General features: G+C 40.8%; 2 protein-coding genes across 3 annotated transcripts; one reads left to right on the top strand and one right to left on the bottom strand.

The window, feature by feature from the left end:
• The first annotated feature begins 14,711 nt into the window (after window positions 1-14,711).
• MFSD6 (major facilitator superfamily domain containing 6) lies at window positions 14,712-52,445 on the top strand. Its single transcript, XM_032238862.1, has 7 exons — window positions 14,712-14,838; window positions 33,317-34,926; window positions 41,213-41,310; window positions 44,078-44,239; window positions 47,815-47,913; window positions 49,141-49,418; window positions 50,962-52,445. The coding sequence occupies exons 2-7, from the start codon at window positions 33,374-33,376 to the stop codon at window positions 51,130-51,132; spliced, it is 2,361 nt and encodes a 786-aa protein (XP_032094753.1). The 5' UTR covers window positions 14,712-14,838; window positions 33,317-33,373; the 3' UTR covers window positions 51,133-52,445.
• A 1,609-nt stretch (window positions 52,446-54,054) lies between these two features.
• NEMP2 (nuclear envelope integral membrane protein 2) lies at window positions 54,055-70,446 on the bottom strand. 2 transcript variants are annotated; one of them, XM_032236181.1, is made up of 9 exons: window positions 70,165-70,292; window positions 67,663-67,778; window positions 66,247-66,475; window positions 66,059-66,131; window positions 63,755-63,848; window positions 62,178-62,292; window positions 59,057-59,282; window positions 57,193-57,369; window positions 54,055-56,929 (listed from the first exon to the last, which is right to left on the bottom strand). In XM_032236181.1, exons 2-9 carry the CDS (start codon window positions 67,750-67,752, stop codon window positions 56,695-56,697), a joined length of 1,239 nt encoding a protein of 412 aa, XP_032092072.1. In that variant the 5' UTR covers window positions 67,753-67,778; window positions 70,165-70,292; the 3' UTR covers window positions 54,055-56,694. The 2 variants fall into 2 exon arrangements, with proteins under 2 accessions (XP_032092072.1, XP_032092067.1); XM_032236176.1 differs by lacking the exon at window positions 70,165-70,292 and adding an exon at window positions 70,303-70,446 and having other exon boundaries at window positions 54,056-56,929.
• Between the last annotated feature and the right edge of the window lie 1,643 nt (window positions 70,447-72,089).

Below are 72,089 nucleotides of genomic sequence, written 5' to 3'. Positions count from 1 at the left end.
TACAGGGTTTGCCATAGCCTATAGCTGCCATCCGCAACGGCCGCATTTTTAGCCTCTGCATGCTCTGTTTTTGGCCTTGCATGCCTCATTTTCTGCCCATTCCGGGCAGCGGGGATCGAATGGGCAGAAAATGGAGCACAGTGGTTGAAATGGGCGTGTGGAGGCAGCAGTAGCAATAGCAATCCCTGTAGCCTGAAATATCTGATCACTGGGAGGCTGATCCACCGACAATCAGCTGCTTGTGCTAAGCAAGCTATGCTGAAGCTGAAACTGAAACAGGCTGTTTGCTGCAAGGAGGCAAACTGCTGGGAGACAGAGGCATTGGTAGGTTTGCTAACAGGTTACTACCATTTTCTGACCCATTCCAGGCAGTGGGATTGGGGCACACGCCCCATTTCTGCCCATTCTGGGCAGCAGGGATCGGAATGGCGGAAAATGGGGCACATGGAGGCTGAAAATGGGGTGTGTAGAGGCGGCAATAGGCAATGGGCAATCCCTCCACCTGAAACAGCTGCTCATCAGGAGGCTGATCCAACCAACCATCAGTTGCTTGTGCTAATCAAGCTGTGCTGAAGCTGAAGCTGAAACTGAAACAGGCTGTTTTGCTTTTTGCTGCAAGGAGGCAAATTTCTTGGAGGCAGAGGCAGTGGTGGGTTGCTAACCAATTTACTACCACTTTCATTTGTGCTCGTGTGCATGTACAACGCTTCTGCGCATGCGCAGAAGTATCCGGGAGAGTGAGTGGAGCCTCTCACTGCTGCCACTATCTGTTTAGCTCGACCCGGCCGAACTGGGAGCAACCCACCTCTGGGCAGAAGACAAAGGGTGGGAGCTGGTAGGTGGGCAAGGACTATATTTGGTGTATAAGATGTACCCAAATTTTTTACCCTCTTTTGGGGCGGGAAGCACACCTTATACTCCGAAAAATACAGTATCTTTCAACATATCATTAGCAGGGCTAATGTCAATATGAAAGCACTATCCACCTATATGTTTCACTTGTAACCAGTTGGTGCTCACTAAGATATACCATCTGTGTTAGATCGAGGGAATGGATGAGGCAGATTCAGGTTAACAGTAACAACAGCTCTTTTTTCATCAACACTATGTACAATCCATCAAGGACTCTGTCTGGTAGCAGCCCTTTTATAGGGAGCTGTCAGACGTCTTGACCAATCACCTTTGAGTAATTTCCCGCCAGATCAGAGGACCTTGGTGGAAACTACCATACTGTCTGTCAGTATGTAACACCCTGTTTTTAGTTCTCCTCCAAATAATATTTCATCTTGTAACAGCTGCTCTAAACATCCTACCAGTTCACAGAGAAGGAAATGTACAACAGCCACCCTTCCATCGTAGATTCTACTAGTTCCTTCCCATTAGTTCAGTGTTTCTCAACCTTGGCAACTTGAAGATGTCTGGACTTCAGTCCCAGAATTCCCCAGCCAGCGAATGCTGGGACTTGAAGTCCAGACATCTTCAAGTTGCCAAGGTGTGAGAAACACTGCATTAGTTTATAGTTTATGCAGATCCTGCAAATGTATACTTTGAACAAAGACAATCAGAAATAATGCAAACAAATTGACCAAACAGAACCCATCTGTACTTCTTCTTTTATAACCTGTATGCATTGTGACCAATCATTGAAAAGGGTGTGGAAAAAAGTATACGGAACAAGGTAATTTGTTTTCACAGCAAAAACTCAAAGCGTATTTATTCAGTTTCAAATTCCAGTAATTAACCTAAGACTACAGTAGTTCATGTTTACTCTGAGTCCCATTTTATTTATCTATTAAGTTTATATGTCAGCTAATCTCACATAAAGTGACTCTGGACAGGGGAAAATTCCATGATAGGGTGTCAGTTCTGAACTGCAAGAATCTGGATGGCCATTGGATATTAGCAAAGAGCTACAGAGGACCCTCTGCTGCCAATTAATAGTAATCCCTTCTGAAGGGGAGGCCCTTCAGACAGTCACTCACGCCCTTGTGACCTCAGACTGGATTATTGTAATGCGCTCTACATGGGGCTGCCCTTGAAGAGTGTTCGAAGACTCCAATTAGTCCAGAATGCAGCCGCGCATTGTGGGTGCACCAAGGTACACCCACGTTACACCTATCCTCCGCGAGCTGCACTGGCTACCTATTAGTCTCCGAATCCGCTTCAAGGTGCTGGTCGCTACCTATAAAGCCCTACATGGCATCGGACCTGGGTACCTGAGAGACCGCCTCCTGCCGATTACCTCTCTCAGACCAATTAGATCGCACAGGTTAGGTCTCCGGATTCCATCTGCCAGCCAATGTCGGCTGGCGACTCCCCGGGGAGGGCCTTCTCTGTTGCAGCTCCGGCTCTCTGGAACAAGCTCCCTGTTGAGATCCGGACCCTTACTACCCTCCCGGCCTTCCGCAAAGCCACCAAGTCCTGGCTGTTCCAGCAGGCTGGAGGGAGCTGAGAAGCATCTACCTCCACGGAAATTGTGAATGTTGGTTTTGTTTTTAATATGTTGTCTTTGTCTCGTTCCCCCCTTTCTCTTGTCTTTTGTGAGCCACCTGGAGTCCCTCCGGGAGTGGGCGGCATACAAGACAAATAAATAAATAAATAAATAAATAAATAAATAAATAAATAAATAAATAAATAAATAATAAATAATAAAATAATCCAGATTTTTGCAGATTAGATCTGGTAACTCCATTCAACAAAGCATTGTCCAGAGTACCTTATGTAAGTTGCTACCTAAGTCAATAACAAGATATTAAAAAGAAGGGCCCTAGATAAACCTTTGCGAAGTTCATATAGGTGACCAATATTCCTCTGTAGTTAAAAACAGAACACAATCCTATGTAGGTTGATTCAAAAGCAGTCCCAGAGAGTTTAATACAATAAATTCTGACCCAATTAATGCAGCCATAAATGAGTCTTACCAATTCCTTAGCAGTTGTTAGGGTCACATACAATATCAATACAATGGCTATGTTCACACAAAATCCTTAACAAGGTCAAAGACTTAGCAACTATTCACATCACATGCTATCTTGACTATTGTGAACCTTGGTTAATTTTTGTTATCTTAGCATGCTGTGTCATACCCATTCTATTTATTTGTTTTATGGTTCACTAACTAACTTTGTTACAGAAAGAGCAAGCTGTATGAGTGCTTCTGTAACTATGTGTTTCCAATTTCAGCAATTGCATATATTCAGTGATTAGCAAATTATATGCATTGTTTATGTAAATGCATTGACATAATTCCTAGTACAAACTCTATACAGGAGTTGATTCTTTAATGCTGCCTTCTTTAAACCTTGTGAATAGAGAATGAGTAGGATGATTTTATAGACACAGAGGCCTAAAGGTGCAGAGAGAAAACCACAAAACTCAGCAGGAGTATTACATGTATAACAAGTTAATTAAATGATAAAATCTGATGATGGGATGGCTCCAAGGTGACAGAGAGAAAATAACAAGAATATTTTTAAAGTAGGAAAAACTGCTTTAAAAATATTGAAAAAAGAAAGAATTATTATATAAAGGAAGCTGCAAGAACTTAGGAGTTCAGTTGATCAATATTGATGCATTTCCCACTAGGGAACTTAGAATCACAAAGACATTATATATCTATATATCTATATATCTATATCTATATCTATATCTATATCTATATCTATATCTATATCTATATCTATATCTATATCTATCTATCTATCTATCTATCTATCTATCTATCTATCTATCTCTATCTCTATCTATCTCTATCTATCTCTATCTATCTATCTATCTATCTATCTATCTATCTATCTATCTATCTATCTATCTGTCGTCACAACTCCTGGTATGCCCAATATATTTATCAGCACAAATACAACACACACACACACACACACATAGTCTTTTTTTTAAAAAGATGGAAAATAATTGAAGATAACTCAAGAAGATACTGTAGGTTACTAGGGAAAAATAAGTTTTAATGCACCTGAAAAATGCATTAAATTCTATTCAAAGGAAAGTGGTTCTCTAGTATATAAACTGTACACGATAAATTGATAAAATTTTATAGTTTGAAATTTTATAGTTTGACAAATTGAGTTGTACTACATGTAAGTTGCTGATCTCACTTATGAATTGTACAGTATTCTTCTCTATTATATCTATAATTTGGAGCTGATTGCCATATTTAGGAGTAAATTTACATGAGTTAAAGTTGTGCATTAAAATTTTAAAAAAATCAAGTAAAAGGGTTGTTTTTGTACATCCACAGAAAATCTGAGGTCGCTTTATTCCAAAATATAGATGTACAAGAGCCAGTTTGGTATAGTACCTAAGGCAGGGGTAGTCAACCTTTTTATACCTACCGCCCACTTTTGTATCTCTGTTAGTAGTAAAAATTTCTAACTGCCCACCGGTTCCACAGTAATGGTGATTGATAAAATAGGGAAGTAACTTTACTTTATAAAATTTATAAAGCAGAGTTACAGCAAACCCCTACCGCCCATCATGAAAGCTGGAATGCCCACTAGTGGGCGGTAGGGACCAGGTTGACTACCACTGACCTAAGGTATCAGGCTAGAAACCGGGAGACTGTGACTTCTGAGCCAGACTTGGGCTCAAAGCCAGCTGGGTGACCTTCAACCAGTCACTCTGCCTCAGCCTTGGGAAGCAGCCAAGGGCAAATCACTTCGGAAAAACTATGCGAAGTAAACTGCTGGAAGTTGTCCAGGCAGTTTCCAAGATTCGAAAAATGTTTTTAAAAAATGATATAAAGGGACTTTGTCTCCGAATATATCTTTAGAGCCAGGACTTTAATTATGTAAGTATCCACTAGCATCAGATTAAAAAGGTTTTGGATGAATTTCCTCTACTTTGGTCATGCAGTTTCCTTCCGAGATGGCGCAGTGGTTAAATGCAGCACTGCAGGCTACTTCAGCTGACTGCAGTTCTGCAGTTCGGCTGTTCAATCTCACCGGCTCAGGGTTGACTCAGCCTTCCATCCTTCCGAGGTGGGTAAATGAGGACCCGGATTGTTGTTGCGGGCAATATGCTGACTCTGTAAACCGCTTAGAGAGGGCTGAAAGCCCTATGAAGCGGTATATAAGTCTAACTGCTATTGCTATTGCTATTGCTATTGCTATTTTTCAAGGGAATTTTGGGGTTATAGCCTTAATGCTCAAGGAGAGTAGCAGCTTGGTGAAAAGAGATGGAGGGGTGAGAGAAACAGATCACTTCTAGTTCGGAAAGCTTTACTACAGAATTGCCTGCAAGGTACAGCAACTTAGATAATCACTTACAAACAGGCAAACACACAAATTGGCTATTACTATATCAACATCTTGAGTACTTTTGATAAATATTTTTATGTGAAAAAATAAGTATGATTTTTTTTTCTTCTAAGACTTGTTTGGCAGCAAATAAATAAATAAATAAACAAATAAACAAATAAACAAATAAATAAATAAATACCAGTCCCAATTCCTCTGCCCCAATTGCAAGTCCTGATTCTGCTCAGTATTGAGCTAACATTACAGATTGAATGTGGGACTTTCTCTAATGTGGCCTAGGGTTTGGTGAGTTTTGGCTGATTAGGGCCACATCATCAAATAACGAGCTAAATTGTGTCCAAAGCAAAAATGATGTCAGGAGATGAGAAAACCCTATTTTCAAACCGGAACAACTCAAGATAACCTCAAGTTGCCTCAACTGGGGCTGTGGATGAGATCAAAGCAAGATCATGAGGACCCAGCACATAATTGTCCCATGTATCTGGGTTGAGCAATTGTTTCTTTGAAGTGGGTGTACATTTCTTTTTTCAAAGATGGAGGTAACATTCCGTTTATCAAGGACATTACTGTCCTGAATTAGTTTCCCAACATTTCCCTGGAGCAGGGGTGGGTTTCAACCAGTTCGCAGCGGTCCCTGCGAACCGGTTGGTCGGCGAACCCGGAAGTAAGTAACGTCCGGGAATGGCGAAGGGCCCGCTCGCCCGCCCGCAGTCCTTACCCGGTTTTGACGAGTTCTGCGCTTCCACGCATGCGCAGGACGCATACAGCGCCTGCGCGATCCTCCAGGAGCAGCTGGAGCGTCGTGCAGACGCTAGTACGCATGCGTGCACCGCACACATGCACGAGGACGCCGCCGGCCCCGTTCCAACCGAACCGGTTGGAACGGGGCGAGAAACCCTGCCCTGGAGGCTTTTGTCAACCAAAAGAACAAGAATCCAGACAACTGATGGTTGTGCAGAAGATCCTGCCCGCCTCCTTAGGAGTTAGAGGATTAAACTCATCTCAGATAGCAGGATTTGCACCAAAGCACAACATATTGCTTATTTTGTGGCTTAGGGTCAATCTATACCAAGCTACTGCAGTCCATAAAGCCACATTTCATAATCTAGTATGACGCATGCTAGTTTATACAATAAACCTTGATGGGCAGAACAATGGCTTAGTATAATCTTCAAGCTCAGCTACAGTGTTAAATAGTGTAATTTTGTAATTAAGCCCTTACAAAATATACAAAATTTCTACCCTCAGTTGGATAGCCTCTAACATTGGCTGAATATGCTAATAAATATGGATTTTTTAAAAATCTCCATGCAAGGAAAAACTGCACGTGCATTTGCCTATCAAACTATTGTTAGAAGCAAAGAAACAGAATCTGTTTTGTTTTGTTTCATACTCTTAACCCCTTGAGAATATGTTCTCTGATGAAAATAAATATACGTCTAGGAATTTCTAGCATCAACAGATGATATAAATGATTTGCATGTTAAATTAATTTAAGCAGATTAATCAGTATTTTCCATTTCCTAGAGATAATTATAAGTATTCAGGTCTAGGTAACAAATGTACATGTTTTGTAGCACTTAAATGCGTGCTTATATAACCAAAGTATAATACTGTATGGATATAATTCTTCGTCAGAATTTCAAAGCAATGTTCTCAGTGGCATAGAATATATTACCACCTTAGCTAAGTGTATGAAAGAGAATAACATTAGGCATATTGCTGTAACTGCTGTTATCAATTGTATAATGCCTCTGTGTCCCACTATTAATATTTATCTCACTGGTTATAAATCATTGTGATAGTTCTGAGATCTGCAGAGTGCCCAAAAAACCAATAAGCTTTTGATTATGAAAATGTGTTATGTGTCATCTATTTTGAGATTCTGAGTTTCAGTATTAACAGAACAGATTTACCCAGGTTTTGAAGTACTATGTGAGTATGTGCATGTAATGTTTTAAATCTTACTGTATTAAGCATATGCTATCTCTTCACGCAGAACAATTACGCTTCCAGAATTGTCAAAGAACCCTTATAAATTTTGAGCTATTGAACAGTTTACAAACCTCTCTTAAAATTGTACTGATTTTATCCTTTATATTCAAAAACTGAAACTTTTTAATCAAGTATGACAACCTTGAAAGGAGGTACAAGATATACTATAGGCTTAACCTTCTCCAAAATGCCTTCATTGTGGCCTGAAATTATACAATACTCTGTTCCAGATGCCTAATATGTTAGCCTAATGCAGTGTTTCTCAACCTTGGCTACTTGAAGATGTCTGGACTTCAACTCCCAGAATTCCCCAGCCAGCGAATGCGAATGTTGGCTGGGGAATTCTGGGAGTTGAAGTCCAGACATCTTCAAGTAGCCAAGGTTGAGAAACACTGGCCTAATGTGTTATTCAAATCAAGCCAGTTCTTAGGCAAGTTACTTGCCATTGTTTTGACACCATTTAACTCTTCCAAATATTTGTTCATGCCAGTAAACCAAGACTAGCTATAGAAATAATACCTTTTCCTACAATCCACCAAGATCAGAACATTTCCGAAGATAAATACGTGTATTTATTGGGCTTAGTAAGAAGACTTGTTTTTATAACCGAGCTGTTTTTAATTTTTAAAAAAGGTTAAGCCAATATTTCGGGTTCCAGCTTTACCAGCCTCTAAGATGATACTTATTAGATTTTTTACCCCATCTTTATTACTTTATAAATAATTCAAGGCAGCAAACAAAATAATCATTTTTCCTCCTATTTCCCCACAACCATCATCTGTGGGTTGGTCTGTGTGTGTGCGACAGGCCCAAAGTCACTCAGCTGACCTTCAACCTACTAAAACGGTGCTAGAACTCGAGTTTCCAGTTTATTTGGGCTAGTAGCTTAACTACTACATCACTCTGATCGTATTTTTTTAAAATATATTTTTATTGTTTTTACATTTTAAAATAGTGCAGCACAGCGAAGCCGTAATGACTATACAATCACATTATATACAGATAATTTCATCCACTAACTGTTAGCCTGCTTAATATATTATCTATCCTTCTAATCAGTCACATTATTTACAATTTGAATTGAATTGAATTGAATTTTATTATTTGTATGCCGCCCTTCTCCGGGAGGAACTCAGGGCGGCGAACAACTCAAAAGGGGAACATAGAAACAGAATACAAGTAATTAAAATAGCCAAGAATCACACAACCATACAAGTCGAGAGGGGAGGGGAACTCATCAACCCCAGGCCTGCCGGCAAAGCCAGGTTTTGATGGCTTTTCGGAAGGCCTGGAGAGAGGGGAGGGTCCGAATCCCTGTGGGGAGTTCGTTCCAGAGGGCCGGAGCCGCCACAGAGAAGGCCCTCCCCCGGGTAGTAGCCAGGTGGCATTGGCTGGTAGACGGAACCCGGAGGAGGCCAACCCTGTGTGATCTAATGGGTCTTTGGGAGGTAATTGGCAGCAGGCGGTCTCTCAAGTACCCAGATCCAATACCATGAAGGGCTTTATAAGTTACGACTAGCACTTGAAGTCCAGTCTTGTCACCTTGTCTTATACCAATAATGAAATCTGTTCCAAACTTCATAATATTCTGATTCCCCTTTATTTTTTAATTCAAGGGTAAGCCTATCTGCTTCCGCACAGGCCAAAATTTTCCTAATTATGGTTAACTCTGATGGGATATTTCCTTTTTTCCAATACTGTGCATCGGTTATTTGCGCCGCAGTTAATACATGTATAATTAGATAGAGCACATTTTTCTTATACCCCCTCCAGTATTACGCCTAGGAGAAAAATTTATAGTTTAAACAACATTTGATCTCCCACCATTTGTTCCAGCCAAGATTGTATCATTTTCCAATATTGTTTTGCCTCATTGCATGTCCACCACATATGGAAAAAGATGCCTGGTGTTTTTTTGCACTTCCAACAATTTGGGGCCCAATTTTTAAACATTTTGGAGAGCCGTGCTGGGGGAAGATGCCATCTATAGAACATCTTGTACAGATTTTCCTTATAAGCTGTTGCCATTGTTAGTGTCCAAAGTCTTTCCCATTTAGCCAATTCCACATTATAACCAAAATTTTTCACCCAGGTGACCATAGTTTCTTTAACATGATCATATTTTTCTACACCATCCTTCTATGGTCATGTTGTCCCCAAAACTGGGTTCTTGCTTGGTGTCGAAGCCGATAAGTGACTGGGCACAAGATGTGATACAGAATTATACTTTTATTTTGGTACCAAGCAGTGGTGGGTTTCAAAAAATTTTCGAAACTACTCTGTGGGTGTGGCCTCCTTTGTGGGAGTGGCTTGCCGACCATGTGACCTGGTAGGAGTGGCTTGCCGGCCATGTGTTCTCTCTCTCTCTCTCTCTCCTTTTGTCTCTCTGTCCCTTTTTCCTTTTTTTCTTTCATCTCTCTCTCTCTTTTTCTTTCTTTTTTCTTTTTTTTCTTTTTTTCCTTTCTTTCTCTTTCTCTTTCTGTGTGAGTCTGTCTGTCTGTCTGTCTGTCTGTGTGTGTGTGTGTGTGTGTGTGTCAGTGGTGGGTTTCAAAATTTTTTGGAACCTCTTCTGTAGGTGTGGCCTGCTTTCTGGTGGAACCTCTTCTAACCGGTTCGGTAGAAGTTGACGAACCGGTTCTACCGAACTGGTGCGAACTGGTAGGAACCCACCTCTGGTACCAAGAGATAAGGATCCCGGTTTGAAAAGCTAACCAAGGGCCCAGATTAGAATCTTACAGCAGTTTTTATAGTCAAGGGATGGTCACATTCAACCTTTTGCCCTTCCCCTTAATAATGCATGCACGCATAACATAATATTGATTGGTTATTTGGATTTCAGCCCCCCCCCCCACTAAACCCTTACGCTTCTTATGTTAAATAGCTAAATGTCATGTCACCTGTTTTTCACACCAGGTCACGAGTATCTTACAAAGTGTGCCAGCTATGTGGGTTTTGAGGTTTTTCTTATAAGTGAACTATTTTTGTTCCTAATATCCTGGCTAGTGGTTTTAAGGTGCTAACTTCTGTGTGTTAATGTGCACCCCCCACCCCCCCATTGCAGAGCAGAATAAAAGAACAAATAGTTTTTATCTGAGGCAGCGACTCCGCGACCCCCCCCCTTCCACAGAGAAAAGTAAAAGCAGTTTAAAACTTTTGTCTGACGCAGCAACCCTCTCCCCACTCCCCCGCCTCCCTCTGCAGTGATAGAGACAGGAAGGAGCAAAGCTCTTAATTGTCCAGGCAAAGAAATGAAGACAAGGGAAAATGTTTTATCAGAACTCATATTCCACACTCTCATGTCCATTCCATCCATACCTGGGTTCTATCTCCTCTGATCTCCAAGGCCTCATCTGGGACATACGTTCCACCATCTGATCTTTCAATCACCTTGATCAAGCGAACATATTTCTATTTTATAAAAGGACTAAACTTGCTAGTCATGGTGTAGCAGCAAAGAAGAACTGCTTGTCAGCCTCAGTTGTAAATTTTGAAATGCAGCTTGAAAATCCCTTCTCCCTGGATCTATAATGATGGTTTTATAGCACAAGGAAAACGTCATTGGTAAATTCTCCTTGCTCTGATACATAAATGGAATGATTGTAACAATTTCTGAATGCTTTTTAGAAGTCTTCAGCTAGTAGTTTGGAAGGCAACAGTACCTAACAGTACCTAATTGCACTTCTAATTTATACAAGCTATCTTGTGTCATGTTGTATAAAAATCCCTTGGTAAAGAAGTGTATGTTTGCAGATCTGCTTAGCATTAAATCCTGCAGGTTCATATCATTAATAGCCAACATCAAAGTAAATAGATAAAAGAAATTTGAAACCTGACATTCTCCCAGCAAGATTGCTGTCTCAACTGATATCTATCTTTAAAAAAACCCAGATTGACACAATCCCACATCAGGCTCCACTTCCTTTCCTTTAAGAAACGAGTTTTATTTTTTTTTATTTTTTTTAATGTTTTTTGAAGGACATCCATTGGTTAGTTTCTCTGAGATGTAAGAGGTGAAGAAATTATTGGAGATTACAGCACTTCAAAGATGTCATTACTGTAGTTTATCTTCTGCCCAGGAGGCATAGGTGAAATTGTGGTCTTCCTTTAAAGACGGAAGCCTTAATTTTGAACTTATTTAATTTTTTTTCTTGGATTATTCTGTGACTTCAAATAGAATTTACCTTCAAGTAACTTTCCACTATTTTGCAACCATATTGTTTTTATAAATTGGGTGTTATACAGAACTACAAATAGCTTATTTGGGAAGTGGGGGATGAATAGCAAATGCATAATTTTCATATATTATGTTACTGCAAAGCAAATGGGGTTATTACTATTATCAGTTCAAAAGTCTTGGGTGTAATGTCTTTTAAAGGATCACAGAGATAAATTCCTTGGTGCTCTGCTTTGGTTTATCTCCAGTAATGCTGGTTTGGCTTAGTCCTGACTCCCAATTCATTAACCCCAATTGGTATTTTTTCCCCCCTTTCTCTCAACCCCTTTCCCTCTCAAGTGTTCTTCTCTCTTTGAATTTAGTGGTCCCTGAGGTCCAAAAGGTTGGGGACCCACTGGGTATAAAAGATCCTGTTCTTGGAAAAAACAGTTTGTGTTGCCTTTAAACATAAGTGCACACCAAATAAATATATTAAAATGTAATGTCAGTGCAGCTCTCCAAACACACAAGGATTGGAGAGAGCATCTTGGTATGCTGCCTGGAGTAATTGTGTGTGAGTTGAGTGGCTGTATAAATCTCTTTAGTAAATAAAAATATAGACTGCAGACTCTTCCAATTATTTAATCAGAGTTCCTGTGCAAGCAATCATATTTAAGTAAAATGACAGGAAGGACAATTACACTGTAGGCTTTTTCTAATTCTTTACATGCTGATCTCTTTTGAGCAATAGAGGGGCAGATCAGAGGTGGGTTTCTGCCGGTTCGGTCCAGATCGGGCAAACTGGTAGTGGCAGTAGGAGGCTCCGCCCACCCGCCCAGATGCTTCTGCACAAGCGTCACACACGCATGAATGAACTGGTAGTAAAAAAATTGGAACCCCACCGCTGAGGCAGATCCTAAGTAATTATATTTACGGAAAAGTAATTTGAAGATTTTTTTTTCTGCCCAGCTGGCAGATTCCTCCTATATTTCACCAAGCACTGCCTGGAAGTAAAAAGGAGAAGTCTCAGATTAAAAACCACAGGTTTCAGTCATGAAGTTGCATTACTCTCTCTTCCTTTCTACCTTGCATTTTTATTTTCTGGGGAGAGGGAGCAGGGACAGCAACCATTTTAGAACAATTTCTTTAGGAGACTCACTTCCTTATAAATCTGGATTTAAATTTGGAAACAATCTGGTTTTCTTGAGCAGCTTCAGAGAAGCTATGCCTCACCTCAGAGGAAGTCTGTTTTTTTTTTTAAAGCAACTCCTTCTGTTCTGTATTTGAGTTTTGACTTACTCCTGTGGTATTTTCCGAAATCATTCTGAAACGAAGGTATATTTAGCCAAGTACAAATTGCATAACATACCAAAGCAAGATGCTCTTTCTCCAGCTGCTTAGGAGTCCCCTTTGATGCAGTGAAGATATGGATCTGGATGCACAGTGCTGAGAGTTCAAGCCTACGCAGAGGCTCAAAACCAAGAGGGTCATAAGCTGTACCTGACCTAACTTTTATAATTTTGGATGACAAACAAAAGTCTGTAAACTTTCACAAATAAGGCAGTGCTAGCCTAAACAATCAACAGCTTCCCCTCCCATTCCAGCAGGAGTGAAAAACAAGCAGATTAAAAGCATTGTTCAGTAGGAACACTAAACTTCTAGAATGTTCTTAATATGGAAAAATCCGGATTTTTCTCATCAGAAAGTTGCAAAAGTGGATCATATGACCTCAGGTCACTGCAGGTCATAAATCAGAGTCAGTTGCTACGAGTCTGAATTTTGATCATGTTGGAAGAAATATCCATCTGGTTCAGTTCCAATCTGGAAGACGCTGGAAACATGGAGGCTGATTGGAAAGATGGTTTATTGATGAAGCAGAAGCACATGGCCAGTTCTGGGCAGCTGGCCACATGGAGTTGAGAGGGTTGGGTTTTATACCTTCTCTTGGGCTTTGGACTTGAACTTCCTGTTCCTGTGCAAGAACATGTATTCTATTGGCTGTTGTAGGGATCATAGCTGGCGCTTTAGGTTGTTTTGAGCTAAGTTTGGTTGAAGCTTGGAGGGTGATGCAATGGAGGGGCTTTGAGCAATTCCTACTGTGGGTGAGGGCTAATCCTACCTTTGTTGGATCTTGGGTTAGGGTATTTGCTTATGAATAGAGCTAGCTATCTCTTTATCTCTTTAAGTGTTGACATCTGCTGAGGGCCATTAAGAAAGGTGGAGGCTTACCATATTAACATCATCATACCTCCACTTTTAGTTGACTACAGTTGTTTAAACATCCTTCATCCTTAACTATACCAAAGATTTAATCCATAACCACATGCTGGCATTTCATTTACTTGTTTATAAAATCCTCCATTAACATCAAATCCTCATATCCTGTTTTAGCTAAACATCCATAATATTTAATACCAAAAATTCCATCCTCCATGTATATAATTTATTATCAACTTCTTGTAACCAGCTGATATACTTTTTTATAACATATACTACTTGTGTTTTTTCCTCTGTTTTGTTTTTTGCTCTTTTTTGTTTTGATTCCCCCCCCCCCCACTGTTGTGGGTATGTGTTGTTTATGTAACAAAAAAAATAAAAAAATTATTTTAAAAAAAGAAAAGAAAGGTGGAGGCTTCTTTCCAAGAGCATCTTTCTCCATTTCTCATTCAGGGAAATATTCTGCCTTTTTAATATTTCTCACAATATTTCACTCTTCTAGGAGAGGGGTGGGTGCTAACTTTCTACAATCACGAGGGCCAAAAAGATGCTGCAACAGTGCTCAGTGCGAAAAATGGTCATCCATTACTTTTCCCAGTGCCGTTTCAACTTAGAACGGTCACTAAATGAACTGTTGTAAGTCGAAGACTACCTTTATTTCTTGCTAGGCCAAGGTGCTTAGCGGCCTTATGGGGCTCTGTTAATATTTCCTAACAAAAACGCCGCATACGCTTTCGGGCGCCAAAGCTGTTGACCATCAAGCAATCGAGGTCGGAGCGGCAGAGCCACTCTCGGGCGACTTTCGGCGAAGGGAAAGAAAAGGGAAGCCGAAGGAGCAGCAGCCGCACCGGGAAGGCGGAGAAAGGGCGCGGCGCTGGCGAGGAGGGCGGTGCCGCTGGTTGCACCTGGCGGCTGCCGGGTCCTGCCTTCCCTGGAAGCGCCTTGGAGCCGGAGTAACCCCGGGAGGCTGGCTGAGCGTCGCCCTGCACTTTGCGATCCGAGAAGGCGGGCCTCGCACAAGAAAGGCCGGGGGGGGGGGGGCGGGGGAAGCGGCGCCGGGGCAGCAGCCGGGCGATGGTGCACGAAGCTGGGCAGCCGCCAAGCCGCCCTCGGAGCGGGGCCGGGAGGCCCGCCACCTGCCGTAGCTGCGCTTGCCGCCGCGGAGAAGTAGCCTCGGGCAGCGCCCCGCGTTTGATCAAGGTGAGTCTCTCTCTCTCCCGACCGGGGGGGGGGGGGAAACGATCGCGAGGGGAAGAGGCGGCAAACAAAAGGCTCCGGGCAGGCCGGGTTAGGTGAATCGCTGGCGGCGAAGCGTTATTTCCTAGGCGCGCTCCGTGGGATGGTGATGATGATGGTGCCTCTCGTCTATGCGAGATATGCAATAGGTGGGAATGTCGGAGCCATGGCGTCAGCAACCCGAGGCATTCGCCCTGGACATCCGGTGTGGAAGGAGACCTTGAAAGAGTAGCTCCGACTCCGGGGCTTGCAATGAAAACGGAGGAAAGACCGGCGAACTCTTAAAGAGGAGTCCCGGCCCCGGGCTTTGGATTTTAAGACTCTCCCCTCCCGATCGCTTTGAGAGTCAACATCTCGAGCGCGGGTCAGGTGCCGCCTCGTGGGAACGGGTTGCAAATCGGGTTTAAAAGCGTCGTTGCGAGCGGGACAGAGTTGCGGGCGGGAAGGGGGGGGGGGGAGAGGAGACTCAAGATGATGTCGTTCTTTTATTTCCACATTTATCTGGAATAAACCCCCTTGAGTTGGGAGTTAACTCCAGAATAGGATTAGATGGTGGTCCTGGAGTACTTTTTTTTTCTCACGAAGAGTAGGAACGCTGACTTCCTCCACAGTGCTTAGGAAAATGTCTCGGGCTTCCCGACCCCCCCTAGGATTGCTCCGTCGGTTCTGTAATAATTCGCGCTTTTCCTCCCAGGACCGCTTCAAATGTATCCTTGAAAACAGGAAATCGCTGAGCACCGGCTAGGCGTTCGACTAAGATCCTCCTCTTCTGTCAGCCGAAGTCCGCCCCTCGGCTGTTTTTTTTTTTTTTTCCCCCGCGACTTGCCGAAGAGCCGGTATCGCCCGGGCGGTGACTTCCGCAGAGCCTCCGGGACCAGGGGGAAAGGGAAATATGGCCAAGCTCCGAGCTGGTTTGGAAGCCGAGGAAGTGAGCAAACCAGCCGCGAACGAGTTCCGCGGCGTCCTCTAAAGAAGCGCCGCATCCTTTGAACGATGCTGGCGCGCCCGCTGTTGTTTTTGCTGTAGGCTTGGGGGGGGGATTTATTTTTTAATTCTGTCCGCGTATCTATCATCTAGCTCAGTGTTTCTCAACCTTGGCAACTTGAAGATGTCTGGACTTCAACTCCCAGAATTCCCCAGCCAGCATTCGCTGGCTGGGGAATTCTGGGAGTTGAAGTCCAGACATCTTCAAGTTGCCAAGGTTGAGAAACACTGAGCTAGCTATCTATAGATATACCGTATATACTCGAGTATAGGCCGACCCGAATATAAGCCGAGGCACCTAATTTTACCACAAAAAACTGGAAAAGTTATTGACTCGAGTATAAGCCTAGGGTGGGAAATGCAGCAGCTACCGGTAAATTTCAAAAATAAAAATAGATACCAATAATGTTTTTGAATATTTATTTCAAAGAAAAACAGTAAACTAGCGGTGTATTCAATGAAATACTTCACTCACCTCATGATGCTGATGTCCCGCTATGATGATGATGTCCCGTGCAGCCGCGGGAGCGATGTCCCGCCTCCTATGACACACGGCACAGTGATTCCTATCATTGGATCACTGTACCAGAGGAGGTGGGACATCGCTATGTGGCTGCTTGCCATAACAAGGAGGAGGTGGGACATCGTTGCAGAGCGGCAGGAGGGGGAGGAAGGGGAATCGTAAGACAGCCCTGCATTACATTAGAACGTGAGGGGGGATAGTGCGGTGCGCGCTGCGCGGCAAACTGACACAGAGGGAGGGGAAACTCACAGGGGCACTGGGCCATTCACGAGTGTCACCCAGCGGCATGGCCCCGCCCCTTTTTCTCCTCCATTTCGGGCAAATTTTTCACTGACTCGAGTATAAGCCGAGGCGGCTTTTTTCAGCCCAAAAAGTGGGCTGAAAAACTAGGCTTATACTCGAGTATATACAGTATATGTGTGTATATACGTGTGTGTATGTGTGTGCGCACAGGTAGTCCCCGATTTAGGAGCACAGTTGAGCCCAAAATTTCTGTTGCCGAGACAGTTGTTAAATCAGTTTCGCCACTTCTTACCACCCATCTTGCCACAGTTGTTAAGGGGGTTACTGCAGTTAAGTTTAGTAACATGGTTGTAAAGTGAATCTGGCTTCCCCATTGACTTTGCTTGTCAGAAGGTCGTAAAAGTCATCACATACCTCCTCCCCCCCCTCCCAAAGACATTGCAACCATCATCAATTCATGCCAGTTGCCAAGCATCTGAATTTTGATTACCTGACCCATGGGGATGACGCAGTGGTCGTAGGCGTGAAAAATGGTAATAACTCACTTTTTTTCAGTGCCATTATCACTTTGAATGGTTGCAAGTCAACGACTACCTGTGTATGGATTAGTTAGACGTATTTATATTTTTATAAATAACACAAGGTGGCGAAGATATCTAATACTCCTTCCACCCCCTATTTTCCCCACAACAACTATCTTGTGAGGTGAGTTGGGCCGAGACCAAGTGGCTGGCACAAAGCCACACAGCTGGCTGTCATGGCTAAGGCAGGACTAAAATTCACTTTCATCTGTTTCTAGGTCAACACCTTAACCACTAGATTAATTCATGAACTTATGGCTGGGCATTCAAAACAAAATCCCTACTCTTGTTTTGCAGGTTATTGCCAAATAAAATATGTTGCTGGTCACTAGGTTCAAGTCAGGACATGGGTTTTATTATAATCACTCAAATGAGTTTAACTCTTAACAATTAGGAACCTATTGCCCCAAATTAGGAAGGTGAATGATTTCCCTATTAGAAATTATGGGCCTTTCCTCCCCTGCACCTTCTTTCAGGAAACCCCACCCACCCAGCTTTCCCCAGTTGCCTTCATTTCATCCCAATTCTGTATCTGAACACTTTAAGTAGTCTTTAGTTCCCCTGTCAGTGCTTTCCACTATAAAACAGATCACAAGTCACAACAGTAGTCCTGCATACACACACTGTTGCACCTTGGATCTTGCTTGGTTGACGTTACAGCCAGGTGATCAATCCTTAAGGAGTGGGATCCAGTTGGATTCTGTTGTTCACTTTAACCAAATTGGATAACATCCATGCTACTTTGGACGGAAAATCATTTTTTGCTTATAACAGTCTCTCTCATTCTCTCTCCCCTCCAAATGTTTCTTGGTTGTTTGAGTTGCTCCTTAGTTTACCATTGTCCTAGGATGACACTAAACTTGTGATCAGAAGGAGCTTTTTGTGGTTTGTTACAAATTCATTTAAGGGCACTATCACACATGACGTTAGCACTACAGAATAGCACTAATCTTTTCTCTAAATCCAATGTTTTGAAGTGCTTTCTACCTACAATTGACAAATTACACTGATATGAAATTTGCTGGCCCATTGTTGATGTTTCAACTGCTTATTTCTGTCTCCTAGTGCCACACAACCATTATTTAGATAGCAGAAGGCCTCTATTACTATTATAATGATGGATGAATGACTGGAGGTCATAAAGGCCTTTTCCCATCTGCAGTCAATTAAAGCACAATCATGGCCTATCTACAACTGTTTCCACATCCTCATGTTGCTTCCTTATGATGTGCCTTTTATGTTGGCCCCAGCCTAAGCAGGAGGCAAGTATAGGCATGCTTTAGCTGTATCCATTATTAAAATAATACTTTCCCTTTACTTAGCACAGGCCAGAGATAGCTTTAAGGTATATCAAATCTGTTAAGCATTTTTACCCATGATCTTGGAGATAGGTCATGACAGGGAAAGGGGGGGGGGGAGGATAGAGCTAGAGTAGGAATTTGTAATGAGGAAAGCAAATAGCACACCCGTAATAGTGTTCTTCCAACAAGCTTGGATAGAATGCACAATTATGGTAAGGATCAATTTGATGGGTCGTAATTGCTTATATTTGTTGTAATGTTAGAACAATCTCTTTTGGGAAGATGACACCACTGTCCAAATACTCAGTAGCATTTTCATTTTTACTGAATAAATAAAATAGTTGGGTTAAAAGAGAAACTTTTATTGCAGATATTCTGTTTGAGTAGAAATGAGGAACAAAGCTTTAAAGCTAAACACCCCTCTAAACAATAATTTGATGTTAGCATCTCAGCCTTATTCATGCTGTGATGGTGAGGTACAACCTCAAATATTTGAGGATTGCGGGGGGGCGGTGCGGAGACTGGATGCCGTGACGAGATGACGTGCGATCTCAAAGCTCTGAGATCGCACTCGATACTTTTATTGCTGGGGGGTTCTAACGGACCTAAATCATCCCGAAGAGATGGTGAACAGGAAGATTACATCTTGCTGATCTCGGGGGTATCGCAAAACCTCCGAGAGAAACGCAGGTTTAAAGTCTTCGTCTGGCAGTAAAAATTCCAGTCTTTTATGGCTGGCAAAGTCAGGGCAATTTGAAGAAGAAGTGTTTTCAGTTGGTAAGAACCTTTTATTGTTTAAAGAAAAATGGACTGCCTAAAATTTTTTAAAACTAATTTAAATTAAAGAATAGAAGAACCTAGCGGAAATTTTGATCTTTTTAATGGTTTTGGACAGTGGTTATCTTACTCTTTAAATGTTATTCACATGGATTGATTCTAAGTGAACCCTTTCAAACGGATATATCACTCCAATATTTCTTCTGATTCTCTGTAAGCTGGCTGTAAACTAATTGACTACAATTTGACTGTTTACATCTTGACATTTTTATTGCCCGGCTGTTCTGGCTTAAGATCTGATAAGATTGTACAGCTGTTGCCTTTGTAGCCTGCTTTTACTTGCGAATGCTTCAGAGCTTCTAAGAAAAAATACAACTGCGTATAAACATGGCGTCTTTTCAAGCATCTCTCCAAGCGATACTTTCAGCTTTGAAGAAGCTGTCTGATACCGAGGACAGAATTTAAAAAAAAAAAAGGATTAACTGGTGTTTTTGGCAACAAATTATGAGGAAAAAACTGAGGACCAAATACAAAATAAGATGGAAAACGGAGATAAAGAATTTGAGCTTGTTGATATTTGTGACAATTGGTTTATTTCTGAGGGAAGAAAGAATGGAATATTTGAAGAGGAGTTAAATGGAGAGAAAATTTACTTCAAAGAACAGGGCATAGAAGGAGAAGAAAATATCAAAGAATTTTTGGAATATGAAATACTATTTGCAAAACATTTGATACCACTGCTGAGAATTAAAGACAAGCTGAAAAAGGAAACAAAAAGAGGGCGTCAACATTAAGAGCCGAGGTGGCGCAGTGGTTAAATGCAGTACTGCAGGCTATTTCAGCTGACTGCAGTACAGCAGTTCGGCTGTTCAAATCCCACCAGGCTCAAGGTTGACTCAGCCTTCCATCCTTCTGAGGTGGGTGAAATGAGGACCCAGATTGTTGTTGGGGGCAATATGCTGACTCTCTAAACCACTTAGAGAGGGCTGAAAGCCCTATGAAGTGGTATATAAGTCTAACTATTGCTATATGAGAGATACCATAAACAAGAAGGTGCAAAGATTTCTTCGTATGGATTCGTTTAAAAAGATGTTTGGAGAATTGGATCCACAAATGGCAGCAGATATAAGACTGTTCTGTTATTGGAGAGATACAGGTTGATAGATGGAAGAGTATAATTCAAAATTAACTAAACTTAGTTAAATCCATTAGTAATAGGTACAGTTAAATAAAAATTGATAATGATAGTAATGTATACAATGTTGAGTTGTTATGATAAATAATAACTGGATATGAGAAGGGAAGGTTAGCAATATTTTTGGACTATATATTAAGATTATTAATAACAATAATAACTATCATAAAAAACCAAAACTACATAAAGTTAAATTTTAACTAATAGGGGGAAAATGCTATGATATAGGATATAGTTAAATAAAGAAAGGATAATGATAATAAATTATATACATGGAGGATTAGAAAACTTTGGTATTAAATATTATGGATGTTTAGCTAAAATAGGATATGAGGATTTAATATTAATGGAGGATTTTATAAATAAGTAAATGAAATGCCAGCATGTGGTTATGGATTGAATTTTGGTATATTTAAGGATGAAGGATGTTTAAATAATTGTAGTCAAATAAAAGTGGAGGTATGATGATGTTAACATAGTAAATATTTGAGTTAAGATATTTGAATTAATATGAATTATATTTGATGACGGTGGAAGAGATGCACAAAAAAAAGCTTTTTGTAACCAGCTGATACACCTTTTACAATATATGTTTGTTTTGGAGATAAATAAATAAAAAATTTTTAAAAAATATTTGAGGATTGCATTGCAGCTTTAATTGTGTTTCATTGATGGTTTACTAGCTCCAGGATTTTGGACAGGCGTCTTTTTCCAGCAGTATCTAGAAATATCAATCAAATCCTAAAGCATGTACCTTATGAGTGAGTTATGGCCAGTGGTGGGATTCAAATAATTTAACAACCCGTTCTCTGCCCTAATGATTTCTTCCAACAACCAGTTCACCAAACTGCTCTGAAAGTTAACAACTGGTTCTCCCGAAGGGGTTCAAACTGGAATCTCACCACTGGTTATGGTCCTTCATATGTCAAGCTACTTCTCTCTCTAGATTAATTTTATTTCCTTTAGTTTCCACTTCCTTTAGCTTTTACTCAGTGTAGGTAAAACAGTTTAAATAAGTTTAAGTGTCTTTGTTGTGATTGGCTAACGGCACGTGAAGTCATTACCCAAAGAAAAACACTTACCTAATTAATGTGAAGCCCTACATTAAAGGGTAACAAACAAGGACCATCATTTTCCTTATAAAATACAGAAAGGTGGTCCTAGGGATGTTGCATAACCAGAATGCCTCCTTATATCAGTATATGCTCACACTGATATTTAAATATCGAGATGGCTTTAATTGTAGAGAAATGAGAGTGCTCTTTTAGCATTTGCTGTTGTCATAGCCATAATAATGATTAGTTTCCCCAACGCTAATAGCAGTAGCACTTACTTATATACGTCTCCACAATGCTTTACAGCTCTCTGGGTGATTTACAATGTCAGCATATTGCCCCCAATAATCTGGATCCTCATTTTACCAACCTGGGAAGGCTGAGGCAACCTTGAACTGATCAGAATTGAATTGCTGGCAGTCCGCAGAATTGGTCTGTAATACTACATTCTAATGTCTGCACCATCACGGTTCTCTAATCCATAGATTTGAGAGAACCTGATTGTAGACAAACACCAAATGGTTCTTTTGTCATACTGAACCACAAATTAACCAACCACTGTGGATCTTAATGTACTGCATAGACCCAGCATTGAATGCTAGTTTTTCTTTATGCAAATATGGAAAATTGGGTTAACTATAGCTAAAACATATTTACAGAAAGAATCTCTAGGGTAATCCATTTGACTTCCTGATTTTATTATGGTTAAAATGAGAAGAAATAATAGTGAGGTTTTTCCCCAGCCATATATTCAAGTTTCATGTTGAGTAGCCTGCTGTTGAAAGCTGTCTGGCAACCGAGAAGTTACTCATATTTTATATAATTTACATAGATGAACTGCAGTCATTCTCTGCTCACGAGGAACTTTTTTCACTTATCCCATAATAGGGACATAAGCATAAGATCAGGGCTTCAGGATCTTTGTGTTAATCAGAGTTTAAATGACACCAGTTCAGTGGTTCATCTTAATTGTAGTTGTTGAAACAAATCACCTTTCAGAACTATAGTTTGTTTCCCCAAACTGTCAATCAGATTAACAAGAGACTGATAGATTCTGGAGAGCAAGCGTTCTTAATATCAAAACAATGACAGCTTCCAAACTGTCTACTATGTGTCTAAGTCTTGATTGTTCTGTAATAAACAGTAGTTGGGTCTGTCCACTGCATTAAGCTGGAATCTTAAATTGAACAAACTAATCCAAGGGGGAAGATTCACCCAAGGTCCTAAGATGCAGACATATGAGTTAGCACATTATGTGAATGAGACCATTGTTTTAATGTTATGGTTAAACAAGTTGAGAAAGAGTTCAGCTAACTTACCTGTATCCATTCTTTTATTTACTGTGAAACCTTTAATTAAAAGTTATTGAGAGCAAGTGTATGCAATTAACTGAATGTCTGTTCTAAAAGAAATGGTGAGAAACTTGTAATAAGCTTTTTATAAAACTCCTGTTTGGGATATTTAACAAACATAGGATTTGAAAGGGTTGGTCAAAAATGGCATTTGAAATATGCATTTTGGTGCACTCAGTGTCTGCTCCAGGATATGGTTTACAATTAAATAGGGCTGTGTGCACTTTAAGAAGATTTGGAAGAAATGTGTTGTACTTGACCCGAGTTCCAGCCCTTTCGGCTCTTCGTTGAGGGACAAGACTGCTGTAATAAACAAGAGGTACTATGCTTCTGTGAGGTTTCAAGTATTTCTTCAAGCCATTGTCCAAGTATGTTCAGTCCCATTTATAAGTACTCTTTATTATGAATAGTAGAAAGTGTTTCCTTTCTCCTTCCTAATACTGAAACTCAGGGTTGCATAGAGGACCAGTTGGTTATTATAGGATGGCAGTTTGTGCTCACCCATGGCCCTAATGCCTGATCCCTTTTAGTGTAGCTTAATGTATCTGAAGGCTGCCATGCTTCTAAATTGTAATTTAGATTCTAGGGGACAACTACTGCTAGCTTTAAGATAATGTATAACTCTCTTTTCTTAAAGTACTACCATGAGAAGGAAACTGATCAATTCCCATTTTTAAAACAATCAGTGTTCTCATTCATATGTTATACTAAATCAGGATTCTAAACATGATCGACCAAGCTATAGAAGTCTGATTCATGTGTAACATAAATTCGTTATAGATTTGTCCATATATTAGAAGAAACCAGACCATGTGATGATTTATTACTGTAAACAATGCCATTGTAGGTTTGAGTAAGAAGAAGTTCAAGGTTAAAGCAAACTGTATATCAACAAGGCAATTCAGTACTTTGAATTGGCTTTTATTCGTGGTTTATTTACTTATTTTATAATATCTTCAGTGGGACTGAAACTTACACATTTCAAATCTGCCATTAAGTTAAGCTAATAGAACAACATCAGTGTTGGCGTAGTAGGATCTAGCTGTGTCCTAATGTAGAAGTTGGCATTTTTATCTTGATTTTTCTTAGGGCGCTTCCTTAAAATGGAGATAGATAATGTACTCCAGTGGGGAGTCTACAGAAATACCAAAGAATATCTGTAGCTCAGGCTTGAACTGTGGAGTTCTTGGTGCTCTGTGTGCTTGGTTGTTTGAATGCAAACATTTCATTTGCATGCTCATCTAGAGTAACATCAGTATGTTTGCATCTAGTTGGGTAATGAAATGATTGCAAGCAAATATCCAAATTCAGAGAATACCACAAGTTGGCTCTTGTGTTGTGAGCTCCTACAGAGAACAATAGAGTTTCAAATGAGAGTTACTATTTTGGAAGAGGTACTGTGTGTTTTGAGGCCAGAGGGAATGGTTCTTCAAAGACAGGCCTCTTTTACACATCCCCTCTAAAAACAAGGCACCTATCTCTTTGCATGCATTTGCAGCCGTTGTTTCAAATATAGGAGTGATACGCTATTATTTAAAATTTGTGCAAGTTACGTCAGCTAATAAAACTTCAATTTAAAACTTGCTGATGAATTGTTTAAAACATTGTTTTAAACTTTTTTTAAAAAACTTTTGTCATATGTGTTTTTATGTTGTATGCCGCCCTGAGTCCTTTGGGAGAAGGGCGGCATATAAGTCCAATAAAACCAAAACCAAAACAGGTAACAGTTTGTAGCTTCTTGTTTGAATGCACATGTGTGACAGTTCCTATCTTCGGTAATTTAATCCTGTGTAGCAGCTGTGGTTGTAATCCTATCTCCATTTTTATGGCAATAAACTTTAGGTTACAACATGGGAGTACATCTTCACAATGTGCATAAAGCTGCTCATCCTATTTAAGCAATATATTGGTTATTGAGATTCCCATTGGGCTTTCCCCTTTTTGTAATACACTGTCAAAGGTAATAATTGTCTTTTTCTATGTCTAACCAAATTACCTTTTCATCCTTCAGTAAGGATCCCATGGTTAAGGAAGGGTTACGTCTCAATAAGAGTTGTGCAAAAGATCCCAGATCCAATATCCTTTCATTTCTAAATATGTCTTTCTGAAAATTTGACGAATCCCTTTTGGTACCAGAAAATACAGAGATAAATTAATAATCTGATTCAAGACAATATAAGGCTACTTTCTTATATTACTTTAGGTTTTGGCAAAATAAATGGTTTACCTTATTTTCTTCCCTGCCCAGTATTGTGTCTCTCTCCCATAGCAATTCTCATATCTAAATAGTTGATATTTGATGTTTTCATTTGAATAGTTTTTATTCCAGCTTGCAAATCAGTGTTTTAAATGGTTAACTTCACTTCCTCCACTGTATAACTTCAGTAATAGCCAGTATGTAAAATAACATTTAAAACCTTTCTGATCACTGTGGTCTTGGTTTTAATTTACTATTTAATTCTTCTAATTTTAATTTTTAAAATTAAAATTTTATGTTTTTTAAAAAACGTTTTATCATATTGTAAGCTGCACACATTTACTGTATTAGTGAGACAGGCAGCATAAAAATTCAATAAAGCAGTAAAGGAGTAATAACGTATTTGGACAAATGAAAATAAGTATAACCATACGTAAGTTTAAGATCCTTATAAATACGTAATGCTTAAGGAACGAAATTGTTGTGGTGAATTCAGAAGACAGGACAGGTTATGTAAATTGTTTCAGGTTCTCTTTTAAAATATATAAGGCTCAGTAAATTATATTCGAGCAGCTATGCTCATTTTAAAAAAGTAATGTTTATTTTCACAGCTGTGCAGCTGTGTAGATGCATGTTGAAAATTATTTTTGGAAAAAAGTGGCTGATTGTGGTTAACATAGTCAAAGGAAAATAAAAAGATAACCCTTAGTTTCTTGTGTGCAGTTAAAGGTGAGAAAAGAACATACCAGTTCTCAGGCATAAATAACAGTCATCTTGTTGTGCCTGAAGAGACTGGCTGAAGCTTCCAGGTCCCTTCAGACTATTTCAGCCAGTGACAACCAAAACAGCCTAAAACAGTTTGAGAGCATGATATATTCAAAAGAAAAATTCTTTAGGAGACCATAACCCTGCCATCAACTTGAGGGTGCACACCCTGAAATCTCTTACATCATTGACAAAGGCAGATGGGGATACCTGGTGAATTGTGACGTAACAAAAGGATCACAGGGATGTCAAGTAGTTGATTGGCAAATTACTAATTTCAGTCAGTGGGGGCCTGGAGGAGTCAGAGTTAAGGTAAATTTTCCCAAATCACTTAAAATATGGATTGATGTATGTTGCTAGAAAGATCTGCAAAACTGAGATAATTAACAGGCAGAGTTTTTATAATGTAAACCATTTTTTCCTGAAATTAAAAACAAAAACTGTATGTATGTATGTGCTGGTCTTGTTGTATTCGGGTCTTTTCCCGTGTAAAATTGAGATTGTCTTGGCAATGTTTCGGCGAGGTCCCACTCACCAGCTTCAGGCTGGTGTTTTCGGCTTCGTGCTTGTGCGAGTAAAGTGTGGTCAGAGCTGCCATTTTTCTATAAATCTTGGTGGGGGTGTGTGGAGTGCTGGCTTTGTTGCTGTAAGTGGGTTGATTGGCTGTCTAGTTGCATCCTGATTGGTAGATGGGGTTGATGTTTGTAGATTGGTCGGCTGTTTCATATCATCCTGTGTGGCTGAGGTGCTGGCTGTGTATCGTTGTTCTTTTGTGTTGTAACGACCTGGGTGATGGGTGGGCTAGTTTGTTGACTAGGGCTGGTTTCCAGATGTCTGATGGGTGGGAGGTATTGTCACGTTTATTCATGTTGTGGGGGTGTTTTCTATTTCAATGGCTTCCATAATTATTCTCTTGTTGAAGTGTTAATTTGGTTCCTTCAAAATCAATTTCAGGTCCTGTTGCTTTAAGGTGCTGGAAAAGGGAGGAAGTTTTTTCTTTTTTTCTGACTGCGTTCTTGTGTTCTGTAATGTTTGCATTTATTCTCCTATTAGTTTGTCCAATGTATGTGGCAGGGCAGATTTTGCATGGTATTTCTTGGACTCTTTGGTTTTCTAACTGGATCTTGTCTTTGGGGTTTCTTCTTGGCTATTTTTTGATCAGTTTCTTTCATATTTTTTTTAATCAAGACAGCCTTCAGCACTGACCAAAAAATAGCCTACATCTTAAGAAACCCCAAAGACAAGATCCAGTTAGAAAACCAAGCTCAATGAGTTGAATAAGACTGCCAGTTACTGTAAACAACAACTCTTAAATAATATTTGGCATTTAAAAAATAATAATAAAAAAATCACTTTGCAATGAAATCATGCTGCAAATTTAGGCAAGACTGGATCGCTATGCTGTACAAGGCAGCCTTTTAAAACATGTTTACAGTTAATTATAATAATTTCTGTTGAGGAAGCTAGCCAGCACGTGAGCTTCTTTGAACTCTTTTCATTGGAGTAAACAAATCTGATTCCCTTGCAAGTCCTTGGAGGTACTCTCTGATATCACTTGGCCTTTTAAGATGAATAACTGCCTTTGTGCATAGCAATGATGCTGGTCCCTTTCCTCTTTCAAGAGCAAATATATCCCCTTCTATGGCTACTGTTTTCTCTTCTAGAAAACAGCTCCCATGAACCGCTAGCTTTATAGCACAACCTCTATGAATGGATGGGTTTGAGTCAATTGATGTGTAGCTTCCTGGGTTCCAGCATGGTGGCAGCTCCAAAAAGCATATGGAGCTGAATCACCTATTGGTACCATGTGGAGTGTGTTGTTCATAAATATGGGGAAAGTTTAGGAGATTTTGGCGCCATGTAGCCCGTGTAGTTGCAGGAAAAACTCTTGCCACCATTTTATCTGAACTTACAAAACTAGCTAACCTGCTGAGTACATACTGTAGTTAAAGCTATTTTTTTGGTCTATGGGGATTGACGTTCAAATCAGTGGACTTGATGAAGGAAACATTCTTTGCCTGAGACATCAGTGATGATGGGGAAGAATTTCACTAAGAAAAAAGCATTTTGAACAAGAGAGAGCAAGAAAATGTATAGCTAAGAAACAAATAGGAATGCTGACAAAAAGGTCAGAAGAGCCGAGGTGGCGCAGTGGTTAGGGTGCAGTACTGCAGGCCACTTCAGCTGACTGTTATCTGCAGTTCAGCGGTTCTAATCTCACCGGCTCAAGGTTGACTCAGCCTTCCATCCTTCCGAGGTGGGTGAAATGAGGACCCAGACTGTGGGGGCGATATGCTGACTCTGTAAACCGCTTAGAGAGGGCTGAAAGCCCTATGAAGCGGTATTTAAGTCTAACTGCTATTGCTATTGCTATATTCTAATTGTCCTCAGTGGTACATTATGACTCTGTTAGGCCTTGGGCACAATAAAAATTTAAGGAGCCCCAATATTAATTAATTTCCTCTAATAATGTATCACAATATCTAAACAATTTACAACAAATGGTTGCCTGCCTTTTAATTGTAGTTTTTGTTCTTAATAAAATGTTAATACCTTTACACACCATGGAGTTTATATTAATAGATATGTCTTCCATGATTACAGAAGAGGCAAATCACAATAAATCATAGAGAAATAGAATTACATCACTTCACAGGTAATAGATATTTGATATTTGGTATGTATACACGTCATCATTGTTTTGTATTTAAACCCCCCTTTTTGAACTCACAAAATGGTGTGGTCTGATTTCATATACAGGTGAGTTTTCTATTGGTCATCAAGCTGGTAAAAATTCAAATAATAACACTGCAATATGGGGGTGGGGAGAATTGTCACGTGTATCAAAAACCATGCTAACCCAAGGCCCCCAAAGATTGCTCCTGGAAATCCCCACTGATTTCAAAAAGGATGTATGAAAAGTGGAGGAATCAATTTTCTGAAAATGTAATTTTGGGCCCCCTCTTTTGATAGGTGGCCTAGGCAAATGCTGTACTTGTCTATGGTACAATTCCCTACTGATTGTCGTGCTTCAATGTGTAAATGTCCCAGATATTTTGAAAAGCAAGGGCTTTGTAGCCTGGTCAAAGGAATGATTGTACTCAACTAAATTTTCAGCACATGCCTTTTATGAAACATACCTGCCCCCCCCCCAGTGTATGTTTCCTCTTCTTCATGAGCAAACAAACCATCTTGTGTATTTTTAAAAATCTTCCTTCCAAATTTTACCCCTCCCGGTCCCAAACCTTCATTTATCTAATCTTTCTGTTTAATAGTTTATTAGTGTCAATTGGAGACTTTCATGTATAGATGTTTATATTTTTCACTGTACATTTAGTTGTTTATACTTAATCCTCACCAAAACTTTACTGAGGAAAAAAGGTTCCTCTTTTTTCTTTTGTTGTTGTTGAGAAAATACAGTCCAGTATTCAATCTTTTGGAATAGAACTGGAAAAAAAAACCCGATTAAAATTGTCAACATTTTAATTATCACTCTGGCTACAATTAATAGGTGAGACAAAGTCTCTGCTTTAATACTAGTTTAAGTACTTATTCAGTTTCTCTGTGCAGAATTCTTTACTTGCATTAAACCAAAGTTTCAATGCACAGATAAATTTATGCAGCCTGTATTAATGCAGCTAAATAAATACAGGTTCTAAAGGGCAAATGGTACTTCTTCATTATGTAGGAAAATCTAAAACTACAGAAATAATAAAAATCCAAAGGAGGAATCTAGGAGAGTTTTTCAAACCAACACATTTTATTAAAAGGCATAAGCTTATGAGAGATACCTTAAACTAATCTAGCTCTCTTCTTTTAATTTGTTCAGTGAGAAATCATAAAGCCTCCTTCAGGTTGATCTGGACTTTTGGTAATTTCATGGACAGAGTTATGCTGATGTAAGAAGATTCCACATTTGCAGAATTTCTTTTTTTGGGTTTTGTTGTTGTTGTTTCTTTGCATGTCAGATGGTTGCAAAAGGTGATCACATGACCCCGGGATGTGCAACGGTGATAAGTATGAACCAGTTGCCAAGCATCTGGATTTTCGTCACATGATCATGGGGATGCGGCAAAGTTCGTAAGTGTGGAAAACGGCCATAAGTCACTTTTTGCAGTGCTGTTGTAACTTTGAACAGTCACTAGGTGAATTGTTGTAAGTCAAGGACTATCTACTGATTTTTCACTTCCATTATGCAAGATCCCTTCCTGATTTCACTAAAGCTCCCAACCAGTTAAGATGGTTTTAGTAGGGAAATGGAAACGATGCCTTTAGGGAACTTTCCAGTGACTGAAATAGAAGGGATTTGGCAATAGTGATGAAACGCAGTAAGCGAAGGAGTATCCTTTGAAATCAATAGTTGTGTCAGCCACCTGGCTCCTCTCTTTCATTCCCCATGGAGAAATCATGAACTGTACTGCCATGTGATGACAAACTAGAAAAGTGAGGCACCAAGGGGATAAAATGCATTATTACTGGTTGAGCCAATTGCATCCCACAATTTGAAATAGAATTATTTCTAGGAAAGGGGGAGGCTCCTGTGTGAGCTGCCTCCTGAGATTTACATGGCTCTCTTGATGCAATCCATCTCTCCCTAATGGGAGAGCTAATGGTGAATGTCTTTCAGCCTTTTCCTTTCCCTTCAGCTAAGTGATAGGGTTAATTTCAAGCCCATATCACATGATTTAGCAGAAAGTATTTTTTCTCTGAGGTCCATAATGGCACTAAAGTGTAAGCTGGAGGTCTGTTCAAGCACCAAATGCTAAATGCTTTTCTGCTAAATGCCATCATTTTCTTGTATCTCTGAGCAGCATCCATCATTAGTTGGAGTCAACCTTATCTCTGTAGTCAAGCATCTGAAAATGTGTCTTTCTTTTACACCTTCATCTTGCAGCATATGTAGAAAGCTAGCCCCTTATCAACAATATCTAGGATGGAGAAATAAAAAAATAAAAAGGATCTGAAAAAATAATAAATAAAAAGGATCTGAAAAAATAATAAATAAAAAGGATCTGAAAAAATAATAAAAATAATCTGGAAAAATGTGAGATAATGAATACCCATTATAAATAATGACTACCCATGAAAAATAAACAATACCGTAGCTCAGTTTTCTAATAGACTTTTTAGCTTAAATTATAGTTTAAACGATCCATTGATTAGTTTTCTATAGACCAGTTAGGTAACCACTTAAATTTTTCTGTGATCAAAAAGCCAAGGAAGTTTGTTGCCTAAGTACTGTAGCAGCTGATATAAGCTCTGTTCTTTTACAGATGAATAAATTAATCTTTACATAACCTTTTGTGGGTCATAATAATAATAGTCATCATACTTTGCATTATTGCTTTGTTTGCAAAAAGTAGGAAGTAGCTGTACTTTAAAATATTTTTCTGATGAATCAGACATCTTTATTGCAATATTCCTAACATTTTAAAAATAACTAATTGCAACAATAGTTAATTGACTTTTGTGACTGGTGTAAGTATTAAAATTGTTTCTGGCTGAAATATATATATAGATATTTGTGGTGGTAATAAGGCAAACACTTTAAAAACATCAGCCCAACATTTTGACCCAGATGATTGATCACTGCAGTCTTATGAATTATTTAAAAAGGACTCCAGAATTCTTTAGTCGATATGACCATGTTATCTAAGAGTTGTACATGCTGTGGCCCAAGATAAATTGCAGAGTGCACCAGAGTGAGGAAGATGTTCTAGTGCCTAAAATATAAGTAATCTAAAAAGAAATTTACATGTGCCTCACTCACCATAGCATAGTGCAATATATCATATAATTTATCACTCTTAGTAAATTCAGAATGATAACCTCAACTGCATTCTCCCTCCCAAGCACTAAATAGAGAATCCTCCATCCTGCTATATAGCTGCAAGGTAAAATGTCTGCTGAAATAATTATTTGTATCCTTCCAAATGGTTATATGAGAACTGCTAAAATAGTCTCCGTTATATTATCAGTTTATAATTTATGTTTGATGAATTAACCAGTCTGTGCACAATTCTTTTCAGCAGCATCACCACAAATCAGGAATTAGCAGGGGAACATTAAGGAACAACAAAGATCAGTTTCATTGAGAAATAGCTTATGTGGGCATTTAAGAATATGAATTAACTTGCTTTTTCCACAAAGCCTTATGGGATAATACATATATTTTTGGAATTGTTTGAACTGGTTTTGTGATAATATAGTGTGTGTGTGTGTGTGTGTGTGTGTGCTTTACAATAAATCCTTTTGCTGAGCCAAGAAAAGGGATGTTCTTTTTTTCTAAAGCACCATTCATTCACAAAGTGACCAAAAGTTTTAAATAAGAATAAATGAAAGGTTCTTTGGTTTGCGTCAGGGGGCCAGCTTCTCACTTCCTATCAAATGAGCAGATGACTTGAGATTCAGTTTGTTTCCAATGTACCTGACCATTTTTAAATAACTTGCTTTGTGGTCATTTCCATTTCCACTCCATTTTCATGCCCGATTCTCTGCTCCTTTAAACCTATGCCTGCATTTTTTTTCCTGTTTTGATTAAGAAGGAATAAGGTACTGGTGGTATAGCAGACAAATAGAATTGATGTTTTGTCAAGCTAAGCTAAATTTAATTAAGAGATTGTATGTTTTTATATATTGCAAGCGTCTCTTATTAGAAGACAATGGTAGCCAATTCCAAGATGCTGATTATTTACTGCTACTGTTTGGCTTCAAGAAGCAGTTGAGTGAATGAGTTCATGTTCAGTGCTTATCTTTGCAATTACCCCATGCTTTCTGTTTTCCATAGTCTCGTTGGCGTTTGCCTGCCCCCCCAAAATATTTTCTCATACTGCTGCCTATGTGTAGACTAGTGCCCCTTTCAGCTGACCAATGGGAAATGCAAAAAGTAATGCTCCAAGCGGTGGTGCTTTTGCTTCTGCGTGCCAGCCAGTATATGTCGAAGTGTGGAAAAAATAGTCAATAGAAACAACAGAAAAGGGAAGAATAATCTAGACTCAAGGAGACCAAACTGGAGAAATTCCAGCAGTGAGGCAAGGAAGAAATTCCTAATGGTCTACACTATACTTTTTTTGGAAACTCTACATTAATATCTTCACAATATTTCCTCTGGAGGATCAGCTAAGTTGGAAGTCAACTGGCTCGGCCAAGAAGACTTCTAGATATCATATAAGAGCATGAAGATCTAGGAGTGATATTGATCTCAGATTAATTCAGATCTTATATATGTAGCCCAGAGGGTGGTATTCAGCAGAAATTTTGAGAGTGGGGAGAGAATGGAGATTTTGCAGTATCCTTCCCCTGCCACACCCACAAAACCACGCTCACCGAACTGGTAGAAACTTTTTTGATTCCCACTGCTGATGTAGCCATAGTGAGAAGTTAAATGTTTTATTCTTTGGATTGACAGCATTCTTTCCTCCAAATATTAAGTACTGTCCTATTAACTGCCGATTTTTCTGTATCTACAGGCTCCTTGAACTGAAGTTTGGAGAATCACATGAATATCTCATGCTTACAGTGAAATCATGGCCACTAATGATAAAGTAGCCATCTTAACTGACGATGAAGAAGAGCAGAAGAGAAAATATGTGCTTGCCGATCCCTTCAGTGGGATTCCCAAGGAGCAAGACCCCCAAACCCAAAGTGATACTCCTTCAACTGAAACCACCACTATTCCAGACGAAGAGCTTGATTGGCTTGAAAGACACTGTGTGAAAGTGAATAATGATCTCTTGATCTCAAAAGTCTTTTATTTTTTCTTTTATGCTGCTTATGGTTCCTTGTACCCATTGCTCCCCGTATACTACAAACAGCTAGGCATGACTCCCAGCCAGAGCGGACTCCTAGTAGGGATTAGATACTTCATTGAATTTTGCAGTGCTCCATTTTGGGGAGTGGTAGCAGATCGCTTTAAAAAGGGGAAAGTTGTTCTTCTCTTCTCCCTATTATGCTGGGTGATGTTTAACTTGGGAATTGGATTTGTTAAACCAGCAACCTTGAGGTGTACGCTAAAGAAGCCTATCCCCGTTCCCCCTACCAATGCCAGTCACTTTACCACAGCATCCCCGCAAAATATCTCCATTTCTTCTGTCATTCCCACTCTGGGAAGTACGATAACTAAGGGTCGAGGGAAGAGAGATTTGCTGACTTACCACTTGCCAACTCTGAGCTCAGCTTTGTCCACCAATTCTAAAACTACCTTTTCTCCAACTGTTCAAAATGGAGCTAGGAAGCGTGCTTTAAAAGGAGAAGAGGGCGCAACTGTTGTCAGCACTCCAAAAGGTATTGTGACTGCGGGTCTGTTGGGAAATACCAGCCACACAACGGCATCACCCACAGTCACCACAAAATCAGCCCCCCCTGCCCATTTTGCTCTTGTATATGATCATGAGGAGGTGGAAGCGATCTTCTTGCTCATCCTCCTTGTTGTGATTGTGGGAGAATTTTTCAGTGCCTCCTCAGTCACTATAGTAGACACCGTGACTCTGCAGTATCTTGGCAAACATCGGGACCGTTATGGACTACAACGAATGTGGGGATCTCTGGGCTGGGGACTGGCCATGCTATCGGTGGGCATTGGCATTGACTCTACCCGTATTGATGTGCTCATTGAAGGCCAAGGCTGTAAGTCTCCAGACTACAAGAACTACAGGATCGTTTTCATAGTCTTTGGAGTCTTGATGACGCTCTCTTTGATTGTGGCCACCCAGTTCAGGTTCCGGTACAACCACTACAAGCAAGAGGAAACCCAAAGCACAGAGCCAGAGGAGTCCCACTTGGACAGAAACTCCTCCACAGATTCCTCCCATGACACTCAGAGTGATACAAGCCAGTCCCAGACTTTTAATTTTTGGGACTTGATTAAGCTGCTCTGTAGTATCCAGTATGGGTCAGTGCTTTTTGTGGCATGGTTTATGGGTTTTGGATATGGCTTTGTGTTCACCTTCCTTTATTGGCACCTGGAAGATCTGAATGGGACTACCACGCTCTTTGGAGTTTGCTCTGTTTTAAGTCACATCTCTGAATTGACGGCATATTTCTTCAGCCACAAGCTGATTGAGCTGATCGGTCATATCAGGTAAGCCCAAGCTATAAGCATGCTAGAACAGCAATAGGCAATACTGTGTGGGGAATGCTTCTTTTTGTAATTTGCATGTTCTTATATATTAGGATACATAAACATTCTGCTTGGTGTCATACACTGAACAAGCACAGAACAAAACTACTGTATTTTTCGAAGTATAAGACACACCAAGGTTTTGAAGAGGCAAATTTAAAAAAAAGCAGGTAGGTAGATAGAGGGATAGAGGGAGAGAAAGAGAGAGAAATACAGTAGGTAAGTAGGGAGAGAGAGTAGATAGGTAGGTAGGGGAGAGGGGGAGAGAGAGAAATACAGTAGGTAGGTAGGGAGAGAGAGAGAGTAGGTAGGTAGGTAAGACGCACCAAGGTTTTGAAGAGGCAAATTTTTAAAAAAGTAGGTAGATAGATAAAGGGATAGAGAGTGAGAGAGAGAAAGGAAATACAGTAGATAGGTAGGGAGAGAGAGTAGGTAGGTAGAGGGATATATAGAGAGAAATACAGTAGGTAGATAGGGAGAGAGTAGGTAGGTAGGTAGGTAGAGGGAGAGAGAGAGAAATACAGTAGGTAGGGAGAGAGAGAGAGAGTAGGTAGGTAGATAGAGAAATACAGTAGGGAGGGAGGGAGAGAGAGAGTAGGTAGGTAGGTAGAGGGATAGAGAGAGAGAAAAAAATACAATAGGTAGATAGGAAGAGAGAGAGAGTAGATAGGTAAGTAGATGTTTCCAGGGTATTTATCCATGTGCTGGAGAAGGAAATAGCTGACAACCTGCAGCACCTAAGACTTGTTTCTGCTGGCACAGCACTTGATCAATCTAATTCTCATCAATCACTCTAACTAAAGAGCTTTCCGAAAGGAAAAAAAAAAGTTTTTGCACTTTGCGAACCTCCTAAAAATGGCCCTTTTTTTGTGAAAATGGGCCCATTTTTTCAAATAAAATGCATGAATAGCCTTGGGGGGGGGTGTTGCAGAGTGCCCCGGGGGGGGGGGATGAGCAAAAAATGTCCCGTTTTTCATGAAACGGGCCCGTCTTTTGTCAAAATTGCATGTATAGCCTTATGGAGGCTTATAGAGTGCTGCTGTGGGCTGGGGGGGGGGGCAAAAATGGCCCATTTGTTGCTCATTTCTGTCCTCCCCAGCCCCCAGGAGCTCTCTGAAAGCCTCCATAAGGGTATGCACGGCCATTTTGGTGAAGGAGGCGGGGCTTTGGGAACCCAAAAAATGCTGTATTCGATGTATAAGACATACCCAGATTTTCACCCCCTTTTTTGAGGAAAAAGGTGCGTCTTATACTCCAAAAAATACGGTATATTTTCATGTACCATTCATGTAAGCTAAACAAGTACTTCTTACAATAAGTCATGGATCTGTAAAATTAGCCATTCTATGGTTGACCAGATTTTAGGTCAGCACCCTTGGATGTTCCATTTCTTCTCCCGATCATGCTGATCCAGTCATGCAGAGAGTGATCTAGTAGTTTTCTAGAGGTTAACTCCCTGAACTGAACATAGTCAATGGTGTTCCAGTTGGAACAGGGTTCTTTCAGGGGCTGGATCAGGTCCAATACCACAAACTGCTTCAAATCAAGATTCAACTGTTTCTTTTTTCATTCCCCCCCCCCCCTCTCCTAATAACATTTGGTCCTGGTAAGTCTTAATGATAACCGTAAGAATGTACGTATGTTTGAAAGTACTTTAGGAAAATACCTGAAAAAAAAGAGAGTCCTACCTTAGCCATGAAAACCGGCTAAATGACTTTGGGCCAGTTACTCTCTCTCAGCCAAATCCACCTTGCGGCGTTGTTGGTGTGGTAAAAATGTGAAGAAGAAGATACGTACATTGGGTACCTTCACCACCTTTGTAAACATAATAAAGGCTGGATACCAATCAATCAATCAATAGGCATGAGGTGGAATGGAAAAAGAAGAGGAAGATAAGATGATTGTGCAGATACAGGTTACTAATGAGACAGATTACAATAAGCAAATTAAAACTCGTTATGTTTAGTGGGATCTTCTGAACCCTTTTGATGTGTATGTGAGTTCATCAGTTTTTTGCTTTATTGTGGTAGTGATTTTTTTTTTTTAGTGTGCTTGTTTCAGAATAGTTACTTTGAGGCCTATAAGCCGAGGTGGCGCAGTGGTTAGAGTGCAGCACTGCAGGCTACTTCAGCTGACTGCAGTTCTGCAGTTCGGCTGTTCAAATCTCACCGGCTCAAAGGTTGACTCAGCCTTCCATCCTTCCGAGGTGGGTAAAATGAGGACCCAGATTGTTGTTGGGGGCAATATGCTGACTCTGTAAACCGCTTAAAGAGGGCTGAAAGCCCCATGAAGCGGTATATAAGTCTAACCGCTATTGCTATTGCTATAATGGAGTGTCCTAGCAAGTTAAAATGCTCTGATACTGCTTTGTCCTTGTTTTGGATCCTAATGTCAAATTTCTATCCCATTAACCAGGCCTGCTTGTATAATATAGAGTCCACAGGCATATTGCTGTCAAATGATGATATATATATATCTTATTGGAGGAAAAGCATGTGAAAATATATCTAATCTTATGTGTGGCGGACCTGTTATTGTGTTGTTAATGTAAAATGCAAGGGCAAAATAACCATCTGGTTTTATTGCCGAGTCTTTCTCACATTAGCATCTGTTGTTTGTGAGAATCTGTTTCAGATTTAGGTGGCTATCTGTTTGCAAGTATGGGTTTGTCACCCAGTGCTTGAAAAAGTGTAGTCGATTGCAGATTATTAATAATCTATTTGAACAGTTTGAGCTGTGAACTGTAGGTAGGAGTTCCCCAACCTTTCTGGCTTTTTTTTTGGGGGGGGGGGAAGGGTTGCACGTTTATGTGCTCGCCCGCAGCTCATGCAAGTGGGGATGCACATGTGTATTTCCATGGCCCAGTTGCAAACACCTCACGGCCCACAGTTTGGGGACCTATGGTGTTCTATTGTTCGGTCTTTGTGATCTGTCTTTTATTAGGTGGTGCCTGAGAATTGACTTTTGTCTGTTGATTTGACTGTCGATCTTGTTGGGTGGATAGTCTCTTAAGTGCATGATTTAAAGTAGGAGTTGCTGTCTGCTCTTTCCAAAAGTAGCTGCAGTCATATAGACAAGCTTCCCCTGTTCAACCTCAGGCATTCTTCCATTCTCTCAGAACTCAGAACTTCTCGCCAGAATGCAGCCGCGCGAGCGATTGTGGGTGCACCTCGGTACACCCACGTTACACCTATCCTCCGCGAGCTGCACTGGTTACCGATTGGACTCCGGATACGCTTCAAGGTGCTAGTCGTCACTTATAAAGCCCTTCATGGTATTGGACCTGGGTACTTGAGAGACCGCCTGCTGCCAATTACCTCCCAAAGACCCATTAGATCACACAGATTAGGCCTCCTCTGGGTTCCGTCTACTAGCCAATGTCATCTGGCCACTACCCGGGGGAGGGCCTTCTCTGTGGCGGCTCCGGCCCTTTGGAACGAGCTCCCCGCTGAGATCCGGACCCTCACTTCTCTCCAGGCCTTCCGAAAAGCCGTTAAAACCTGGCTGTGTCGACAGGCCTGGGGTTGATGAGTTCCCTTCCCCTCTCGAATCGTGTGGCTGTTGGTTGTTTTAAATGCCCTGTACTTTTTGTGGTAGTTTTGTGTTTCCCTTACCCTCCTTGGGTTTGTGCGCTGCCCTGAGTCCCATTGGGAATAGGGCGGCATATAAATAAAATGAACCTCGAACCTCGAACTTTGTACATTCAAGTGGGTGGGGAGGCTGGGCCTTCTCCCCACTTCACCATGTCAGGAGGCATACGCCTTCTTCCCAATACTCCACTTAATGACTTCTGTGGTTGCTTAACTGCAACTGAGAGAACCAAGATTGTGATCATTGAGTGATGCTATCAGGTAGCATCCTGTTTAACGTCCCCCTTACTCTATGACCAAGGTTCCAGACCCAATTGTGGTTATAAGTGGAAGATTCCCTACCTACTGTATATCCAGTTTTGGCAAAATAAATATTTATAATTATGAACATATTTCAGACGTTCAAAAAGGCTTTAAATATACCAGTGAATCCATATGGGCTCTGTTAATATTGAAATATATTTGTTTCCAATATTATGCATTTAGAAAGACAGTTTATTCTGATAAAGGCATGACATATTTATAGTAAATATCCTCTTTTTTGCCATGCATTTTAAAATTATTACTTACTTTGTATAGTTTTACTATAGTATAAGCCAGGAAATATTTTTGGTAATTAGTTGAATATTCTTACCATTGTATTTATACCTGGCACTTGAGACTCAATAAAATACAGCATATGATTTATATTTATTCATATATATATATTTTAAAAAGAACCCCGCTGGTTTCTCTGCAGTAGTACTCAGAATGAACAACAGGAAAGCTATCTTAACAATTCAATGCCAATAAATATTTAAAGCAATCAGCATATATATATCTAATAACATACTAATATGTTATAAAAGATAATAAACATAATAAAATGATTTAAAAGAAATGTGCAACTGCTACTGTGCACAATATTTTCACTGAAAATACAGGTAGTTCTCTGCTTACGACCACAATTGAGCCCAAAATTTATGTTGTTAAGTGAAAAATTTGTTGAGTGAGATTTGCCCCATTTTATGACTTTTCTCGTCATATTTGTTAACTGAATCACTGTAGTTGTTAAATTAGTAACGGTTGTTTAAGTGAATCTGGCTTCCCCATTGACTTCGCTGCTCAGAAAGTCGCAAAATTGGATCACATGACCCCAGGATTCTGCAACCGTCACAAATGTGAGTCAGTTGTCAAGCCTCTGAATATAAATCACATGACCATGGGGATGCTGCAACAGTCATAAGTGTGAAAAATGATCTGAAGTCATTTTATTCAGTGCCCCTGTATCTTTGAACAGTCACTAAATGAATTGAAAGTTGAGGACTTCCTGTAGATTTAACGGTAAGTGGCACAAATACACAAGGGTGGGCTGCTACAGGTTCGCCTGGGTTCGTAGCTAACTTTATGGCCGGTTCGGAGAACCTCCAAATCCCACTCCTGGCTGGCTCCACCCACCCCACTCCACCCCTCCCAGGAGTCTCCACGCAGCCCATTTTGGATGCGAGGTGAGTGCAGGGCCCATCAAGAGGCTCGGGGAGGGGGGGAAATGGGCCTCCCAGAAGACCTCCAGAGCTCAGTTATGGCAGTTTTTGCCTTCCCCAGAGTCTCGAGGAAAGCTTTCGGAGCCTGGGAAAGGCAAAAACGCCCCCCCCTTCCCGTGGTGCAGGAGGCTGACTAAGCCACACCCATCATAGCTACACCCACCCAGCAACTGGGTAGAGAACCCATTGCTGAAATTTTTGAAGCCCATCCCTGCGCACATACACACACATACACACAGACACACCTTTGACTCAATTTTTGTTTCCTGGTGACTGTTTGAACTACACTCTTCAGTTTCTTGACAAAATTTCAAAAAAATTGGCTCCTCCTTAATGCTGAGAGAAAGTGACTGAAAGTCTCCCAACTGGCTTTGTGCCTAAGGCAAACCTAGAACTCATAGTCTTCCAGTTTCTAGCCTGGACCCTTAACCATTGCACCAGCTGGTTCTCTTTGCTGAGTAGTGGACAAAATGTGTCAAATTTAAATAGTTTGGCAGCTACTATCTGTGCATTTTCCCTCTGCATTTTAAGAGGGTTTGTGAATAACTTGATTGTATTGTATTGTATTGTATTTGGTTTATTTGTATGCCGCCCTTCTCCAGGAGGGACTCAGGGCGGCGAACAACTCAGAGGGGAAAGGAAACATAAACAACAGTACACATAATTAAAATACACGAAAATCACACAGCCATACCAGTCGAGAGGGGAGGGGAACTCATCAACCCCAGGCCTGCCGGCACAGCCAGGTTTTAACGGCTTTCCGGAAGGCCTGGAGAGAGGTGAGGGTCCGGATCTCCGCGGGGAGTTCATTCCAAAGGGCCGGAGCTGCTACAGAGAAGGCCCTCCCCCGGGTAGTAGCCAGGTGGCATTGGCTGGTGGACGGAACCCGGAGGAGGCCGACCCTGTGAGATCTGACGGGTCTTTGGGAGGTAATTGGCAGCAGGCGGTCTCTCAAGTCCTGTATGCCCAGTCCTGTATGTATGTATGTATGTATGTATGTATGTATGTATGTATGTAATCTTTATCTTTTGTGAAGCTGAAATAGATCAGTTGAAAGCAATAAGATAATTTGTTAGTAAGAATATTAAAACACATCAGAAGTAATCAGCGATCTCTCCTCTCATTTGCTTGCAGAGTCCTGTATATCGGTCTTGCCTGCAATACAGCTCGTTATATTTACATCTCCTATCTAGAAAATGCTTGGACTGTTCTGCCTATGGAAGTCCTTCAAGGTAAGAAAACAAGGTGCTTCTATGTCTGAACTCTTACGATCCAAGTTCCTACTTGTAATGCCTGCTGAGCCATAACTAAGCATACAGTACATCCTCCTGGGCTCCAGCTTTCGTCAGGAATTAATCCCAAGGGATCATTCTCTTTTTGTGAAATTCTATTATGGCAGGTGGAGGAAAAAAGGCGAATGACAGGAAGTGGTTTCTACAGTTGGCGGACATAATATTCTGCCCATGTGATCTAAACCAACAACACACCCTTTCAGCAAACACGGGACTCCTGCTGAAACTTGCAGCAGATAAGGATTAGTTGCTAGAAGGGGTGTACCTAGAAGGCATTAATTTCTTAAGCCGTTTAATATCCCATTACCTGCAATTGAAAGGAAAATATTATATTTTTAAAACCAGCTACACATTCAGGCAGAACCAGTTTTGTTCTGCTTTGGTTAATATCAGTTGTTTTCTGCGACAGGTGAAAGTTAAAGGCCAAGTAGCTGATAATGGATTTGGGTGAGGGAAGAGGTGGAAATTCTGAGATCCAGGCAAGACTTATTGAGGTGCATCCTGCCCTCTATCAATCAATGCATTTGATTAGAAGGGGGGGGGCAGTGCAAATCCAAGAGAAAAATGTTGGAAATTGAGTAACAATCAGGTCCACCAAAAAAACCCACAAAATTAAAGATTGGCCCATCCAGTAGAAAATTAGAATAACTGTACTCATGAGGCATTTTCATCCATGAAACTTAAACTACCTTTAGTCTTTTCCCTCACTTAGGTTAACGTTCTAACTACAAATAGAATATTTTTATTTATTTATTATAGCAATAGCAGTTAGACTTATATACCGCTTCATAGGGCTTTCAGCCCTCTCTAAGCGGTTTACAGAGTCAGCATATTGCCCCCACAGTCTGGGTCCTCATTTCACCCACCTCGGAAGGATGGAAGGCTGAGTCAACCTTGAGCCGGTGAGATTAAAACCCCTGAACTGCAGATAACAGTCAGCTGAAGTGGCCTGCAGTACTGCACCCTAACCACTGCGCTACCTCGGCTCTATTTATATTCGGACTTGCTTTGTACAACTCAAGGCAGCCTATATAATGTTCCCACAGCAGTGACCCTTTAAGGTGGATTGGTGTGATAGACCACAAAGGGGAAGTGGTGTGGTGGACTACAAAAAATGGTAGTTTCTCAAGAAGGAGGGAGCACATGCTGGGGGAGGCGGGGGATGAGACAAGGGACAACACAACCCAGAGTAGAATCACAGAAGGAGGAAGAGATAGCCACTCCCTAGAAACTCCCAGGGTGTATATCAGTTAGTGTTAGAGTAATATAGATTTAATCTGGGAAGATTCTATCTGGTTTGAGCAAATAAAGAACTGAACTTTTGCCTTCATTGTTCTATGTTGATCTTGGGCTGGGCCTGACGAGTGAGAGTGACTAGTTCAAAATCACACCTTTTGTGGTTGAAGGAAAACTAGAACTAAAGTCTCTCAGCTTCTATTCTAACACCTTAACAATTACGTAAAACTGGTTCTCCAATATTCATAACATTATTTGTAGTACTATTTAATATTTGTAGTATTAGCAAGTATATGACTGAAAGAATGAAGTGTGCAGTAACCCTAGATATTCAGCCATATTGCTTGGAATTTGAGCTTATTACTTTTTGAAATTTGTTCTTGCTACCTTATAACTTAGGAAATAATTTATTTTGTTTTTACATAAGAAAACTTTCTTTCTACATTACCTGCAAGATGTATTTTACTAAAAGTTATATTAAGTACTCTAACAAAAGTATAGAAGCTTTATTTAATTTAAATGTGACTCTTTACAGGCAAGTTAATTGACCAGCCAAATTTATTCTCATGGGTTTTTTAAAGTTCAAAATATATTTTGCTGAGTTTGTGCATCTATAATTTAAAGGCAAAAGGCTCAGATTCTTAGTCTTCTAGCATATTGATAAAACATAATACAGGTAGTCCTCGACTTACGACCACAATTGAGTCCAACATTTCTGTTGCTAAGCGAGACACTTGTTAAGAAAATTTTGCCAAGTCTTATGACTTTTGTTGCCATAGTTGTTAAGTGAATCACTGCAATTGTTAACAACACAGTTGTTAAGTGAATCTTGCTTAAGAAGGTTGCCAAAAATTAACACATGACCTCGGGACATCAATATGACTCAGTTGCCAAGCATCTGGATTTTGATCATATGACCTTCCTGCTGCAACGGTCATGTGAAAAACGGTCATAAGTTGCATTTTCAGTGCCATTGTAACTTTGAATAGTCACTAAATGAATTGTGGTAAGTCGAGGATTGCCTGCACATTTTTAAAGATATATTTCATGCCCCACTGTTCACATGTGGGCAATTAGTGGGCAACGTGATGCTCACTGCTCAAGTAGCATTCCTACTTTGCTTCCTTTCTCTGCATTCAGATGATGAGTTATCATGAATGTTTGGAAGACCTACATTGTTTCTTTGGCTACGAGTGGAAGTATGCTGGGAAATGAATAAAGTCTTTATAATTTCCCCAGATATGATGCTGATGAAGGGACAGGTGCTAGATATATGAATGTGTTCTGGCACTCTTTACCACCAGCCTCATTTAGTTTTATATTCATGAAGAGCACACAGGGCTCAAAGTGCAGCTGCACCTTAAAATGGCTACGCACTCTTACCATGATCAGTATTCGTTGTTTAATGCCAACACTCTTGCAGAAGAATCATCTTTAGAATACATGGTGTTCATGTTTCTGTTCTTTGTAGGTGTAACCCATGCAGCCATCTGGGCAGCTTGCATTTCCTATCTAAGCGCTGCGGTGCCTCCGGAACTGAGGACGTCAGCTCAAGGGATCTTGCAGGGTCTTCACCTTGGCCTGGGCAGAGGATGTGGAGCAATGATTGGTGGAGTGTTGGTCAACTATTTTGGTAAGAGGAACCTGGGCATTTATATATAACTTTTCAGCTGTTTGAAGAGAGCCTTTTCCTCCACCTTTGTGGGAATTGAAGAACTGTGGCAGCAGTCAAAAGTGCTACCAGACTCCTCCTAATTTGGCTTTCCTCAACCAGATGTCGTGTAGTTGTCTTGGGGTCTATGACAATTCGCCATAGCCATCTCTCCACAGGATAACTCACTGCTGGACGAGACTTACAATAATATGAAAGAAGTTGTGGAATAGTAAAGAAAAGATGCAAAAGGAGGGACAGAATGAAATGTGAATGGCAAAAATTAAAATATTTTTTATTGTAAATAATTAAACAGGATTGTTAAATTGATCCATGGCGAGTTGGCCATGATGAGTTGGCCATGGTAGGTTGGCCATGGTAAGTTGGCTGCAACAAGTTGGCTATTGCAAGTTGTCCTATTCCAGTCAACAGTAATTTTCACTGTTGCAGGCAACCATAGTCAATTTGAATACTTTCCTTTGTTTGGCTGTCATATATGCATGTGTGTGCGTACATGCATGCACATATGCACACACTCTCTCTTACACACAAAATGCACAGAAAGGAAAAAAGTAACACCTGGGAGAATGCAGCCTATATCAATCAGCAAATACCGGTATCAATAACTCAACTATCTGCCATGGTTCAAGAGGTACATCTACAAGTCTTCCAAATTTCATTTCAAAGGGACTTTCTTTGTTCACCATCTTCAAGGAAATATTCCACCTGGCACTCTACTTTCTTCTTATTCTCAGCCCATAACCAAAGCCAACTGATTGTGAAATTTTCAGTTCAGTGCAGAAGTAGAGACTTTCTTTTTCTCTCAGCACAAACCTGTTGTTTGCATGATAGACGATGCTCTTGCAATGACCGTGGTGATTTAGTAGCTGGGTGGGCTGGCTGCTTTGGGATGCAGCCTCCCTCCCCTCTGGTAATTACTGCTATTATTAGATGTGTACACGGCCCAAAGTTGCTCTATGGGAAAGATGGGCAGTTTCTAAATGTGATATTTTATTCCACTCAAGAGAGAGAGAGAAATAAGAGATTGTTCCTGATAAACACAAAGAGAGATTTGCAAACTGTACTAGGAAGTTTTCAAGCGGATAAATTTGGTGGCACAGGAAAGGTGCATGCAAGCTGTACCTCTGATCCGATACTGTACTCGGGATTTATCCACGTGGCTAGAAACGCCAAAGTCCAAAACTCTCTTTGGGTTCTCTTTATCTAGTTTTAGGATTTGAGTGTAGAATAGATGATGTTTTAGGTCACATTTATGCAGAAATACTGAAAATTCAAATGGTGTCACAAATTTTTAAGCACCGCTATAACAGTCAGATGCCTTTGCTGATTGACATCAAACACCCAGCTGTATTTTCCACCCACTTCTGAATTATTCATATTTTGGAAAGCTGGCCGATTCGGAAATCATGAAGCGAAACTACAATCTCTTTTCTTCAGAGTTTGCAGCAGATAAAAGTGGTCTTTTTCAAAGGAAACGGGAAAATGTTCCAAGTGTAATATCCAATGAGTACCAAACTTTTAGTATTAAAATGATATTTTTTTTCAATACAGACTTCTCCTGAGAACACTTCTTTTCACACTTTCCAATTCCAGTTATAAGCTGAAATAGACAAGTGTGCACATTTCTAATGAAACCCGAGACCCCTAATAAGTCCTTAAAGAACAATAACTATTAAAAAGCCTCTCGTATTGTAGCATAAATGAAACCTATAATAATTACCTTGTGTAATTTCCTTAATGTATACTGTAAGCATTCGCTGGCTGGGGAATTCTGGGAGTTGAAGTCCTGACATCTTCAAGTTGCCAAGGTTGAGAAACACTGCTGTAAGGTCATAGCTGTTCAGCAATTGTTAATGAAAAGGGTTTTCATAAATGAAGTTAGCTTCCTATGCTTTTTTAAAACAATGGCATCCATTTTTGCCTGTTCAACTGTTCAGCATGTTTCACATGCCTCTTTGATCTCAGTGTTTGTGACTCAAGCCCTTTTCTGCCTTTTGAGGGAGAATAGACAAAATGGTGCAGTGATGCATTACTTGGTGGAGCTGCTTCCTTGAAGCATGAAAGTTACCCTCTTGTACGCTTTTAGCAATAGCAGTTAGACTTATATACCACTTCATAGGGCTTTCAGCCCTCTCTAAGCGGTTTACAGAGTCAGCATATCGCCCCCACAGTCTGGGTCCTCATTTCACCCACCTCGGAAGGATGGAAGGCTGAGTCAACCTTGAGCCGGTGAGATTTGAACAGCCGAACTGCAGAACTGCAGTCAGCTGAAGTAGCCTGCAGTGCTGCATTTAACCACTGCGCCACCTCGGCTCCTACTTTTGTGGGGGAGAAAGTTTCATTTAAATGAGGATAGGGTTTTGCTTGTTTGTTTTTGTGCCACTGAGTCAATTTTGACTCTGGGCAATTGCCCATTATTCGGGAAAGGTTTTTCAGAAGTTATTTCCCTTGTCTCCTTCCCTGGGCTGAGAGAGAGAGTGACCTGGCCAAGGTTACTTGCTGGCTTTGTGCCTAAAGCTAGAACTAATAGCCTCCTGATTTCTAGCCCGGTGTTTTAACCATTATATCAATTGGGCTCATTTATTTACAAAAGCATCAGTAGGGCATGCTTTAGTAAATACATACAATACAATACAATACTTCCTGTTTTAGGGCATTCACAACTTGTGGAGGCAAGCTGTTCCACTGATTAATTGTTCTCACTGTCAGGAAATTTCTCCTCAGTTCTAAGTTGCTTCTCTCCTTGATTAGTTTCCACCCCTTGCTTCTTGTTCTTCCCTCAGGTGCCTTGGAAAATAGTTTGACTCCCTCTTCTTTGTGGCAACCCCTGAGATATTGGAACACTGTTATCATGTCTCCCCTATCCTTCTTTTCATTAAACTAGACATACCCAGTTCCTGCAACCGTTCTTCATATGTTTTAGTCTCCAGTCCCCTAATCACCTTTGTTGCTCTTCTCTGCACTCTTTCTAGAGTCTCCACATCTTTTTTACATCGTGGCGACCAACATTGAATGGAGTACTCCAAGTGTGGCCTTACCAGGGCATTATAAAGTGGTATTAACACTTCACGTGATCTTGTTTCTATCCCTCTGTTTATGTAGCCTAGTACAGTCTTGGCTTTTTTGGCAGCTGCTGCACACTGCTGGCTCATATTTAAATGGTTGTCCACTAGGACTCCAAGATTCCTCTCACAGTTATTACTATTGAGCAATGTACCGCCCATACTGTACCTGTGCATTTTGTTTTATGTCTACCTTGTCAATTGCTGCCATGCAACTGAAGTTCAATAGCACTTAGCTCTATATACCATTCCACAGTGCTTTACAGCCCTTTCTAAGAGGTTTACAGAGTCAGCATATTGCCCCCAACAATTTGGGTCCTCATTTTAACCACCTTGGAAGGATGGAAGGCTGAGTTAACCTTGAGCCACTGAGAATTGAACTGCTCTCTGTCGGCAGAATTAGCCTGCAATATTGCATTCTAACCACTGCGCCACCAGAATCAGACCTTATTCTGTCTGCTTTTTCCTCTACAGGAGCAGCCTCAACCTTCAGAGGGATAGGAATGGCTTTTCTTGTCATCCTCTTGCTTTTTGCTTTGATTCAATGGATTGCAGTTCAGGATGAGAAAGAAGGTAAAATGCTTATTCCTTAAGTATGCAACCTTACCTAACCAGTTTTTCTCCTTTGGGTTATTTTTAGTTTGCATTATCCTGAAGTCCTTTTTGCTTTTTTTTTTTTAAATGCCATCTCTAATCAATTAGCCAGAGTGATGATTTTTTATTACTTTGGATTGGATTCATCCTTAGTTCATGTGACATTGTGTTGTTTACCACATAATAGCTTTGTCTACTGCAGCCCTACCAGATCTAACTCCAAAAATTCAAATTGCTTCTAATGGCAGCAAGCCTAAGCAAAGTAGGTTTATATTTGTTGCCATCTAGTTTTGCAGTCCTGTTATAGTATGCCTTGGGTTATTGGACTTTTTTCCCCCTTTCATGATATTGGATTGAAGCAAGAGTAAACCTGGTTTATGTTCTTGATCTAATACAGATTGATTTAAAAGTAACAGAAGGACAGGCACATGGATCTATAACATTGAAGTCTTTGGGAAAACGATACCAGGAAAAAAGTGGTAAAATCCAATGTCTATAGAAAATGGTTTCTGCTAGTGAAACAATTTCTCCATGTCCTCATCCCATAAATCTGTAATTTTCAACATGCAGTTCCATCTGGAGGTTGTCTCTGGAGTTTTTCTGGCAGTATAGAAGGATGTAGAATTGGGAGAAATGTAGAATGACTCACCTATAAGCTAAAAAGCTTGCTAAAAATAAGCTTGCTTCCATTGCTGTATCTCTTCGTATAATATAACTCAAGTCAGTTTTTAAAAAGGGCTTGTAGATGCTCATTGAAATAAAAGAGCTGCTTTGATACGTTTCTCTGAACTGAATTTTAGAAGAATTGAGGACCTAAAGTTACATGAGATGTTTGAAAACTTGGCTCCATTCTTTGAAAATAAGATTGGAAGTTAAACATTATTGATTAATTTTTTATACGGTGCCTGGTTTTTCTTCTTGCAAACAAAAAGAGCTATATTGCAATGGATTGAGAGAAGATGCCTTACTTCTTTTGTATTCTAATGGGTGTGAAGTATTTTCCCCCAGTACAGTAGCTTAGCAGTCAGTAAGTTCTAACTTCATAATTGAGGAAATGGAGCTTGCTATCAAAATCTAGCAATGGATTCCTACTACAGTCAGAGGGAAGCTGGGATCAAAATGCTGGATTCAGAAAAGGCTTGCACTTAACTTTTAGATGGTGAGTTCTCTTGAAGTGAACATCCTGTCTGTTGTTTGAAATTTTAGAAAAGACCATGCTGGCCGAAAGGATCCCAGTGCCTTCAAGTCCGGTGCCCATTGCCACAATTGATGTGGTACAACAGACTGAAGATATCCTGCCTCGCCCGTTGCCCAAGCTTCCTGCCAAAAAGACCAAGCACCAAGAAGAGCAGGAAGATGTACACAAGCCTGCTTGGGGTGTCAGTTCTTCACCCTGGGTTACTTTAGCCTATGCTCTTTATCAGATAAAAGAGATGGTTCAGCTCTCCAAAACCAACCAGGCACTTGAAAACCAGCCTTTGCAGGTAACCAGGGCTTGGGTGCATGAAAGATATTTCCAAGCAAAAAGTTGCACACACCGGATATTCAAGGCTTTCCGATTCTAAAACAGAAACTCCAAAACGACAGTATTAGTACATAGCATTCTGCACATATTAAATATTTGTGTTATTAAAACAATAACAGAGGTTACAAAAATGGAACATAGGTTTTGCTTGTATAATGCAGTTAGACACAGGTGAGCCTCTATGCTGGGGGTATGTGAAACCTGTGGCATGGCATTGTCACATGATGTATCGAGGAGCAGCTAGCAAACTAGAGGATCTCTGGGCCTATATGACAGGCACAAAATCCATGGGATATTTTAAATGGAGAGATGTATGACAGTGCTGTAATCTTACAATACATACTGTGTTTCCCCAAAATAAGACAGGGTCTTATTTTCTTCTGATCCCCAAAATAAGCACTTGGCCTTGGGAGGTCTTATTTTTTTTGAGATGCAGGAAGCGGTGAGGGTGGTCACCTCATGACTGCTGCTGTGCCGCAATATTTTTGGGGAGGGCTTATTTTCGCAGGAAGGCTTATTTTAGCGCATGCACTCAAAAGCCCGATTGGGCTTATTATCCAGGGAGGTCTTATTTTTTGGGGGGGGGAACAGGGTAGTCAAACCTTCTCAGACTGCAGAATCTATTAGGTTTTTTTTTAAAAAAAATCCTAGAACTTTTGATCAAGAGGCAAAGCTGAACTTTTTCACTGGGTTCCAAGGAAAGTCAACACCTCTTAAAAACATCAAGGGAAAAAAGGCTGTTGACATTAATATTTTTCCATAGTAAAATCACTATATTGTCTCAGACCTACAGAGGTACTGTGTAGTATCTCATCCCATGCCTTGGCTTGGTTGTGCAAGAGAAGCAGTTTGTCAGCACCCAATCTGGCAAAGCAATCTGAACATACGAGAGGTTGCTTTCTTATATCGGTTGGTCCGTACACACCGGATATAAAATTAATCTTGTTATTTAGTATTTTTATTTGCTTAGCTGGAAAAGAATGTTTTACGAGACATTCTTAGGTTAGCGATGTCTGTCTTGTAGCTATCCCTTTTGTGATTATTAGGAAAGATAATTTACTTGTCTTCTGAAATATTCATAGTTCTGTTCCCAAAATAGCACAGTGCTGACATTCCAATAAAAAGTACTGCATAGAAAGTCTATGAGGAAAATATGTCCAAGTGTATATAAAGAGAAGCATGAAATGTGTTAAGCTATGAGGAATGTTCTTTCTTACCTACACAGAATTATTATTATTTGTCTTAAAATACACCAAGTCTTTTTTCTACATGCTTCTTGGGGAAAAGCAGTTAGGAAAATATAGGACAGGTAAGCTTATCTGTTCTGTTACTTGTGTATGATGGCTTTTGCTCTTGCCTGAATGCTTGTGCGCTGTGCTGTGTATATGATTTTGTGGTCCTTGTTAAGAGGAAGCTACCTTGCAATGACAGTTTCTGTGTATTTTCAGAACAAATCCACCTAGCCGGATGTGAACTTGTGGTTTTCCCTTCTTTTTCCATAGAATGCCAGCAGTAATCATGATTCCATACCAGATAGTCCTCTGGATCAAAGACCTGATGGTTCAGGGGTAGAACCTTCAGTAACTACAGCTACTCTTGAAAACCACCCAAGTTTGGACTGCCCAGTTTCTTCGGAAATCGAGGCTCAGTCTCCTGAGAGGAGGCATGAATAGAACTGTTCTTCAATCCAGCTCACGGCACTGAATTCTGCTGTTGGCAATCAGAAGACAGATGTGGGAGTTTGAGACCTCACTTCTCTTCCTCTTGGCAATAGTAACCTGACACAGCCAAAGCTTTTAAAATATTTAATGCCTTTTCTGTGACAAAACCTGAGGCCTGTTGCAGGAACGATTTGGAAGGCTAAGCAAAAGCGCCCGGGTTAATAACTAGCAAAGGAGCACGCTATTTCATCTGAAGTTGTTTCCCCATTCCCCGCACCTGAATGGAAGTGTTGTAAACAAACACATTATGATTGTCTTCATAATTTTCTGGATTGTAATTAATTTTCACAGACAAACCACCACCACCACCTCGCCATTCAGTTCCATTTCCTCTTGCTTAATGCACTTGAACATTTTAATTCAATATTAGGGAAAGGGAAGACAAGAGCTCATAGCAGTTTTTCTTAAGACAGTGATTATTTATTATGAGGTGCAGGCTTCCCTGGAGCAGTTCTGTAACCTACCGAAACTTAAGAGAAAATACCATAGTTAAATACGGAAATGAAGGAAGGAGCCACATAGAATTCTGTCTTTTGCAAAGACTTCTCAGAGGTGCTGAAGAACTTTTGGCTGGTAAAGTTCTACATGAAACATCTGCTGAAGCCTTCCTAACCAGACAAGCGGCATTTTTATGTTGCCATGGCCAGGCCAGAGCGCATTAGCATTTTAGAAAGAACCAGTACAAGAAAATGTGATTGTCCATAACCCTGCAAGAGCAGGATATGGGATGAGATGTGCGGTGGTGGTGTTTGAAGACCTGAACTGTGATGGTACAGTTGGAAGATACTAATGATTTTATATGGGATGAATTTGCTCTAATCACCGAAGAGGGATTGTCCTACAGAAGCAGTTTATGTGGATTTTTTTTTTTGGCCTCTCTGGTATATGTGATAGGGAAACATGACTCCTTCACCTCAGACAGATCTGAGAAGTTCATATTTATCTATCACAATAACAACAAAGGGTCATGTATGTCTAGCTTTATTAGATTTTTGGGAGTGTTGATGCTGATATCACTTCCCTAACTGAGGCCTGCAGTCTGTTCTAAAAGCCGGTAATGAGAGGATGTTCAGCAGCAGGCATATACCGGTACATCAGCTGCTTCTTGAAAAGTTTTCTTAGCCAGGCCAATATAGTTTATTTTATGATAGAATATGTTTATTTAAGGGGAAAGGGAATAAAATTTATAGAGTGTATTTAAAGTGCCTGTGGATTGGGAAGGGGTACAAATCCTAATTATTGTATAGGAAAGGAAGACATAGTTAATAATAAAAGCAGCTAGAAAAAGAGAAAAACGGATAGAGCATATTGATCATGTTGTCTTAGCACTATTTTGTCAAGATATTGACATTCGGATTTGACATTTCACTGAATTGAACCCAGTTCTCATACATTCTTTGTTATTATAGCTGAGGGAAAACGTTAGAATCAATTTTATAGTGCTTAGGCTTCAAGCATATACTGTATGTCAAACTTAGCCTTCCATTAAAGGAGTCCCATTCATGTGTGGTTTTGCCCAGATGGTTTTTGAGCCAGTGGGATGCCATTTATGCTCCAGGGGCTGGTGTTGCTCATAGAATTAAACTTTCAAATACTTTGATTTTGAATGCAGAATATGGAATACCTTAAGATAGATGTTAAGGGTGTTTTCCTTACATAAGCCTTAAGGGACTGTAACAATCTGTACCTGGGACCAAATATTGGCAAGTAGTTATTAGCTATTTTTTGCACTTCAACTTAAATGTACTGTAAATTTCTCTTGACTTGTTTAAGTGACCTTTAAAAATAAAATCAGAAATCTATTTATTATATGTTTATATTGCAGAGGGAAGGAAGGAAATGATTTTTTTTTTTAAAAAAAAAGTAGATTGAAAATGGTTATTTAAAAAAAAAGAGACGATGGCTCTTTTAGATGAACTTATCTGAAGTCTATATGATAAATGCTATGGTAATAACTGTTAATGTTGGGTAGCCGAGTTGTAATGCATTGAACTTGCACATTATGTTTACATATCCAACCTGCCTGTCAAATCGGTTCCTTCCTTGTTCGTGAACAATGGGGCTGTGAACAGCTCTCGTATTTGTGAAGTTGTTAAAATGTAGTGAGATAAATAAAATTCCATGTATGTCAAAAATGGGATGTCCCATTGAAAACATAGATGACCATAGGAGGGGGTGGATTAGCAACTTTTTGTATTTACCAAATGCTTTGTGCTTTTATTCGGCTAGTTTTGAGATACTCACCATTAAGCCTCTCTTCTCCAGTTAATGGCTCTGACTAGTACCAAGTCTTTAAAAAGAGTACAGGATGAAACACAATATTAACAAGATTTTATGATCTAATCTGACCGCTCTGTTTGCAGAAGGGGCGAATGGGTGACTCCTCTCATTCAGCATGTTTACCTGCTTTATGTGCACTGAAGTCCTCAATGCTGAGGGAACTTTTTGCTAGTCTGCTGAAAACTTGAGAGACCGCCTGCTGCCAATGACCTCCCAAAGACCCATTAGATCACACAGATTAGGCCTCCTCCGGGTTCCGTCTACTAGCCAATGTCATCTGGCTACTACCCGGGGGAGGGCCTTCTCTGTGGCGGCTCCGGCCCTTTGGAACGAGCTCCCCGCAGAGATTCGGACCCTCACCTCTCTTCAGGCCTTCCGAAAAGCCGTTAAAACCTGGCTGTGTCGGCAGGCCTGGGGTCGATGAGTTCCCTTCTCGAATCGTGTGGCTGTTTGTTGTTTTAAATGCCCTGTATTTTTTGTTGTAGTTCTTGTGTTTCCCTTCCCCTCCTTTGGGTTTGTGCACCACCCTGAGTCCCGCTGGGAATAGGGCGGCATATAAACAAAATGAACCTTGAACCTTGAAAACGAAGAAAAAGAATTCACTGTTTGTCAAGTAATTGCACAGCAAGAGTTTGCTCTATAAAATTACCAGCAAGGAAGCCTTCAAATCAATAATGGCCATATTTGAAATCATAGGTCTTAAAATGGTTACATGATGACACTTGTCCTGCAAAAAGTTGCTTTTGATAACCACCCCACACCGAGCTTGACTCCTGATTACTAGGTGACTTGTGCCTTTCTTCTTCCAGGTTGCTTTTTCAAGTTCCCTACAGCCAGGGATTTTGAAAGACTTTTGTTTTTTCTAAGCACAAGTTAAGTGTCACGCTTTTATCTTTGAGATTAATCGAGGTTGGCTTGACACAACACTTTTTGAAAAACAAGGCAGCTTTTCTTCTTTGGCACCTAGAGTGCAATCAAATTGTCCCTGCTCTAATCTAACCCTTCCCATTTGCCGCAGCGTAGAAGCATAGAAATTCCTTGCAAGTGGAGACAAGTATTGATCGATGGTAATCTGGCTAGTTCAAGAGCTGCCCTACAGAGGATGGATTTAACCGTCCCCTTGTGAAATCATAGATGAACTCTCCTCCTCCCTTTCCTTTTCTTTGCCCAGAGGAAGTTAACTATATCCCTTTTCTTGTTTTAATTTTTGCCATCAAGGGGTTCATGGAAGGAATTTGAACCCAGGAGATGAGCAGTAAATCAACATTATCAACCAACTTGTTCAGCATCTTTAGCACTACCAGAAGCTCTCTGTGTAGTGTCCTGTGGGCTGCTCTGTGCAGGAATTAAGATAATTTATTAATACATTTGAACGCACTTTCTATTTACAATGGCTCATTTTATTTGAAAGTGAATATTAAAAACTGGTTGGGATTTACAAAATCCAAGCTGTTCTCTACTTGCTCCACAGTGCATTTTGGCAGCAATGCATCAATCGACACACATTGTTATTGTTTACATTTATATTTCAACTTTTTTTAAAAATCAAGGTATATAAGACAGCCTCCCCATTTTTTAAATCTTCACAAAAGCCAGTGGGATAGGGTAATCCAAGAGATCATAATTACATTACAGCAAACTTTGAGTCCTGTATGCTAAACTATTATGAAGTAATTAAAGAACAAGATCTCCTTGGTTCCCTTTCCATGTTTCTAAGAACATGCTAAGTGCACATACTTCTATGTGAAATGCTTCAATATGAGGATCCCAAATCATGAACTGCTATGAAAAACATAGCATGCCTACCTAGTCCAAAGGAGTCAGGATGCAATGCAAGGGAAATCAGAGTCCTAATTACACAAAATCAAGCTGCTTTGAAATCTCTACAAAAAGTTTAGACTGCCATCCTAAATAAGCTGGTGAAAGCCAAAGCAACTCTTAAATGTCTTTCCTTACAGATATGCTTCTAAGCCTTTCATACGTTCATTTATGTACTTCAGTTTCAAGGCTGCCTGACATAGTGCCGCCATGTGACTTACAGAAAAAACATCAAAGTATATCAAGGGGGAAAAAAAAGTTGACCAAAGACAAAAAAATCAAGCAACAAATAGCCAACCGAAAGACCTTGCAATCGACAGAAACGTGGGAGCAATGCAAATCGCTCTTGTGAACTTGGAAGGTTTTGGGATTTAGGGCTCCATGTACCCAGAAGCAAACACTAGTTCTGTCCCACTTGTGCTACTAGCCCAAGTTACTGAGTTGGGTGGCACGTAATTTAATGTTATTTTGTTGGTCACACCCTCTGCCAGACATTTCGACTGGATTTGGCATTTTTATCCACCTATTGAGTCCTTTTCAAGGACTTGGGATAGGCAGATGATATTTGATAGTGTTAAAAGGTACCGTCACAGGATGCGAGCTGTTCCAAGTAAGGCTGCCTTTTGCAATTGACTGATGCTGATTTTGTCCATTCCAATGGTGTTCAAATGGTACTCCAGATGTTTTGGAATTGTGCCCAAGTTACCTATTATTTCCTTTGCTTCCATTGCTGCTCCTACTACTGGGCTCCAACATTTCCCTTGGCTCTTTTAAAGATGAGTGCTCTGTGGCAACTAGCATCTAGAATGCTCAGTTTATTTGCAAATGATGCTAAAACAACACCAGCTTATCCCAATCACTGGAGAGTAATGATTACCGCAAAGTGGTTAATCACCAGTAAGTTCAACTTCTCAACTCATTTTCCCAACATTAGTTGTCTTCACTGGGTCGTCGGTCCCCAGCAACGTGATTGTGTTGGGTTGCAGCTGTTGCGATTTACAAACCAAAAGTTATGGCTTAACATGTTCGTGTGAACTTAGCAAATGAGAGTTAAGCACACCAGGGGTTAATGTGCAAACTTAGAAACCATGATCAGGCAAAAAAAAAAAAAAAGACTGCTGTAAAAGTGAGCCTTGTAAATTGGCAGAACAATTGAGAAGAATTCCGTGCTCCAGCCCTCCACAGGCTGCCTCGTCAAACCTTCAGCAAATGGTGCTTCTAAGCAGAGGCGTTGGCTAAATCCGGTATTGTTCAGATGTGCACGGATTCCCTTCTTACATAACTCTAATCATGATGGGTTTGCAAACTTAACCGCTTCCTGGAAACCAATGAAGTTATGCTTCAAAATGTCTTGACTGCCCTCTACAGTTCAGAAAAGCATGTTATTGCCTGTTTTTTGCTGATCTGGACCGCAGCTCAAAGAAATTCTCTACTATGGAAATGCCGGATGTTTGATTGTAATCGTCTCAGTCCCTCTTCTTTGTTTCTCTCCTCCACCTCGGGAGAAGCGTTTAGGGGCTCTGGTTCTGCCTGTGTCTCTTGGTAGAAAAGCTGTTGCTCCAGGAGGACTCCTCCAATGCCATACTGTGCCTCGTGGGCTGTCATTTCTTCAGCAGATACATGAGGGGAACCTAGAACAAAGTTTGCAAACCTGGAGGAAGGAGAAAGAGGGATCGCTAAGCAGAAGGAAGCAATGCAGCAAACACGTAAAAGTAATGAAGAAAGGGAGAAATGCAAGGAAAAGAAAATATTGGGCCAACCCCACTTTGCTTTAATGTCATCCACAAAGGCATCAAATGCAGCATGCTAGAGAGGACTCCTGTGGAAGGGCAGCCTCAATGGAAAATAAGCTTCTGCTATTTGAAAACCTCAAACGAAGCCTTGAGAAATGGAAAAGAAAACAAATGCGCCTACTTTTGTGGAGATTGCAGTTTGACCACAGCTACCCAAGAGGGGAAAGTGGGATTCCTGCAGAATACGCGCAACTCCTCCAGGGCCTTCACGGTCTCTGTTTCTCCTTGTTCCCGGTATTCGTCTTCTGTCAAATAACGAGGCTCCAATTTTTCTGGATGGAAATACTGAGCAGCTTTTCTAAACCAGGGAGAGAGGGAGGGCACTGTAAAGATTGCGCTATGGATTTGAAACCCAAACGGTATGGGGTACATCTTTTAAAAAGAATACCTAGAATCTGACAGGCAGACTGTTGCTCTTGACTACACTATATTGAATGGAAAATCTACCAAGTTAAAATAACCAAAGAATTAGTCAAGGCAGTTTGAATTTATTAGCTATGTTGTTTGCTGCTAAGTAAATTCCAATTATTCTTTCTGAGCAGTCGTATAGAGAGGATTGTGTTGTACCACTTTGGGTGGTAGGCAAAATAGGGAAAGGTAAGAAGTGACCTTCTAACCTTGCTGCCTTGGAGATCAGATCTCCTCCTTAAGGCTTCTCCAAGCACAGCCGACCTTGAGTTCTTGACAAGGTGCCAATTTTGTACCCAAACAGTTCTGCAGCCCTTTAATGAGATTCTAAGCAGAATTATGATTAGAATTCAAAATGCTAAAAAAAAAATTTCTCCTCGGGTTCCTGAGTTTATTGCTAAAAGCCCTAACATACAGGCATCTTATCATTGTACAATTTAATGGGTGAACACCTGTACCTGTTGAAGGCACTTGTATTTTAGACACACACTGAATTATCTGGCAAAATAAAGCAGAAATCATAGCATATGTTTTCATCCAAAAGAGTGATAAAATGAAGTCTATTTGCATGTGGTTTCTACTACAGCATTAATACTAAAACATGCTGAGTAAAGTATAATAGCTTAAATACTAGAACACAACCATGTGTCAGAAAAATGTCGAATAATGCTGCTACTTCTAAAACACACCCAAAATATAAAGAATACTGAATATGGGCTCAGATGATTGTTAACTTTCGTAGAATGATTGCTTCTAAGGTAGTTCAGAAAATAACAAAACAGAAACTTGGATTTCACATATTAAGACCGGGTTTCATGTAACTACAGATTGTTTGAATCTCGTAATGCATTACAAGTAATAAAGCAAAGAGAAACTATGGTTACACATTCTGATTTGTTTTAGTCATGCTTTATTAGGGCTGATCCCAGAATCCTAGATTTTTCCTTGATTTTGTGCTTTCTAGACCCTTTGCCTAAGACAAATGTCTAAACAGACACTGTTTCTCAAAGCCATCCATGCTTTCTTGAGGCCATGGGAGCAACCAAACCAGGAAATTGTTTTGCTTATCCTCAAAGAATGATTCATGCTTCCTTAACTAAGCATCATTAACATAAATCCTGCTTTGGACTGCCTACAAACATAGCCAATTTATTTGTAGAGTGATATAAGCCATTTCTCAAAAAAAAAAAAAAAAAAAAAAAAAGGCATAATCCCCTGGGACAATAACTTTTAGAAAATTACAAAAATTACATCCTCAAGGACAAGTTGTTCTCTAGACATTGTGATGCTACTCAGTTTGAGCTGAAAGGCCCTCATAGCCTTGTGCTGAATGACTTACAGCTGAGTGAGGACAGAAACAAACGACTTCTGGGACATTCTGGGACTGTGCAAGCTCCACTACATATTATACAGAGAGAAAATAGAACATAGGCAGCAAACAAATTTAATAAATAACGGTATGGTTTTCATTGACAGTACAAAATTGCCCGAAATAAGACTAAATTATACAAGAACAGTTGCTTCAGCTAATTTGGGTAAGAAGATCGTTTTGATTTAATAATTAAAAGGTTACTAACTTGCCAACATAGCAGGAGGCTCGTAGAGGATAATGCAGGAATTTTGTACAGAGCATGGCAGTTGTGACTGCATAGGCAACCTGGGGGATTGCAATGCCAAAATAAATTAAGACCAGGCCTTTCAGCTGCAACATCCACATCAAGAGGTTCATACTTTGCTCGCTGCCGAGTGGCTTATGTTTCTTGCAAATAGCAAAAGAGGCCAATCCAACTGATAAAATATACACTGAAAAACAAAACACCAAGCCATGAAGTATCAGTAGATTAAAAAAAAAGCAATACATTTACTTCATTGTAGGTTTGCAATTGTATGGCTGTGAAAGTTGGACCATAAGGAAGGCTGAGCGCCAAAGAATTGAGACCTTTGAACTATGGTGCTGGAGAAGATTCCTGGGAGTCCCTTGGACTGCAAGGCAATCAAACCGGTCAGTCCTAGAGGCGATCAACCCTGACTGCTCTTTAGGAGGTCAGATCCTGAAGATGAAACTCAAATACTTTGGTCACCTAATGAGAAGGAAGGACTCACTGAAGAAGAGCCTAATGCTGGGAAAGATTAAGGGCAAAAGAAGAAGGGGATGGCAGAGAATGAGGTGGCTGGATGGAGTCATCAAAGCAGTAGGCATGAGCTTAAATGGACTCCGGGCAATGGTAGAGGACAGGAAGGATGAAAGAATGTTGTCCATGGGGTCACGATGGGTCGGACATGACTTCGCAACTAACAACAACAAGAAAGCTTACAACTAACTGTTCACTTAGAGCTAAATCGTGTTAAATAACATTTTGCTTCTGGGAGGGATATTTAAATAAACTAGAAGTCAATTCTTTCCATTTCTGATTTTTTTTTTTTTTACTGTTTATGAGATACTCACCATGGCATAACAGTAGCTTACAGTTATGCCAAGTATGCCCATCTGAAGGACAGATAGGCTGATTACTCTGGAAATGTATTATATTAATACTTATTAATATAAATAAATGGTAGAATGTGCTTGTTTTCCAATTGCATCGTTTAAAATAATACTAATGAAAGAGGGTTTTTAAAAACTTTCTGATCAAGATCCCATAAAAAAAAGAGTGACATTATATACTATATACGTTCATAAATATGTATGTATATTTACTGAGAGGTAAGTCTCATAATACAGGTAGTCCTCAAGTTACAACTGGTTGCTAATTACCAAAGTTACAAGGGAGTTACCTACAATCCATTTCAAAGTTACAACAGTTGCACCCCTTCCGTTTGGTCACATTTTGCACACTTGGTAACCGGTTCACCTTCACACCATTTGCAGTGTCCCTCAGCCATGTGACCATGATTTGTTATTTTTTTTGCTAGTTTCCAGTGTTTAACTTCCGGTTTCTGGCAAAAAATGTCAAAAAAAAATCAGATTCGGTCACATTTATGCCTCAATGTACGACTGCAATAATATAACCATAGTTTGGGGCTCAGTTACAGTTGTAAGGTGAGGACTATCTGTATTTGCTAAGATGGCTTTAAAGCAGGACTTTGCATAATTGCAGTTACCTGGCAAAGGTTGAACAAGCATTATCTCTTACTCAGTTATTTAGTTCACACATAAAGTCAATCTAGCATATGGATATTTAAATCTACCCGATTGCTCTGCATTATGAGCCAGCATTATAAAAAAATAATAAATCCTGGTTTAGTGCTATGAACAGACAGAACCAGAAATGACTAAGTGATGATTTATCTTATATATTAAAGGCCATTACATAAAAAATGTTTGTATCACTTCACATAATTCCAGATGTTCTTGAAGCCTCTGGACAGCATATTTTGCAGATCTGAAGTGTCATCTTTCCCATCAGGGAAGAGACAGCTTTGTTGTGGCCCACCAGCGGAGCTGCCTCCAGATTCGGACAGTGAGGAGGTTGGAGGAACATGGACCAGTCTTGGAGTCTGGGAAAAGCTTTGATGAGGGCTCTGTGTCAGAGGCAGAGAGGGGGCCAGAGCCATATGCCAGTTATCAGCTGCCTTCAGAGTCAGACATCAGTGAGGCAGATGAACAGCTGGAGCCTGTTCCCAGTGTGCGCATGCAGAGTTGCCAGATGAAGGGAACAGCTAAAGAACAGGGGGCGGCTTGGGAGTAAAGCCACAGGTGGACGATGAATGGCCCTTCCCAAAGGAAATAAAAGAGGAGCGAAAGGGGAGTGGAGTTTGCAGGAGACAATTAGTTTGCTTAATTGGCTCGTGATTCTCTGAGACTCCTTACCAAGTTTTGCAGATATAAGCCTGGCAGCTCTCCAAGCCAGACAAGGTCTGTGACTGTAAATCCTCCAATGAAAGACTTTGCTGGATGTGAGTGAGCAGAATTCACAGTAAATTAATAAAAGGGGTTTTTGTCAGGACAAGAAGTTTGCTTCATGCACTTGGGAAACCTAGGTCAGAACAAGCTTTTTTCCATCCAAAGTAATGAAAAGCTGCTGTATCCCAGAGCCGGGGGGAGAGAGAACAATAAAATTTCAGTTTTGGAAGGTTTTTCAGAATAGTCCTTCTGTCATTCAAATATAACTAAGTTAGATTCACCAGGAATGCAACCAGGACTACTTGTAAGTATATGGGTGGTCCTTGACTTACAACCACACCTTAAAATTTCTGTTGCTAAGCAAGGCAATTGTTAAGTGAATTTTGCCACATTTTATGATCTTTTTGTCGCAATTGTTAAGTGAATAACTGCAGTTATTAAGTAAATCATGCAGTCAGGCACCCCCCATTGCCGGAAATTGGCTAGGTAGGTTACAAATGGTGATCACATAGCCCCAGGATAGTGCAACCATCATAAATGCATGCCAGTTGCCAAATGCCCAAATTTTGATCATGTGCCCATGGGGATGCTGCAACGGTCATAAGTGTGAAAAACTATTGTAAGTTACTTTTTTCAGTGACATTGTAACTTTGAACGGTCATTAAAGTAATGGTTGTAAGTTGAGGACTACCTGCAATAGGCATGCCTAAAGAGGATATAGTTAGTCTGAATCTGCAACCTTTGGGAGATAATGTACTTCATTGGACAAGCTTTCCGTTTTAGGACTGAAGAGAGTTGTAGCTGCAAAAGAAGCTCCTTTTCAAAGTCTCTTATATTGTTATTAATTCTCATACCCAGTATATAATGTGTAGAATTGTTCCACATCCATTTCAGTTTTTCTCTTGAAACATAAAACATATACAGAGAAGAGAACCAGCTCCCACTCATTAAAATCCAGAAGGTACTTAGCTAAAAGAAGGGAAGAGAAAAGAAGAATGATGTTTGATTAGGGTGCAGGTTTGTCCATACAGATATACCAAAGTGGAGTTAGTGAAATCACCCAAATCAAATCTAGATTGAAGAGAAGAGCTCACAATTAGACAAACCTAATGAGAATGTCATATTGGAATTTAAAAGCCAAACGGTTCTTCTTGCAAAAGCCAAATCTACCTCTTGTCCCAAAGGGTCATATTTTCAACACAATTAGCACAAACATTGAACGTAAGGTTAGAAAGGCTACACCACCACAGGATGCCTTTCCTCTGATGAACATCTAATGGCCACTGAGGAGGATTTTGTTTTACAAATACAAATACAACCTATGGATGGGAAGCCGTTACGTTTCTACTTGAGAAAAACTTAGACGAGCCACAAAAAGCAATTAAAATATAACCCAGGGTCTAAATTTACAAGGAACAAAACCAAGCAGAACAATGAACCAAGATGGTATTTTTAATACAGTCTTCTAAGAACTGGTATTTCTTGATATAGCGATAGAAAACTACCGTAAACTTTGTGTTTCACTGACATGAAAAGTAAAATCAACACTTCCGTTTTATGGTCAAAGATGAAAGAGTTATTGGACTAGATCAGGAGTCAGCAACCTGGAGCCGCATGTGGCTCTTTCATCCCTCTGCTGAGGCTCCCTGTCGCCAGTCGGCTTCACAATTGATAGGACTTTTGGTTAGGACAGGTAGAAGAAAAAGGACGCAGCCTAAGGAGGAGACTTTGGTAGTGGAACTGGACTTCCGGTCAGCTTCAGAATTGAATGGGGGCTTCCGGTTAGGACCTTTGTGGCTCTGAGTGTTTAAGGTTGCCGACACCTGGATTAGGTATATCAAGAACTCCTGGGTTATATTTCAGTGATCTTTTCCTTTGACTGCAGCTCCCTACGTCTTCAGAAAACCTGCTTTGAAGGGTTAAGGGACCTTTAGAATAATGGGAAGAAGTAGCATCAGAGATCTCCTGAGTAAAGGAGACGCCCAAAGACCAATTATCTTCTTCTTCCAGTGCAACATTTTAAATTGAATTCTGCTCCAGGAATACTTCCAGTGAAGAAAAAGAATCTGGATTCAACTGTTTTCTTGAATGTGCTTTGTTTATAGAGACAATGAATACCAAAATGCTTTGCCCACTCTTTTACCTATCTTATGATTTTGAGTCTTTCACCCAGTGAAATCTTGTCCAAAAACAAATAACCAGTTGACTATAGAAAACATTGAATTCAAAACTATTTACCCCAAACTGCAGTAATATTAAGATTTTATTCTGCTTTGCTAGTTAGTGACTATGCTACTAGCTGGCTGCTGAAATTTCATGGCTAAACCACTTGAATAACCTTTGATTCACCCACAAACCTAAAAGCTCAGTTAACATTGGGGAAGCATCAAATACTTGCTGTCTTACTTTATATTAAAAGTCATAAACTTACCTTGGGAATAAACCTTTTAAGCATGAAAACTAGAAAGACTAGAGGTATGAAAATGCCAAATGCTATCCCAGCACAATAATAGAAGATATTACTTCTGTTTGGAAGAAACACATGAATGCCAGTAAATCTTTTGTACATGGAAAACAAGTTCAAGAAAGTAGAAAAGCAAAAATACAGCTTTATTTAAATTCTACAGATCACTTTACTTACTTACACAGCCCCCCAATCTTGCAATTAACATCCCATGAGAATGCCTTACCGCATATAGCCTGGATTCATATACTGTGTTAAGCTATAATGTGGTTGGTTCAATTTTAGATTATCTTACTGTCTATTACTGGATTACTGTAACGCACTCTACATGGGGCTGCCCCTGAAGAGTGTTCAAAGACTGCAGCTGGTCCAGAATGCAGCTGCGCGAGCAATAATGAATGTACCTAGATACACTCATGTTACACCTATCCTCTGCGAGCTGCACTGGCTCCCCATTGGTCTCCAGACCTGCTTCAAGGTGCTAGTAGTTACTTTTAAAGCCCTACATGGTATTGGACCTGGCTACCTGAGAGACCGCCTCCTGCCATTCACCTCCCAACGACCAATAAGATTGCACAGGTTGGGCCTCCTCCGGGTGCCGTCAACCAGACAATGCCGGCTGGCGGCTCCCCGAGGGAGGGCCTTCTCTGTAGCTGCACCGGCCTTGTGGAACGAACTACCCGCAGAGATCTGGACCCTTACCACTCTCCCGGCCTTCCGTAAAGTGACCAAGACCTGGCTGTTCCAGCAGGCCTGGGGCTGTTGATTAATATCCAGCCCCACTTGACTGAATGGATGATATCTTATTTTTAATAATTGTATTTTTAATATTTTATGTTTTTACTTTTGTTGTGAGCCGCCCAGAGTCCCAAGGGAGTGGGCGGCATACAAATCTTATTAAAGTTGAAAGTTGAAATTCAGTCTTGCTGGCTTGTACATCATGATTCATAGGTTAATGTGATAGGTGAATTCAGTCACAGTTTGCTAAATGCATCATATCTAAGTCAATTAAATATATCATGGCTAAGTGCCTAGAGTTACTCTGTGGTGGGATGGGCAGCCAATAAACTTTATAAATAAATAAACAAACCAAATAAACTACTGCCAACTTCCACCCAACCATTTTAAATAGGCTTTATACAAATGATCTCATTTATTGCATAGAGCAGCGATGGTGAACCTTTTTTGGCTCGCATGCCATAACCAGGAAGAGCAGGGGGATGTCGTGCGTGGGCATGCCACACTCATAATGCAATGCGTGACTCCCCAGTGCGCATGACAGGCGCTCCCCCCCATTTTTTGCATATTTGGGAATGAACTTCCGGTTTGCTCATAGGGCCGGTTTAAGCCCCCCGGAGCCTTCAGGGGCCTGGAGGACAAAAAACGACCTTACATTTTTTTGCGCTCCGGAGATTTTAGGGAAGCTCCTGAAGCCTCCAGGCTTCTGGGGTGGGGGAGGCTGTTTTCGCCCTCCCCAGGCTCCTATAAAGTCTCTGCAGCCTGGGGAGGACAAAAATGCCCCCCCCCCCCCAAAAAAGGCTAAAGTCATCTGGCCAGCGCGCGCATGCAGAGAACAAGAATTGTTTATGTGGTCTAGCATGCGCGCTGGCCAGCTGACAGGGCAACACCTCGCGTGCCCTGACAAATGGCTCTGTGTGCCACCTGTGGCATGCGTGCCGTAAGTTCGCCATCCCAGGAATAGAGGTTGTATATGCAACCCTTATCCATAGGGAGTGTGCTGGAGGCCATGCAATTTTTCCCCCTGTGGCAGATCCATTAAATACCTGTTCCATCAGCCCTTGTTTGAGGCAATCAGTGTCAGAGAGTTAAAGACAATGAGATTCATGGCAGATACAGAAGAAAACATCCAAGATCAGAGCTCCTTCTGAAAGCATTTGTTTATCTTCCCATTCGGAGAATAAAGTCCAAAACCTCTATTACCTTGATACTACATTCCAGAGAGCATGGCATTGCAGTTTTATAATGCAATCTTATGTATACTCATTCAGCCCCGGTAGAGTAACTCAATTTATTCCTCAATGTGTGCCTTATTAATTCCACCCACTTACTGATCACTGATTTAGACAATATTGCATGTCTAAATAAACACACTCTTTAAAAATTGGAAGGATAGAACTACAGCCGCACCCAGGGTATCTGGTCTCAAGTCTTGCTGAAATCAATACAATTTCTTAGATTTGCAGACTCATTATTATTTTCAAAATTAGCAGGTTCATATAAGTGACAGATTCCAGGAAAGCTAGCACATACCTGCTCAGGCTATAGGCAAAATGAAAAAGAAGTGCACCAGCAACAAATAACAGAAGGAGTTTGATATCCAGCACTGGAACAAAACAAAAAGATGGGAAATCGAAATCTGTTTCACTTATGTACTGAAAATGCGTACTTCTAATAATACCAAAGTATTTTATAAATGGATTTCTCTTAATATTACTCACTCTTTGGTTGTACACTCACAGTGAAGAGTACTTTATTGGTCGGTTCGATCCTGAAACATGTTTTGCCAACATATTGGTCCACTGTTATGACTGTTTGATTAGACACACTAGGCTGCCAAATATTGCTAATCAGGCACTTCAAAAAATCGAGGAAATGTGCGAAATTTTGGCATTCATGTTCATTTGGGATATACACCACTTGAAATAATTCAGTGCTGTTTATGGACACCTAAAAAATATAATAATTCTTAATTATATATTCAACAGCTAAATGGAAGTGTGAAATAAGGAACAATCGGATTTCTTACACCATTAAAGTTTGTCTATGTTTATATGAAGTGGCTCAGATGCTGAGCTTCTCAATCAGAAAGGTCAGCAGTTTCAAATCCCTAGCACTGCGTAATGGGGTGAGCTCCTGTTACTTTCCCAGCTTCTGCCAACCTAGCAGTTCAAAAGCATGTAAAAATGCAAGTAGAAAAATAGGGACCACTTTGGTGGGAAGGTAATAGCGTTCCGTGCGCCTTTGGTGTTAGTCATGCTGGCCCCATGACCACGGAGATGTCTTTGGACAGCGATGGCTCATTGGCTTTGAAACGGAGATGAGCACTGCCCCCTAGAGTCAGGAATGACTAGCACACATGTATGAGGGGAACCTTACGCTTTCAGTTAGAAATCCTGAGGCATCCTACCACAGCCATTTGCACAAGTAAGTGAACTAATACAAATATGGGTAGTTCTCAACTTATAACCACAATTGAGTCCATAATTTCCACTGATCAGCAAAGTGATTGTTAAGTGACTTGTGCCTCATTTTATGACCTTTATTCCACAGTTGTTAAAGAAATTGCTGCAGTTGTTAAGTGAATAATGCAGTCATTAAGCAAATCTGGCTTTGATTTTGCTTGTTGGAAGCCAGCTGGGAAGGTTACACATGGTGTAACATAATCCTAGGAAACTGCAACCGTTATAAAAACACGTCAGTTGCCAAGCACCCTAATTCTGATCACGTGACCATGGAGATACTGCAACAGTCTTGTGAAAACTGGTCATAATTCACTGTTTTCAGTGACGGTCAAATGGTTACTAAACAAATGGTTGTGACATGAGTGTTTACCTGTAAATAATGAACTGCATTTGAACTTGGATCTGGTGCTCCAAACCCAAGCAGAGCTTGTAAGCCATTAATACTGTAATTCCTAGCTTGATATCTTGCTTTGATTGTAAACTTAAGACTCACGTTTCAGTTAACACAAATGATTTCTTCTGTTTCAATCATACAAGTGGAAGAAAAAGCAGGAGGCAAATACTGATGTTTGTCTGAAAAATTACAAGATTGCTCACCCAAAAATAAATCTACACATAGTACTTGGGCTCTACACTGCTTAATTTATGAATGTATCAATAACATGTCTTTACCTGAATAGTTGACCAAGTATTCTGTAAGTACATTGCTCCATTTGGAACGTAACAGAAACAAGTTGATTCTGAAATATGCGTTATCTTCATTATCTTCAACTGTTTACAGCTACTATCTATACAAAAGAAAAAGGGTTAATCACAACATCATGAAATACTGTATATGCAAATTATTTACACATTTTTCCAAGAATTATAATTGTCACAAACCAAATCAAGCTGCCACATTGAAGTTTCCTGGATTTGGTTTATCAGCCCTGAAATCCATTAATTAATTTAATTTATTAGATTTATAGGCCGCCCAATCCCGGAGGATTCTGGGCGGCTTACACAGAACAAGAAAGAAAACAAACAAAAAAATAAAAAATTTAAAAATTCTCCAACACACATACGTTCTGATTGGGGCTGGACCCTACATAGTAAGGTCAACAGCCCCAGGCCTGCCGGAACAGCCAGGTCTTAACAGCTTTTCTGAAGGCCATGAGGGTGGGTGAGGTCTGGACCTCTGGGGGTAGCTGATTCCACAGGGTCGGAGCAGCCACAGACACTGTCCGGCTGATGGCATCCTAAGGAGGCCCACCCTGTGCGATCTTATCGGCCGTTGGGAGGTATGTGGCAGTAGGCGGTCTCGCTGGTCCTGAGCCATGTAGGGCTTTAAAGGTAATAACCAACACCTTGAATTGCGTTCGGAGATCAATTGGCAGCCAGTGCAGCTCGCGGAGGACAGGTGTAATATGGGTGTATCTCGGTACACCAATATCGCTCGCGCTGCTGCATTCTGGACTAGCTGTAGTCTCCGAACGCTTTTCAGGGGTAGCCCCATGTAGAGCGCATTGCAATAATCCAGCCTTGAGGTGACAAGGGCGTGAGTTACTGGAGTCCTAAATTCTTTCTATGAAAAACACACCCATATATTTGTTGTTCCATCTGCCACCATTGGCAGTATAAGTTTCATGTCCGTTCCCTCTTTATTCTAAGCTAGTGTTTCTCAATTTTGGCAACATTAGAAATCTGAATTCCCCAAATTCCCCAGCCAACATGATACGTGTGGACTTAAGCCGAATTAAGTCACAGTTGAAGTCCAGACATCTTAAAATTGCCAGGGCTGAGAAACACTGCTCTAAGAAAGCCAAATCGGAGACTTCATACATTAATTTGAAAAGTTGTGAACAAGTACAGGTAGTCCTCGACTTATGACCACAAAACATGTTGCTAAGCAAGCCAGTTAAGTGAATTTTGCCCCATTTTATGACCTTTCTTGCCACAGTTGTTAAATGAAACTCTGCAGTTGTTAAGTTAGTCATACGGTTAAGTGAATCTGATTTCCCCATTGACTTCACTTGACAGAAGATTGCAAAAGATGATCACGTGTTTCACTGCAACCATCATAAATATGAATCACTCGCCAAGCATCTGAATTTTGATCCTATTACCATGGGGATGCTGCAATGGTCGTAAGTGTGAAAAATGGTCACAAGTTGCTTTTTTCAGCATCAACATAATTGAATGGTTGCTAAATGACCTATTGCCGTGATGACGAACCTATGGCATGCATGCCATAGTTGGTTCACGGAGCCATATTTGCTGGCAAGTTCCCAAACTTCAAGTTAGCCCGTTGGGCCTGTTTTTTGCCCTCCCCAGGCTCCGGAGGCTTTCCCGAAGCCTGGGGAGGGCCAAAAACAGCCCCAATGGGCCAACCGAAAGTTTGGAGATGATCTGCCTCTGGTTTCCAAAGGGCCTCCGGTGGGCTGGAGGAGGCCATTTTTGCCCTCCCCAGGCTTCAGGAATGCCTCCAGAGCCTGGGGAGGGGTCATGCGTGCATGCGCGGGAAGGGGGTGTAGCGCATGCATTAGCAGGTGGACAGGGAGGATTGAATTGGTCTGAGCATGCGTGCATGCGCTATCGCGCATGCGCACAATTTTTGGCATGAGAAAAAGGTTCACCATCACTGACATATTGTGTGTACAGTCCTAGCAGATCTTTTGCCTTCCAAATAGTCAAGAGGGATGCAGGCGCAGGAACACTGTCTGCGCTGCGATTTGAAGCGCCAAAGAACTGACAAATGAGAGGTTGGGCAAGTTGATGCCGTCTTAACGATTTCAGGGAAAGAGTGATAATGGACTATAGACAGTCCTCAACTTAAGACCATCATTGAGTCTAAAATTTATGTTGTTAAGTGAAAAATTTTGTGAAATTTGTGGAGTTTTGCCCCGTGTTATGACTTTCCTCCCCACATTTGTTAAGTGAATCACTGCAGTTCTTAAATTAGTAACACAGTCGTTAAGCGAATCTGGCTTCCCTGTTGACTTTGCTCATCCAAAGAGGATCGCATGACTCCGTCATAAATGCGAGTCAACTGTCCAGCGTTTGAATGTAAATCACGTGACCGTGAGGCTGCTGCCACGGTCGTATGTATGAAGAACGGTCATAAATCCCCTTTTCCCCCCAGTGCCATGTAACTTCCAACGGTCACCAAACTAACTGTCGTAAGTCGAGGACTACCTGTATCAAGGGGCAGAAATCCGAAAGGGCAGACAACCGACCGCTGGCCCTTGCAAGGACTCAGGAGTCGCGGCTTCTATCGAATGGCAACTGCTGGCTGGTGAACCGATTTCAGACGGCAGCATCCAGCCAAGTTACCTGCGAATAAAGGCAGGTCGTCGTCAACGACCACGGCCTGGATGAGCCCCGTGGCGAGCACTTGCCCCAGGAGCAATGCCAGAGACTGTCCCCGGCGTGGCCAAAACAGCCGATCGCCGCAACGAGCCATTCTCCCAGGCGCGCCGCCTGCAACTGTTTGAACAAAGCAGGAGGAAAGGCGAGGCAGTCGAGTTTCGATACGTTGCTTAGGATGAAGCCTGGGGGGGGGGGGAAACAAACCCGGCAAATGGGATTGGCTAGTTGAGTCTGGAGCCCGGGGGGGGGGCAAACCCGGCAAATGGGATTGGCTAGTTGAGTCTGGAACCTGGGGGGTGGTGGTGGGCAAACCTGGCAAATGGGATTGGCTAGTTGAGTCTGGAGTCTTGGGGGGGGGAGGCAAACCCGGCAAATGGGATTGGCTAGTTGAGTCTGGAACCGGGGGGGGGTGGGCAAACCCGGCAAATGGGATTGGCTAGTTGAGTCTGGAGGAGGAGAAGGAGGAGGAGGAAGATCGAAAGTTCCCCGCCTCCGCCGGAGCGGTCGGACCAGGCGCGCGCCGGAGGCAGAATCCCGGCTCACCGCGCCGGTGGGAGGCGGCGGGCCTGAAGGAAGAGCCGTCGTGCGTCTTGTTAAGTCGTGGGTTGTGGGGGGGGGGGGGCGTTGTTGGGAAGGACGTTCAGCGCCGGCGTCTTTTTTCAGACTCCAAAAAAAAAAAAAAAGAGTGGGCGTCTCACACTTCGGTTCTCTCTTTTTTGGTTCTCGTCCCCTCCGCTGCACTTTTTTTTAAAAAAAATTCTTAACGAATTCTTGTTCTCTGGGCGCGGGAGGGCCGATGGTGCGAAGCAACCCTCTTTATTACGATTGCCGCTTCTTGTCATCTCTAACAAAATGCTCGCCTTCTTTTAAAAAAAAAAATCGTTTGATATGAATTGGATTTTGCTGGAAAGTTGCTGGTTGGATCTTAATGGCTTTTATGCTGGTTCTTTATTATGTGCCTGACCAGAGTCTTAGGAGGCTGTATTAAAATGCTGTAAATGCATAGCGGTGGGAAATGTGCCAAACATCTCTCTTTTCTGCTAATTTATTTTTTTAATAAGTTTTTTTTAATTTTTTTAAATCCATGAACGTATCTTTTTATTTAATGAACATATCAATGCGTGAACAGTGTGGCACCTGGGCGTCACGCATTCTAATGCTAATAAAACTAACAGCATTAGTCATAGTTAGTACTTTCAACCAACTTATATATTTCTAATAGTAATACATATTGATATTGATGAAAGAAATGTCCTTCTGGGTTCGGCTCCAAGTGGGGAAAAAGACACTGGAGACATGGAGGCTGCTTGGAAAGATGGTTTATTGGTGGACAGGACCACATGGCTTGAGTCCTGAACAGAAAAGGTGATCACATGCTTCAATGTTGGTGGAAAAGAAGAAAAAGGCTGAAAGAGGGGCTTGCTAGGCTTTTTATACCCTGTTTAGTTCCACCTCTGTGTTTCCTGTTCCTGTGTAAGAAATGTATTATGATTGGTTGTCAGACTCCCATGGGGCCATGCAGGGGCAACTCTCTGGGCTGTGTTTTGAATCCAGGTTTGGTTGAGTTCTCAGATGCCATGTGATCAGTTGGGGCCAATATTATCATGCTTTCCTGTAGCTGGTGGAGAAGTCTTTATTATGTAAAGTGGACTAGCTTGGCCTTCTTAATGGCTCATTAACAGTGGGGATGGGCAGGAGCTACAGGCAACTATTCTGTCTTTTAAAACATTTTTCTTTTCATATCCAGAGAA

Source organism: Thamnophis elegans, chromosome 1 (assembly GCF_009769535.1).
Source record: "Thamnophis elegans isolate rThaEle1 chromosome 1, rThaEle1.pri, whole genome shotgun sequence".
NCBI lineage: Eukaryota > Metazoa > Chordata > Lepidosauria > Squamata > Colubridae > Thamnophis > Thamnophis elegans.
This window is presented reverse-complemented; position numbering and strand designations above follow the sequence as displayed.

Coding starts and splice junctions, on each gene's coding strand:
- MFSD6 (XM_032238862.1), top strand. CDS start 33,374: ATGGCCACTAATGATAAAGTAGCCATCTTAACTGACGATGAAGAAGAG. Junction 41,311..44,077: donor GCCTATGGAAGTCCTTCAAG/GTAAGAAAACAA, acceptor TGTTCTTTGTAG/GTGTAACCCATGCAGCCATC. Junction 47,914..49,140: donor AGTTCAGGATGAGAAAGAAG/GTAAAATGCTTA, acceptor TTGAAATTTTAG/AAAAGACCATGCTGGCCGAA.
- NEMP2 (XM_032236176.1), bottom strand. CDS start 70,432: ATGGCTCGTTGCGGCGATCGGCTGTTTTGGCCACGCCGGGGACAGTCT. Junction 66,476..67,662: donor ATACTTGGTCAACTATTCAG/GTAAAGACATGT, acceptor TATATTTTTTAG/GTGTCCATAAACAGCACTGA. Junction 57,370..59,056: donor GCCTCCTGCTATGTTGGCAA/GTTAGTAACCTT, acceptor TCCCTGGTTTAG/AAAAGCTGCTCAGTATTTCC.